General features: G+C 41.5%; 1 protein-coding gene across 1 annotated transcript; it reads left to right on the forward strand.

Annotated features, from left to right (window-relative positions):
* The first annotated feature begins 2822 nt into the window (after window positions 1–2822).
* Window positions 2823–58469, forward strand: KIT (KIT proto-oncogene, receptor tyrosine kinase). The gene is made up of 21 exons (XM_066185750.1): window positions 2823–2895; window positions 20908–21147; window positions 24705–24983; window positions 28077–28213; window positions 30865–31024; window positions 33845–34034; window positions 34718–34833; window positions 40043–40157; window positions 41340–41533; window positions 42614–42720; window positions 42812–42938; window positions 43197–43301; window positions 43389–43499; window positions 45157–45307; window positions 47115–47203; window positions 47558–47685; window positions 50188–50310; window positions 53970–54081; window positions 54175–54274; window positions 54914–55019; window positions 56141–58469. The coding sequence occupies exons 1-21, from the start codon at window positions 2823–2825 to the stop codon at window positions 56264–56266; spliced, it is 2889 nt and encodes a 962-aa protein (XP_066041847.1). The 3' UTR covers window positions 56267–58469.
* Window positions 58470–72089: the final 13620 nt, after the last annotated feature.

The raw sequence follows: 72089 nt of genomic DNA on the forward strand, positions 1-72089 counted from the left end.
TCTCAACAGATACATTTTGTCGTAGATAAAATAGATTCTAAGATTATTTATGCTGTAAGAAAGGTTTTTATAGGTCTGACAAATAAATTGTTTGAAACCATCAAACTCACCAATTTCCAGATGCATTTCCATTCAGATACAGAAATGATAAGTCTTTCATTAGTTTTTTAGTTTTTTGATGACATTAGCTTAATCTTACCAATATTATTGATCTATTGAATGTTTACTTCAGCAAGCAGTCCTATGGATGTCTAAAAGCAATCTTTTGAATTGACTTTTTAAAGGAGCTCGTCCTCACTTTCAGGATTTCAAGCTGAAGTGAACTTTCCAAATAAAATTTCACATATTTCCCCAAGTTTATCATCCTTATCTCCAAATCTGTGTCGTGTCCAAAGTCTGTAGATCTCTCTTGTCTCTCTCTTCATGCTGCACTCCCCCAAACGTCAACCCTACTGCAAGTTGTCTCCAGCAGATGATGAGGAGAGATGGCATTACCTGTCCTAACATACTGCCACAGTACCACAGTGACAACTGAAGAGAGGAACACGTGAGGCTGGCTGCAAAGCCAAAGAAGAACATTTCTGGTTTATGCTCACATATTTCAGACAAAGGTAGGAAAAAGACCTAAGAGAAACTCCACTGTCTAAGAAACTTTCTTTTGCTTCTGTGACGCAAACTGGATATAGACAAGAGAACTTACAGCATTCAGTACAAAACACTGGAAAGGGCAACTGCATTTATGATTATAATTATTAAAAATAAATAAAGGGGCAACGTTAAAAGCAATTCACCTTTGTTTCCCACTTACTGTTGCTATTTATAGTCAGTCAAAGCACGTGGAGAATACTGTTGGTGCTTTGATTTTGAGATCTAACATTGAGCTAATGCTCGTGAAAATGAGGCATATGATGCAGAGCCACGCGGAGTTTGGCTTCATGTGATCAGGGATGTGCAGGACCTAAAGGCAGGCCACTAACTGAAAGAGCACTAATCAAGGAGAACAGGGAAAAACCTGCCACAATAACAACATCACATGTTCCTTGATAACCCTTTAGTGAGAACCTCTTATAATATACTCTGCCCTGCCTTTGCATCTTTAAGAAATTAAACTGTCCAAGTGTTTACATAAAAAAATTCCACCTCACTTTTTTTCTCCTACAGAAACAAAATCCAGAGACACCTGGAAAATCGGGGGACATGAATAAATTAAGTGTTTAAGTTATTTTTTCCTCCCTAGGATTAATTTGATGAGGCTAGCACCTCGTAAGAAATATGATTTTAAAACATTATTTGATTTTGAAATTGTTGGTGTGCTAACAAAAAAGTATTCCGTTTTGCAGCAGAGGAAGGATTCACCTATCAAAAGAGAGTGGCTGTCAGAGATGAAAGAGAGTAAAGAAATGGAAAGAGCCACTTTAAACATATAAGACAAGACTTTCATCTCATGCTGGACCATGTGGGACAGCGCTATTAACCTTGGGAAAAAATCTGACAGGAGTGAAAAAGAAAGAAAGATGAAGAAAAAAAAAAAGGAATATTTTACCTTCAATAATTTCTCTGATCTGTACCGACACATTTCAAGAAGTCTACATTTATGCTTTTCCAGGGCTGAAAGTTTTGCCATGTGTCCTCTACATCTTTATGTACATCCGGAAATGTTGTTATGGGTTTTCTGACAGTCTGTGTGTCCTTCGCCCACCTGCCTGTTCAGGTGCTGCCTGTGGATACCTTGGGCAGAGCACGGCTAGTGAATGCAGGCATGACTCCTTTGCCTGGGTTACCTGTACACCTTTCTTTCACCTCAGCAGTGTGCGACACTGACTGCCAAAGCAGTGTTAGAGCTAGTCATTCGTGGAGTTTGTCTTATTTCTGCCTGCAGAGCAGTTCCACTCCAGTTCTGCAGCTACAGAAGCGAATGCTCCCAGATTGTCGTCAGTGGTCTCATCAGTGCTTAAAAAACTCCCTCTGTGGGATTCCACAATCCCTTCTTTGCAATGCATTTGTAGTCTAAATCTTCCTTGCTCTTTGTATTTGCCTTCCTTACATTTAAGCTATTTTTTTTTCCCTGAGACCTAAATGAATAACTTTTTATCTTGCCCTTCAGGGACATGAAAAATAATCGCTCACAATCCTTTTCTTAAGGACCTTTTCCATGTTTAAGCACCCTGTCAGTTTTTTCTCTTCCATACCAAACCAGCCACTTTCAAGTCTTCGCTTTGTGCCACGGCATGCACTTTTAAGTCTCACTCGAGGTGCTCTGGCCCTTAATAGGTGGTGGCCCACAGCGGGTTCAGTCGATCTCAGCAGTGCGAGCCAGGGCGGAGGCGATACCTTTGGTGCCTCCAGAATCTACTATAATACCTCCAGGGGCGATCAGTGAGGATTTCAAAGCCAGGCAAATGGCTTTGTACCTGCCCTTTAAGGGATGCTCTCTCCGTTTCCATCTCCCCCACCTTTCTCCGGTCCACGATCCACTCGGGCTCACGCAGCCCGCAGCCCCCATCCCCCGGGTGGGTGCTCGGCATGGCAGAATGCTGCCCGAGAGGAGGGCGAGCACGACAGCACCGTGCGCACATTCAGCCACCGGGCTCTGTCCTTTTTTCTTTAATCATTCTGTTTAGGGGCTTTATGGCGAACCCAAACGAGGCACGCGGGAGTGCTCCCCTTCCCGGGGGGCGGGGGAGCTCCTCACCTGCGCCCATCCCCGCGGCGGCGGGGCGGGGGCGCGGCGCGGGCGCGGGGCGGGGCCGCCTCTACTCCGCTCCCTCCCGCGGGGCTCGGGCATCTCCGCGCCGGGCGGTGCGAGCGGCAGCGGCGCCGGGATGGAGGGCGCGATCCTCGCCCGGGAGTTGGCGCGCACCGTGCTGCTGCTGCTGCTGAGCCTCTACCCCGCAGGTGGGAGCCGCGGGCGCGGGCGGGCGCGGAGCCCCGCGGGGCCGGGGTCGGCACGGGCGGCGGCGGCGGCGGGGAAAACTTCGGTGCTGGCGGCCCCTTCCACGGGGCAGCGCCGCGCCGGGGGTCGGGCGGCAGCCCGCGGTGTGCCCGGCATCGCCCCTCGCTGCCCTTGTGGGACGCCCCGCCGGGGGAAATAAAGTCCTTTGTTTCCCGTGCGCGGCTATCCGGGGCTGGGAGAGGGGCCGGCGGGGAACCCCTCCACCCCCCTCCGCTTTCCCGGCCGGGCTGTTTTGACAATAAACTATCCGGGGATCAGTACAAAATGTCCCCGCGGTTAAGTGCTCGTTGAACAATGGGCAGGAACGAGCGGCCGGCGTCAGGTGTCCAGCGCTGTGCAGCCTCCCGGGGGGGCAGGTGGGCTCGGTGCCCTGGGTGCAGGGCTCGCCACGGGACAGGGCATCGGGGCTGGTCTGTTCCGCCACTGACGGACCTTCGCGGTGAGGAGGAGGGCGACGGGTGCCTTTCAGGCCTTCGGGGGGTCAGTTAGTGCTAAAACTTAGGTGCGTTGTAGGTTCCCTTCCACCCCTTTTTGAAAAAGGGGTTTATTTGCTTGACCTCACAGCCCTGTTGCACCGGTCAAATGGTTTTAAATACTGCATCTGGCTGCAGAACTGGACAACTTTGTACACGGCTTTCAGAGCCGCCGTGCATCTCCCTGCGTGGTTTGTAAGGCTTAGGAGGCGTTTGGCTATGTCCAGGGGAAGGTGCTGGAAAGAGGTCGCTGCTAGACTTGGGAAAGAATTTGGCCATAGGCACTGAAGTCTGAAAGGAGATAACGTGAAAGGTTCTTTCGCTGCTTATCTAAGAACGAGCTCAGGATCCAGGGAAGCGATGCACAGCGATAGGTGTTTAACGTCTGCTGCCACCACCAGAGAGGAGCCTTGCAGAGCACCCTGTGTGACACCGACAGGGAGGGTTCCGCCAGCCTCTGCCCGTTGGAGCACTACCACTAAAACACCAGAAACCAAACAGTAGTGACAATTCACACTTCTTCATTGTAAAACATTTAACTTTAGGATGCGTTAATGGTTTTGTTTAGGTAACTTTTTTGTTTGCTGCTTTTTGCTTATTGGTAATCTGAGTAAATGTGGTATCTGGCAATTTGGGCTTTCCTATATAGAAGTACCCAAATAAGGCTGCAAAATGCTGTGGCCACAGGAGTGGGAAAATCTCCTACCAATGAGTTATTCCTTGAAAGAAATTTTTTAAAATGTTGAAATGATTAATACCTGCCAACTTTCTTTACTTCATGTGTTTCTTTCCTGCACTTTAAGGTTAACCTTCATCATACAGTTAGACTGCCCTTAAGGAAAGCTTGGAAAACACATCACACTGGGAGCATGTCCTGGAAGACAGAGGTGCAGTTTCCAGGGTACTGGAGAAGCAAGGAGGGAATCTTTCTCATGATCCTTCTTCTCCTTCTGGGTTTATACACTTACTTGTGGGAGACTTCAGGGACACATCAGACAAAAAAATTGTATGAACAAAAACACAACATACTATAAGAAATAACTTGCTGCTGCAAAAGACAGCTGGCCTTGAGTAGGTATGTGCATCGTCTGTGTATCGCACCGATGTAGGAGTATTCTGGGCTAGTTTTGTGGTGCTGGGGGAGGTATCAGCGTGATGGTTCAAGTCCTGGCAGTGGCTTAGGAACATCAGAAGTGACAGGCAGGACAGAGCTGACGTGCTGTTCTGGATTGCTCTAGAGTTAGTTTGACCCTGTGCTACTTTTGGTTTTGCCTCTGTGTAGACACTTGTCTGGGATGATCTCCCACAGTTCCTGTTGAGACCTATCCTGTTTATCAGTATACAGATTTATAAGAAGTATTGTTTTTTTGGCGGTTGGTCAAGAGCTTCTTCCTTTGGATGCAAACTGGGAAGGAGGATGTAGAAAACAGCTTAATGTAGCTTCTCAAAGGGTAAACCATTCATCTTTTCTGTTCATAGTCCATTTCTACTTTTTGTTTTTCTTGCAAACTAACATGCTTCCATACTTCCTTCCATTTGGGACTTGCCTTGTCCTCATTTTGATGCAATATTCTGGAACAATCTTTTCTCTCTGCTTCCCCTGTCCTCCCTCAAGGCTTGCTTTGTCCCCCTCCATCCAGTACTCTGCTAGAGTTTCTTGCATTTTCATCCTGTGGTCATGGAAGGCTGGTTATGGTTCCTTTCAGCATCCATCCATCAATGCAACCTTTTTTTTTTTTTTTTTTCAATCAGCTGCAGAGTAATAGGAGACTCTCACTGTGCCCAGAGGGAAGAATGTCTGTTTTCATGATGCTCCCTGCTGCCTGTCAGCCATGAGGGAGGAAGCTTGAAGGAGGAAGATTGAATTTGATGAGGATTCTGATTGCTGTCATTCAGTCACTGCCTTGACCCCCCTCAAGCCATCTGAGTATCCTGCCCTTCCTACTCCCGTTTCCATCTCTGCTCTCTCCTTCTCCTTTTCCTTCCTCCCCTGTGGCAGTGCAGAGTCTCTTGTGCAGAAATGTGCCCTAAGGCCATTGCCAGGAGCGGAATGGAAATGTCAAAGATTGCTCAATATTCAACTCTTCTTCCTTGCACTGCCACTGGGAATCCTTTCCCTGCAAGTGCGTAAGTGATTTTTGTTCAGGCTTTATAATAAAGAATGTGACAAATTTGGCAAGAAGTGAGACTCCCATTTACATCCTGTTTAAATACCGTTCATAGAGACTGAAGGCATTTCCATGTGCTTATTTTGCCAGAGAGAGCCTCTTGTCAACAGATGACTGCAGCTGGTAGTACTGCTGGGTTGTATTGGCTCTCTGTGGGTTTTCCATTTCATTTCAGCTCTCGCAGTGATTGTCCTAACAGTAACACTTCTTTGCAGGTGCCTGAATTAGGCAAAGGATCCTGAGTCACCTCCAGAAAGGACATGCTGCACCAGGATACAGGTGGAATTGGAAGGGATATGTCTTTAGCGTGTGTAAACATGAGCTAGGACAGGTCTTGGGGGAAGCATCTGAGTCATATTCCAGTCAGTAGGAGGTTCTCCTAGTGAAGCTTGTATTTTTTGCTCTCTGGTCTGTTCTGAGAGGCTCTGCAGTATTTGGATTTCTGTCTGAACTATAATTTATTGTTACTGCAAGCTATTAGAAAGATTTTTAAGGCCTATCTGGAGCTGCCATACTAGGCATTTGTAGTGTGAAGGAAAGCTGCTTTCTAGTCTGAACAGTAAACAGTCTGATGGAATCTGAAGGTAAGGAACAACAAATTCTGGATTAAACAAGAACCACACAGCATCAAAGAGTTCCAACAACATATATGTTTATCTTCAATACACAATGACTGATATAATCTCATATCAGTCTTGTAGAAGAGAGGCAGTAATTGCTCAAGGTTAAGTCACTTTTCAGCTTTTTTTTTCCTCTGTCCACAAAGATGAATGCCATTGCAGAGATCAAGTGTTACACATTGTCTTGCTCTATGGATGTGACACATGATTTTACAGATGTTGTTTTCTTTTTCATCTAGCACAAACATCTTCCAGGATTTTGACTCATTTCCTTAAGTCTCTTTCAGCTGTTCAGAGAATGGCTAGAGGAAATGAGGTCTGATATCCTAATGCATTGCATTTACTGTAAGTACCCTCTCACTTGAAGTACAAAGCTTTACCTTTTTAAAATTTCTGAATGTCTTTCTGACTATTCCCGTGCACAAAAAACAACTTGCAGGTGTTTCTGTCCCTTAGAAACTCAGCTTCCCTCGTTGGGGCTTCTCAGCTGTAACAGAGTTTAAGGTGTTCATTGTAACTTAAGGCTGGAGAGAAGAGCTGATGCTGGGGCGTCTAACTGAAGTGTGTTATATCTTTTTGTCATTTATTTACAAAAGTCTGAGGAGAATGCACACAGAAATTATGAAACCTTGACATAAAAGGAATTCTTAATAATATTCTTCTACATTACTGTATTCTGTAGTAATTTGCTTGACTTTTTCAGTGACTTTTAGGAAACTAGAAGTTGTTTTTTTTTTCCAGTAGGCTCCTGTTTGACAATGAATCCTGCAAACAGTCATAAATGAACGTAATTTTACGCGTGTGAGCAGTCCCCTTGGCTGGCTGCCAAACATAATGACAACTGAAGTGTATTGTTTGTCCACTCGCCAAGATTGCTGCTGTTGTGATAAAAGCATAAGGAGAGTGTAAACATCTGTGTCTGAGGGGAGAATGTGACTCCTATTTTCTAGGGGATACCAATTAGAAAGCTCAGTAAATGTTATTCTCTCAGTGGATTTCCTCTTGGGGATTATATTGATTTATTCTGAAAACACAGGTTTTGAGATTTAATGGATTTTTAATGGTATTTTTCATGTTGCAAAAGATTTTTTTTTTTACAGCATGTAAGGCTCTTGACTTTGACAGCAAAGAGCATGTAAATAACAGAAAAGTTTCTAATGTTGCTACCGTGCTATGCAACTTCTGAGCTGCTCCTTAGGGATCATTTCTGGAAATTGAACTAAAATGAAGCATCACTGGGTAACATTAGGAGCTACAGGGCTTTTTTGTCACTGGGGAGGCTGACTGCATTAAATGTCTATAAGTTTAAATGTCATCTTGGCAGTTGAATCTGTAATCACGTAACAAAATCAAATATCTGTTATGGAGAAGAATTCTCTGGTCAACTAGGCACTGGCAGTTGTAAATCTAAGTGATAAAGAGGATGCATGGGCTGATTTAAGTTAAGAAGAGATGAAAACTGTGGCAGGCAAATGTGAAAATCAGAGAGATGCATCTCTTACAGGTTCTTTGGAAGCATGGCAAATGCCAGGTTAGTCCTACATCTCCTGTCTTTTCCTATCAGTCATTGTGTGAAGCTAGGCACCTCTGCTCATCCTGGGTGACCATGCTCCTCGTGGGGGACCAGAGGGCTGGAGCAAGTCTCCTGTGAAGACAAGCTGAGAGAGCTGGGGTTGTTCAGTCTGGAGAAGGGTGGAGTGGATTTGTTTTACAGAAAGGCATTGTGCAAAAGCCACACAGGAAAAAGAAATCAAGCTTGTTGGTTATAACCTGTCATTGAAAGCCTGCATGCTTTGAAGGGGTGGAAAATCCCAGTGAGCTGTGTAATAGAAATGTTTTGGGTGTTCACATACCTAGGCCATTCAGAACTAAGTAGATTCCTGCTGACAGGTATCCTGGGATTTAAAACTTGCACCTGGCTCTCTTACTTAATCTGTTTTTTGTTCAGGAGTTAATGGCTGCACTGGATGTCACATGTTGAATGTTTTATCTGCAGGCCTCAGGACTAGAAACTTCATTCTTTGCTGAATGAAACCTGACTTTCTCATGCATTCGTGTTCTTCCTGCAGCTGGGTTACTAACAGACACGGCAGGTCTTAGGAAGCTCCCGTAGCACTCTGTGGGTAAGGCTGGATGAGACCTGCAGAGACCTGGTCTGTCCTCAGCTCTTCCTTGTAGTCAGACGGAGCAGATCTCCCCACACAGACTTCTGTCCTAACCTGCTCTAAGGCAGATTTGTGCTGCAGACTCTTACCACCTGTTTTTTCTTGTAAATAGTTATTAAAGGTCAAAAGCTTCTTCTGATACCTAATCTCCCTTGCTGGTTGTTTAATTCCATCCTTTTATTCTCCTGGTCTTTTGGATACAACGAACTACTCATCACCATCCTTTTTATAATCTTATTTTACACATCGACAATATAAACCCTTCAGCTTCTCTTTTCTATGATAAAGCTTTTCCAGCCTTTTCTTTTGGAATGTCATCTGTAACTCCTTTTCCTCCTGCTCTTCTCAGCCCTCTCAGACTTGTTTGTATTTCATTCAGATACGATGTGTAAACTGACATCTGACTGCAGATGAGAAATGCAGTGTTTCCAGGTTCAATAAAATAGTTACCTCCCCCTGTACTATGTGCTTCAATTTGATTCAAAGCATTGTAAATCTGATTTTAATCATGATTTAAATCAGCCAACAGTAAGCCTCATTTTGACTGTTTTGCATTTGTACTTAATCATTTTGCAAAGAAAGGTTTAACCTCCTTTATTACCATTGAGATAGAGTTTTAATTAAATATAGCCTTTGCAGTTAATGTTATACTTACTTTGATTAATCACTGTGCCTGTATTTAAGCAATTATGTAGCTTGTTATATATACACTGATCCTGATTCTTCATGTGTATGTTTTAGTATGAAAATAGAAAATGTTGACATTTCTTGTATTAGCTAATTGATTTTTACTGATGATTTGCATCGATTACAATGAAGGAAACAAGAATTCTGAAATGTTCTTCCGTTAGATAAAAAATAGCACCACACAGAATCCAGCCAATTCAGAAGAAAAAACTCATTGAGAAATGTTTTGAAATAAAGAATTAATGCCTGAAAGGCCTATCTGTAGTCAAAACTGGTGGCTCCTAATCACTATGCTACAAAAATTTTCGAACGAGTCCGTGTAATTCTCTCCTTGTTCTTGGAATAGCAATGGAAAGAAACATTCATGGTTTGTTTCAGCTCCAGATCAGTAGCTCCTCTGAATGGACTAGTTGCTTAATTGAGTTGTACTGAATGAACTGAAATAACGTAAAAATTTTCTCTGCACCTGTTAGGAAACTCCAGATGCCAGAGGGTGGTTTACTGCTGTAGTACAACCTGCCTAAAGGTGCTCAGGAGCTGACTTTGATGAATCCAGTAGTTGTATTATCTTTAAGACGTTGACAGCAAATATCCAGCTTGAATAAAGTTTTGCTTTTTTTTTTTTAATGATTAGAGAAGCTGTAAATTTAAATTCACGTTCCATTTCCAAAGTCACTGCTGAGTATTTTTACCTTTTCAACGGAAAATGTGCATTATAAAAATGCTGTGATTTTACTTTTCATGTAATATTAAATTAAATATGCAGCTTAATAGGGTATTTTTACCTGAAATGGTTCTGTTGGTACACCTTAAATACAATTCTCTGTCAGGACCTGATCTCGAGGCATTCATTTTCTGCTGCTTAGTGGCTGGCTTGTTCTGTTCTTCACTTTTGATGCTTATTCACTATTGTCTGTGTCATGGAAGTGCTTTCTATGCCTGGATGAGCATAACTTTAGTACTTGGGACAGAAATCATGTTATCTTCCACAAAATAAAAGCTTCCTCCCAGTAGTGTTCGTTTTAACACAAGCTGTTAAAGTTTCCTATTCCATAGCATGTCTGACTTCCAGGTATTATGCATAAAATTGCTGACTTTGCAGTAGTATTAATGTTATCATACCTAGGATTTGAGGTATGCAGCACAATGAAAGAGGTCAGATGGAAAGAGGAGAAGTAAGCCCTGTGTTTCTGGTCTTCTATAAAGCTAGATATAGTCAGAAGAGATGCTGAAATGGAATTTCTTGTTTAAGCAGGCACTCAGGCTGCACTCACATTATGAGGAGTCCCCTTTGCATCTCCTGAGCGGGAAGGGGGACTGCTTTTCAGTAAGCAGTTACCCATATATAGGCAATGTATATGCTATTTCTGATAAGGCTTATAAATAAACTAGAAAATAAAGTACAATTTAAAAACAAAAACTACAAGTTGGACTTCTGTGATATTGGAGATGAAGTTCAACAGGTGAGTTATTTACCTCATTGCCAGACGATGAGGAATTGAATTGTCAGAAATATATCCAAGTCACTGTATTCAAAGCACTTCTATCTGAGATAACATCAGTGACAGATATTGGTGGCTGGTGGTGTGATTGTCTGAGGTGAAATTTTTCACCCGGGGGTGGTCTGAAAAATGTGCCAATGCCTCCCCCAGAAACCCCTAGTCATAGTTTGAGAAGGCATATGCAAAGATACTTATCTAATGTACTGGGTACCTCACTAAAAAACAACTTACTAGATTTGGTTTTGTCTGTAAAACAATGCTTTTACAAGAATTTTTTACCAACATCTCTGTGGAAAACTTCGTGTTATTTAGACAAGGGAAATCTAACCTCTTGCAGGCTTGTCAAAAGTCTCTGAATAGATACACTTAATTTATATGGACAAACATGGAAATAACCTAAAACCTGCCTCTTAAATGGATCCTGTGCCATGTGCCTGCATGACATGATGCAATGAGTTGTATTTTGGTAACTCAACTATATAAATACTCTATCTTATTACTAAACCCACAAGTTTTCTCATTAATCTGTCAGTTCTTTCAGTGAAGGAAAAGAGAATACAAAGTATTATGGACATAAAAGATAGCTGTGTCTTTTCTGCAAAATTTGGTGAACATGTTAATCTGAAAGTCTTGTTTATTGCTGTAATCTTCTAGGAAAATGTACTGAACTAAATATCTAGAGAAAGTAAAAAGCAGTGTTCCTCTTTGTGGTATTTAATGTGGTCCATCATACGAGCAGTGATAACATAATTATGCAATTATTGGTATATTTTCCCTCTGGAGGCCTTATGTAGATGATTACCAGTGCACCTTTTAATGAAATTGCTACTATTTGATAAAATTACTGCCAAGTCTTGAAATAATTAGAATTCTCATTGCCAAAAGTCTTACATCTCCTTCCTCAGTTGAGCCTTTTCCAAATAGGCATTAATTCAGATTGCAAAACGATTTACTGTTCTCCAGTTTTCTCATTTCTCTTCATTAAAATTACCTTTTCACTGCATTTCAGAAAACATGCTTTCAAGCCTATGTTGCTCATTACAAGGAACATTCATTCAAAATGGAAGTTGAAAGACACTGCACCTTTTAATGTAAATGTCAGCAAAGAGAAGTGAGAAGAAAGCCATTAAAGAAATAGATGGGATGCTTGACAGCTGAATATGAATACACTATGCATTAGTGTGCTTTTTCATTCCTTCTAATCATTCTCCATACTTACTTCATAATTTGTTTGTTTATGTGTCTAACAGCTGTCAAAACTAACCGTGGGAACAGCTGGTTAATAAGTAATTTTGGAAATTAGAGGGAAGAAGGCAATAATTCAGTAAGAGTAAGGATCAGTCCAAATGTATAAATCTCAATACTGACAAGTGCTGTGGCATACAGTTGCTCTCTCTTTTTTTTTTGCAAATCCACCTGTGTGTGTACATACACACATATTTAGCTGTACTCTTTATTTCTCTTTGAATAAGAATTATCAGGTAGTTGTTGTAAGCACAGACCATTCTAGTTTAAAAAAAAAACAAACAACCTGGCAGGTCAGTCATGCATTGGGTTTGGTTTAATTCATGAACACATTGCCTGTAGATTCCTTCCACGGTGGGAAGTTTAGGTATAAGAGACCACAGTGCGTCAATGTAATATAATGAAATGAATTAATCACCTAGTGTAGGTTGTCACACGTAGTGCTTCAAGGTAAGTGACTGGGCTACTGCAGTGCACATGATACTCCTTCAAAAAAAACAAGCCCCAAAACAATAGAGAAAGCCCCAAAGCCGTGACTTCTCAGAAAAGGAGAAATCAGGGAGGTGCCATACTCAGCCTTGGAAAGAAACATGGTGTTTGATCCTGCTGTAGCCGTTTAGTCTTTGTGCTAAACTAGAGTTATATCTGGCTATGTGTCTGCCTTTGACAAATGGCTCTATTTGCAGAGTGAAGGATGCCTGTCAGAAAGGGCAAGCTGCTCAGCAGGCAGGAACAATAGCCTGTTTGCATGGCTGGATTTCCCTCACCCCAGCAAGGGATATATAAAGCCAGTGGGGGGTAGGAAACTGTGTTGTGTCTCTGGAAGGTGCAGTTGCTTCCCCCAGCCCCTGGCTTTGAGGGGATGCATGCATAGGGCAGCTCTCACATGGTTTTGGAGGTCATGTGAGGAATCTGCTCTGGTAAGCCTGCTTCTGAAGTACTGAAGCAAAGTGCTGTTAGCTACATCACTAATTGGTGTGACAAGACCCCCTGCAGGAGGATCTGCTGGCTTCCACCCACAAGCCAGGGATTGTCCCAGGTGCTCATGGTTGTCCTGCCTGAAGATTCTGCGAATGTTTCTCTCGGAGAGAGGGATGTACAGGGTCTATAGAGCTGGCTGGATTTGTCTTCTTGCTACCTGTCTCTGATACTAGCTCTTCCTGATTCACCACATCTTGTTCTGAGTGGTGCATAACCTCTCTCCAGATGTAGCTGTGTGTCCCCTCAGTCACCTGAGCTCTTTTCTCTGCAAGTGGTAAGCACCGAGTGCCTCTTAATTGTTTTGTGAAGTGCCCTGCTGGGGCATGAGGCATGTCATGAGGCAGGTCCATCTAGGTGCAACCCCAGACTGTGGAGCTGAAAGGTTACCATGGGCCTTCACTGCAAAGGGGGTGCCTCACAGCCGCAGCCTCTGTAATTCCCCATGCTCATGCCTCCATAGATGATAAAGACAGCCTTTGTTCTACCTCCTGCCACTTCCTCTCTTGGTTTTGCCATGGGTGGGAATCAGCTGGCTGGTTCCACACTTGCTCTTTGTGTGGGAGATCTTAATTTCTCCTTGATGCTGTTTGCAGATGGAGTCAGCTTGGCTGTGCCTTTGAGTGCTGTGCTGGTGAGCTCCTGCCTCCTGCTCTCCACAGTGCCCTTCCTCTGCCCCCTTCCCTTTTGGGGTGAGGGGGCAAGCAGCGCTGGGTAGGAAGACAGGGGTTGCCCTCATGCAGCTGGGTAAAAGTCAAAGCCCTCATTAATCCTCTACACTGGTCTTCTGCTTAATAATATATAGCTTCCAAGAATCAAAAACTTCAGAGCCAGCACAAGCTCATGAGTTCTTAATTTTTGCTTGGAAACCCAACATTGAAGCGTCTGTTGGTCAGCAGATAGCAGATAGGGTTAGAAACAAACCGCTTAGTTCTGCAGGGAGGCGTAATCAGCCTAGACTTAAGTATGTGTCCACTGGCAGATAATTTTTCAGTCTCTGAAAAGAAGTTGGGGCAGAGTCAGCAAGGATTTGTCTTTATGCTGAGAGTCCATGACACTTGCAGGGACAATCATGTGTTGGGTATTTTTTGGTCTATGTCTTTGAGGAAGACACTAGTGTGGATGGTTTCTTTTGCTGGCCACCTTTTCCTCCACAGCCTGTCTGAAACAGTATCTCATGTAGCTTTCAGATCAAATAATTTAAAACTGACATCTGCCATTGCTAAACTTTCATCTAGCATAAGGGAGAGTGTCTGTTTAGTGGAGTGGAACAAAACAAGTAAGCATATGATAGCGTCTCTCCTTTGAAAATTCTGGGAGATTTTATACATCAGAGTAAATTCAAGTTGTTCCAGTGCAATTAACATGCAAGTTTGACACTTTATAGTTTTCCTTGGGGCATGAAATGGCAGGACAAAGAAAATGTAATTGGAAGGATCTTACATTCGTGTCCATCATAGCATATGTCAGCTGTCATAGTGGCTTTAACAAATAAGAGACAGAGTTCGAAAGGTGATATTCCTCAATTAGACCTGTGTGTAAATACTCTAGAGAAGATTGAGCAGGCTTCTGGCTAGGACCTATGCACTTGTATAAAAGAGAGTTTTGCTTCTGCTCTTCTTTCAGACCTGCAGGGAACCTGTGTGTCTAAAAACATGTTCATTTTTTCTAGCAGTGCAGGCTATGCTGAAAGAGGATATTACTTCCCTGCAAGCCATGTCTTGCTGATATCCCTGGACCATTGCATCTACAACAGTGCCACTACTTTAACTGATAAAGCGTATCTCTTGTTTCTGCTCTCATGTTGTCGTAGATGAAAAACCACGGTGAGTGAGGTCTGTGTGATAGCCCTTGAAATGAAGCCAGTGCCCAGAATGCATAGGCACTGAAAAAAAATCGTTTTTCCAATTGTATCCAATCCCCACAATCTTACAAAAAAAGTTGTGGACATTTTGTCATTTGAAGTTTAGCTCCTCTGTGCATTTATGATAGAAAAACGTTAACTGTTTTAGAAATCATGGTCAGGATCAGGTCATGGTCAGGTCACTGTTTTCATTGTGCCATGTTTGTACAGCTTAAATGATGATGAGTATGAAGGACTCTGCATGGTAAGTATTATGGCCAACTGCAAGGGGGAAAAGGCAGAAACTGAGAAGAGCCTGCCATGCCCTTTCAATGTGTCCCAACCCTTGGGGAGGCAGGGTGAGGGATTTGCCCTTGCTGAGCAGCAGTGAACCTGTTGGCAGGGCGCTGGCGGTCCTGTGGGCTTGGTGGAGAGGCTGGTACTGGATGTGAGCAGATTGTGACTGTGCTGTGAAGCCTCACTGTGCTTCTGCCTTGGGAGATGTTTGACACAACATGAAAGTGGAAGGACGTGGGATAAGGCACAGGGTTTTTTGTTTTTTCTTTGGAAGTAATCTGTTGTGTTATACAGCTGCCACAAACTTCTTGTTCCTTTTAATGTTTAGATAAGAGTTGAAAGAGGAAGTGGCCACAGAGAGACTAACCTGTTGGCCTAAGGTTGTGCAGGAAATTTGTGGAGCTGGGAAAAAAATCCACAGTGTCTGACTCTTCATTTTATTCCATGGCAGTCCCACATCCTTTGTTTGCTTGGCAGCTGGAGATGGTTTCCAGTTGCTTGCGAGCTTGATGTGAACTTGCACCCGATGTGCTCTTCCATGCTACAGGAGTGTTGTGCTGAGGCTGAAAAGCTGCAGCATAAAGTGTTTTTCTCCCAGGATGGTTCACTCCTTAGAGTGAGCTTTTGTTGTTTGCACATCCCTTAATTGTTACAGGAACATTCTGCTGTCCTTAATCATATCCCTGCAGTTTGACCTGCATTTCCTGTCAGTATTATCTAGGGCTGTTTGATTTTCTAATTCCTCCAGCCTGATTTTCCCAGATGTTCCTTCTGCTTGCAGAATTCACAACTGCTCTACTCCTCCTCTTTCCTCCCTCTCCCTTTATTTTAATATATTCATATATTCTTTTTTTCAGTTACATAGCCTTGTTCTCAAGTGATTCCAGCATTGTTGTTTTTAACTCAGGTTTGTTATATTACAAGGAGAAGTTTGGGCTGTGGAAGTGAAGCTCTTCAGCTGTAGGACTCAAATTTAGTATATCCAAAATGGAACTTGGGTTGTCCAACTCTGAGCTTATAAGTTTACCTTAGTTTTTTTTAAAATTGTGACTTGTTTGCCATTATTAGTGTATTTCTGTTAGCATGTAATAACTACACCCTCTAGTTGCCCTTGAGGAGAACTCTAGAGGGTCTTCCAGAATCCCAGTGTGGTACTCTGGCTGTGCGGTAATGGGGAATGTCGAATGTCACAGTGGGATCCACAGTCTGTGATTGACAGTGGGATCATCTGCCGGACTTGAAGCCACAGGACCCATGTGGGCAGAAGGCAGGTTTCCTCTCTTCTCCTTGTCCTGAGTTTTTCCCATGATCACGTGGGCCTCACTGAGATGGGGACACTCAGCTAAATATTGAAGTGTTACTCCACCTCCTTTTCAAAGGTGTAAAGAGGTGGAGAGAGGGTGGAGGCATGCCCAGGTGTGGGGTAGATAACAAAGTAAGGATGCATACCCACACCTGGAAAACTCCAGTCGGGACATAGCAGTGGGTTTTTCCATTGCACTGCTCAGCAAGTTTACGGTCCTGCTGGTGACTGGTAAAGCCATGATCCTGCCTGAGCTGAACACAGAGCTCTGGGAGGAGGCAGAAGACACTGTATCATGGGGTTTGGCACTTGGAGATCCCTTACTATCTGTAGCATATATACTGCCAACACTACTGATTCCTGAATTATGAGTCTTGCTGCCATGGCTGTGATTACATGGTCAATGTTACTGGAGTCCCCAAGAGCAGCAGGGGGCCTGGAAAGAGCCCCATCACTGGGGTGCCATACAAATGGAGCAGTCTCAGACATGAGACTGAGAAAAGATGACAAGAGAGCAGATGGACACATGCTGTGGGGATTAGTGCACTGGATTACAAGTTGTTAGTTAAACTCTCAGATTTCTGTCACTTAATTATTCCTCCAAAAAGAAGATACAAAGCCAGTCTCATCTTTCTAAACATCATTTTAATTCCATTTTTAAAGAGAGATGATATTTCAGTGCATAATACAGAGCAAATCTAATAGTCACTGTGTTTACAACTAGTTGTCCCTACACTGTCATAGTTTTTTTGAAGAGGCGTTATTTTCAGAAGGCAAGAGAAAAAAACACTTTACAGTATGGGAATCTTTTGCACAAGGCATTACTCAATTTGTAAATTGTTTTGCTGAGAATTCGTAGATTGCGTAAAAGGAGCCATAGCAAAATAATCTCAAAATATGAGTGATACGTCACCACATTGTGCTAGTTTCATCTTTTTTTTTTTTCCCCCCCAGTTCTGCTACGTAATGTATTTCTTGTGCCTCTGGACAGGTCAGGCTCTGCTGTGTTGTTTACTGCCTTTAAAAACTTAACAGTAACTTGCTAGATAGTCCAGCTGGTAAGTGTTGCAAAAACTTGAACTCCTAACTGGAATGCATAGGATGAGACCTAGGGGAAAGAGTAGGTAAGAGTCATAAACATTCCATAAAAATATGAAATTATATTTTTCTAATCTTCCTGGCAATTATTTTTTCTGGGATACTTTTTTATCTGTTCAATCATGTGAGTTTATGTAGGGAATTAGTGGAACTCCAGGATAATTTCTGGTGGTGCTGAAAAAACGGGCACTGGTGGACTTGTCTATTGTGTTTAGCACTGGTAAATCTTCATCTGAGGGAGATGGGGAGAGAACAAGGGCTTCCTCCAAAACCCAGACCAGGAACAAAGTAATTAGTCTCTGCAGGTGGTCTGACCATCCTTTGCTTCCTACTCTGTGGTGGATTTGTCAGGAAGAGAAGCAGTTACCTGACCTGGTAATCCAGTATATACCTTAAGAACAACTAAAGCTGTGAGATGAGTGAATTAAGTCTGGAGTGTATAACCTCATCCCAAGTAATTATCCGATTGTTTTTTCCTGAACGTCTGTTGTTATCTGTGTGGGTAGGGAAATTCAGCCTCTGAATGGAGCTGCAGAGTGTGTTTTTGTGTGCAAGTGGTGTTGGGTTCTGAGAAATGTTTCCCCCAGCTCAGGCATGGCTGTTACACGTCCAGTCCAGTTGTGCAAAGCTGTGCTGTGCATCAGAGGGACATGGCGGTGAGTATTTGTAGGACTGTTGAGCTGGCCTTCATAAGGGGAAGGGTTTGTTAATGCAGAACCGGTCAGCATTTACACACAACACAGTGATAGGTATGGTTGGACAAATCCATCCTCAGGTAGCAGAAGATGTCAATTATGACATTAAGCTTTGCACTGCTCCCTCTAATGGGTCCATTTTCTTTTGCAGTCCTGTTGGTGATACCCTACACTTGACCTTCACACACCCCTGTGCCCTAGGGTTGTGTGCTTGGGTTTGGGAAGAAGGAGAAGCCTGATGTCTGTCTGCAGGACTTTACAGGCTGGTTTTGTCTGGGCAGTTTGGAGCCTGCACTTACCCCGTGTGTCATTATTGGGCTGGGTAAACACCCAGGAGGGAAGTGGAGGGAGCAGTTCAGCAAGCCGGGCTGGCTTGGCATTTCCTCAGGGGCAAGTGAATGAGTTTGTTCTCGGTGTAGCTCTGGACACTTGGAATGAAGCCACCTCCTGCTGCAGCTGAGGCTGCTGCCGAAAGAGGGGGAGCAGAGCTCGGGCCAGCGGGCTGGTGTGCTCATCCCCACTGGCTGCATGGTGCCAGGGCCTGGGAGCTGAGTCCAAGCCACAGCAGCATGTCGCCTTTGTGCCGGTGAAGGAGGGCTGCCCTGTGGCCTGATGAGGGCACACGCTGGTGTTTGCTCCATGGCAGGGTCTCTTTGACCTGCCCAGGACTGTGCTCCTTGAGACAGTGGGCAGTGGGGGCCATCCCAGTCCAGCTCCATGTGTACCTCCCTGGCAGGGCCCATGATGAGACCTTGCTGGCTGCAGATGGAGTGATGCCAGTGAAGGTTGTCCACATGTTCTGCTTTCTCAATTCCCCCTGACTTGTCTGTTAAGCTGGTGCCAGGATAGCTATACCACACCACACTTTTCCTGTTTTATACAGCTCATGTAATTTGGCACTTGAACTGCCCTGTGGTCTGTGGGAAGCAAGCAGAGTAGTTTTCCAAAGAGGTCCCCATGAAGGACTTGTATGATTGTTCAGGAGCTCTTCTCAGAGGTCTTTGCCCTCTGTCTTCTCACATGCCAGCAGTTCCTGGCTCTGATCTGAGGGGTTTGAAAATTAGAGGTCTTCTAGCCTCAAGCCTGCTATCAGGCACCTCTTTGCCAAGGGCAAAGGATTTTTCCAGCTTTCCTGTTTACTGTGCCACTTCTGGCTGGGGCTTGTTCTTCTGAGACCTTGGACTTTCACTCTCCTTGTTTGAGCTACTGTACCACAGGTCTGACACACACCTCCACTTTGAGGTAGCAGATTATAAATTAAAAATTGGGTTTTTTTCTGCCTGTTTCTGGCAATCTTTATTTCTAGGATGGTTGTTTATTCGATCAGTCATGGAAGCAATACATGCAGGATTAGTGGACCTCATGCGGAAAATTGCTTGGTGACACTGGAAGAATGAATGCCAGTTGACTTTAACACTGATAAATTCTAATTCCAAGGAGTGCTCCTTTCAGACTACAAACAAACAAAGTAATTAGTCTCTGCAGGTGGTCTGACCATCCTTTGCTTCCTACTCTGTGGTGGATTTGTCAGGAAGAGAAGCAGTTACCTGACCTGGTCTTAATCCAGTATGTACCTTAAGAACAACTAAAGCTGTGAGATGAGTGAATTAAGTCTGGAGTGTATAACCTTATCCCAAGTAATTATCCGATTGTTTTTTCCTGAACGTCTGTTGTTATCTGTGTGGGTAGGGAAATTCAGCCTCTGAATGGAGCTGCAGAGTGTGTTTTTGCATGCAAGTAGTATTTTCACTGGCATGACTCTGCTACTGCACACGGATGTTCTACAGTCTCGTACAGCTGTGTGACATGAGTGAATAGCACAGTTATTGTAGGCTAAGGATTACTCGTAGCACTGAAGAGCTGCTCTGGAAGGGAAAGGGTTTGTTACTGCAAGATCACCTTAATATTTGAATATGTTCTTCTGATGTTCAAGTAGGTCGGAAACAGTGATAATTTATCTGGATTTTTGTCTCTGAACTCCATTTTTTTAGGCTCACTAGGACTTTCAAATCATGAGTATGCTAACTCAGCCACCTCCTGATTGGCTTGCCCTAACAGTAGAGCCGAGGAAGCCTGAGTGTGCCCCTTTCTCCGTGTAGACACTTGGGAAGTGGTTGGGAACTGTGAACTGGAGCTGATAATTTTACAGAGGTTCATTTTGTGAGAATGTTTAAAACATATTAGGGTGTGTTCGGTGAAAAAGATGCTCAATGGTCAATTAGAGCAGCTTTGGTGACTGGGAGGTTGGTGCCTCAGTGAAACTAATTTGGTAGCATTGGGATGGAAACTTGAAGAATATTTTGCCTTTTTTTTTTTAATGTAAGAACCGTTGAATTGGCACTTCAGGTAAAGAAACAAGCAAGTACGGAAAGCATGTACTGATACCTTCATTAAACTGGACACTTCTATTTCAAGAGTATGCGTGAAGCGTATGAATACATGAGAGAGCAGTTATAAAAAGATAACTGTTGAGCAAGGAAACTTTAGTTCTTGGCAACATAATGAGTAAATGACAAAGAATGATTAAAAGTGCTGCCATGTAGGATCAGACTCATATGTTCTTGAATTTAATTTTTAAATAGCTTGGGTCTGTTCCCATTCAAAAGCCAAAACACTACAGAAAGTGGTGCATCTGAAACTTCAAAAAGGTTTTTTAGAGGCCAGTTTCCACCTGCACTGGTTATTTTCTCTGTGTGCCAAAGGTCTTACAAGCCAAAAGGTGTCTGTAGAATTGCACAGTGCCACTGCCGCTTAGTATTTTAAAGAAATAATTCCCAAAATATTAGTTGTACATCTACAACTATAAATGATAATTAGCTGCAGAAAAAAAAGAGAATGTTGTATTGACAGACATTCTATTTTGTGCTTCTTTTTTTCCAGGTGGTGCACTGTCCCATGTAGAGTCTTTACGGGTTGTGAATAAAGGGGAGGAATTAAGGCTGACGTGCAACGAGGAGGGACCTGTGACTTGGAATTTCCAGAACTCGGACCCATCGGCAAAAGCAAGGAGTTCCAGTGAGAAAGTGTGGTACACCAAAAATGCAACAGTCAGAGACATAGGCAGATACACATGCAGAAGTAAAGGGAGTATTGTCTCCTCTTACTATGTTTTTGTTAAAGGTAAATATCAATGAAGGCATTATTTTTGCTTCCCACCCCTTCCCTTTTCCCCTCCCCATCTCCACTCCCAAAATAAAAGAATAATAAATGTTGGAGGACAGAATGAATTTGAAGTGCAGCAAGAGAACACAGTCTGGTAGAAGAAATCTTCCCTTTCCAGTAGGAAGAAACCTCATTCTCTGTTCACTTGTAATGGCCTTTGTTAGCAGTGCAAAGTTCTTGATGAGTTCCTCTTTACATCCCCATTAATTTTGTGGTGAGGTTTATCCAAGTTCCATTTCTAGATGATACCTAAATGACCTGATTCTGTTGTATGAGTCAGTTAAACAGTGAAGAAGCAAGAAACATGTAGAAATGTCTTTTTAATTCTATGCCATCCCTCAGTATGGTGTCACTTAAAGTTTGGTCGCGTGCTTTTAATTTACTGAGGCAGTCAGCCTAAAGGATTTGGTCTTTTGAGACTGTGCTCCCAGGCCTAAGCCAGCAAACAGTGATGATTCCTCTGCCTTCAGCTTCTGATCTACCTTGTGACTGATCAGAAATGTCTCAGACAGGAAAAAAAAGTGTTCCTGCTCTGACACATTTCTCGATCCTTTATTACTCTTCTTTGTGCAGTGTTTTCTTCAGATTTCTTCTCTGCTGATGTCTACATCAGCTGCCCCTGAGCTCACAGTTTTACCATGCCTGGCATTCCGTTCAGTTTCCAAGGAAAACGGTTATTTTGCTTCTCCTTCACATAGCTTTGGTGGTCTTCCTAACCTGTTGATGGAAAAAGTTGTACAGCATCGACTTTCTTGAAAACAGCATTCCTTGACCATCAGGGGTTATCTCAGAGAGCCCCCTCTGAACCCTGCTAGTCCTTTGAGAATTACTTCAAGGTTGTTCTCCAAGACAGGGAGATATAGCACAGCAAAGGTTATTTTCTCAAGGGCAGATACTTGGCACGGGGGCTGCACAATTTAAAGACTGTGCCTTTAACTGCTCCTAAGTTCCGCAAATAGCCATGCAGCTACTGTGGATAAGTTTTCTTGACTTTCTGTTTTTCTCTGAGACTATGACTGTGACTACTATGAATCTGACATGTGTTTTACCTGTATATGGTAAACAATCTTGACTTTACCTACCATGATTTTTTTCCTGAAGGTCATAGTAATTATCCCATACAGCTATGATCATAGAGATGTTTTTGCCTTCCATTACATGAGTGACTCCTTCACCTCAGGATAGCAGGCAGCTCTCCTGAGCATGCTTACCAAAGCATCAGGGAAGTTGTGTGGCCCTCATGCAACACGTTACTATCTTTTTTGTCTCAGTTGTGTAAAAAATGTGCAGCCTTAACTTTGACAAGTTCCTGGCTGTGAAATAACTATGTTTGTGAGGTTGACCATCATTTTGCGTCAGGCGTGGTTTAATGACATCTTGCATCACCTGTAAGATGCTGCCATATGCTCTGCCGCTTGTGGGGTTGCCGCAAACACCCCACTATACTTTTCTGCTTGTATAGGAGGGAGTGAGGAGAGAACGGGACCAAGAACCTCAATCCTGCATAGTGCCACGTAAAATGGTTGCATCTGTTGGCATCTTAGGTTCTTCTGAACCTACTAAATCCAAATTTCTTCTGTTTCTGAGACCAAGAATGATGCAGTTGTTGACAGACTGTGGATGTGTACCTGTTTTACCTTTCTCTTTTCAGAGAAAGTTCCTGTGTTGTATCTATAAAAGCATTTTTTTTCCTGGTCCAAGCAAGCCTAGTTCAGACTCCTGCGTAAGAGAGAAAAACCTCTTGATTTTGATCTCAGGTCTTTCCAGATGGAAGCACTGATAAGCGCCATGATATGTTATGTTGGAAACCTGTGGTGTGGCCAGAAGGCAAGTGCAACCCAAGATGTCCATGGGGTAGAAGGCCGTGAAGGGAGGAATATGACCATGAGCGGCCTTGTTTGTGTCTGGATTCTCTATAGGAATTCCTTTCATGTCTTCTCACTGTGCTGTTCCCTTCCAGACAGATTGAAGATGCAAGGGGAGCACCTCTGCAATTCTGCTTGCTCCAGTCAAGACCTTCCCTGCAATTTCAGCTATTAGTGTAACAGGTCTTTGTTCCTGCTATTTTCAAAAGTTGCTTTTTTTTTTTTTTTTTTGGTGTTTGCAGGGAGCCATGCTTTCTGCCTAATGAATCTTGGTTCTGTCCCTACTGGAGAAAGGGGGAATGAATAGAAAGCAATCAGTTATGTCTGTTAGCAGGGACATTTAGATGAACACTTTTAATCCATCCTCTACCGGCTCAGAAGGGGCAGCCAATCATTGCATTTCTTTTAAGATCTCTGTGTGCAAAATGTCACATTTTGATTCTGTTATGAATTTTTTTTTGTAGTAGTAGTCTCCATCCTCTAATTCTAGACTGATGCTTCAAAACCTGTAGTTTGTGGGGCTTCTTGGGTGGTGATATCAAATTCAGCTAAAGCTACACCATCACTCTAAGCTAGAAACCAGCCAGTAACTTCTCTGTTCAGTGATGAGGAACCCCTGATGTAGCAAATTGCTTACATAAACATCCCAGGCTTCGTTTTCAGCCTCGTACTTTGTCCTAAACCAAATACATATTGTCCATCATCTTAAACAAATTCCCTCAGTCTTCCTTGGGAAGCCATGGTTTGTTGTTCTCTAATCATTCAAGTTGTAAGCATGTTTGCAAAAAGAAAGAAAACTTTTCTCTCTGTTTTTGTTTTTCTAATTCATTCTAGAGAGGGCAGATGGAATCTGAAACAAACTTGTACAGAGTGTTTGTCATCACACATTCCTTTATTTTTGTGTTTGCCAGCTCCTTAGCATTTCAAGGTCATGACATGGACTTCAACTTATGTTGCTGAAGTGTTTAAAGTACTATGTGTTTGTGTGCTGTGGTTTGCTGAGATGAAATGCTATAGGAAATTTACCTTGTGAAAGATTGCATGATGATTTTTCAATCAGATATGCTGTTTGTATGCCCAGTTTTTCTTCTAAGGAGGCTAAAAATAATCTATGCTTTCAGGGAGCAGAGAGAAAGAGAGAAGTTGTTTGCTGCTTCCTCTGGTAGCAATGTGTTTTCATTTAGATTATGTATTTTACAGAAGTGAAAACCATAATTTAGGTGCTTTTCAACTTCCATTTGCTCATAAATTTCTTTCAAATCCTTCCGTGGGCATGAAACCTTACAGCCCTGCCACTGGCTTAAAAGCAAATTACTTCTAGTGGTCTGTGATAATCTGTTTACTGTTGTGGGGATATTTTGGACCTAAACAAGGCAAAAAATGCCCTTCATCTCTGAGTAAAAAAGCAGTAAGATTATTTTTAGTGCACATGATTCTTTACTGTATCTGGTATTGAATAGCAGTGCACGTCTTCTGTTGTGCTGCTCTTTGAGGAGAAAATTTAATGTCTCTTGGTAAACATGAGTTAGGCAATACTCAGTTTTACTGGCTGAAAGTAAAACTTTCTTTGACAAGTGCCCAATTGTAGAGTTAGGGTAATCAGAAGTTCCCATGCCAACTTGTCTGACAGATCTTTGTGTTTCCTCACAGATCCAAATGTGCTCTTCCTTGTTGATTCTCTGATCTATGGAAAAGAAGACAGTGACATCCTGCTAGTGTGCCCACTAACAGATCCAAATGTTACGAATTTCACGCTGAAAAAATGTGATGGCAAACGTCTCCCCAGAAATATGACATTCATTCCCAATCCCCAGAAAGGCATTGTTATAAAGAATGTACAGAGGTCATTTAAGGGCTGCTACCAGTGCTTGGCCAAGCATAATGGAGTTGAGAAGATATCAGAGAAGATTTTCCTGAATGTGATACCAGGTAACACAGGATTTTTTGCCTCCTTGTAGAGAACCTGATTCCCAGATTGTGTAGAAAAGGGCTGTGAAGCCTCACTGCTGTCTAAAGGAAAGTGGTGAGCTCGGAAAGCTTGATTTGGGAAAGTTATGTCAGGGCACAGATTGATCTTATGACACTTAGCTTATGGCTGTGCTAAGAAGGTTTGGCCATGATGAGCTTCATTTTCTGCTCCTGGTGATTTCCAAGCGCTTTTTTTTTTTTTTTTTTTTTCCCCCCCCTCATCATTATAAGAAATATGGGTTATGCTGTTAAATTCTGAGGGCAAACCAACATCCTGAGGTTTGTACAGGTTTGTGCAAGCAAAACTATTTCAATGCCTGACTCCTGTGTCTTTTGCCCACAAGTGACAGTAGAAGGAACTGATTGATGGCATTGAAGAAGAGGGATGTGGTGGAGAGGCAGAGCTTGTGGAAGGAGAAGGTCTTTGTCTTCATATTATTATTGAGTGAAGAGGGTAGGAATGCAATCCCTATACCTTTAACAGGTGTTCCCTTATAGGAAAAGGGTCTCACTTTACCTTTTGACATGTTAAGAAGTTAGCTGGAAAGTTCTGTAGATGTCTCTTTGCACTTGGCTCAGAGCCAGCCCAGAAGTGTAGATTGGACTCTGGAAATGATACTCAAAGACTCTTGGTACACTCATTGGGCCAAGGGCCAAAAAGCCCACCTAAGCAATTAGGTACAAAAGAGAGGGAACAAAGGAACTCCACACTTTTTGTCTTTTACTTTTCCATCCTCGTGTCTCAAGGTGCTGTAGCAGCAAAGAGTTTCTCTGTGCTGTACTCGGGTTGGTTATTTTGTATTTTGGATTTTTTTCCATCTTTATTAAAACCCTTTTGATTTTTCAAGGCACCTGCAATCAGCCTCTCGCTCATTATTATAGCCATGTTTCTGCCAGGCAGGCCCTCAGAGTGTGGGTATAAACCCACAGACGATGGTCACAACATCAGCCATGTGCACAGATGATGATGATGAATGCACTGCGGCTGAGCTGCTACATGCAGCACTACACTTGGCAGTCCTGTTGGTGATACCCTACACTTGACCTTCACGCACCCCTGTGCCCCAGGGTTGTGTGCTTGGGTTTGGGAAGAAGGAGAAGCCTGATGTCTGTCTGCAGGACTTTACAGGCTGGTTTTGTCTGGGCAGTTTGGAGCCTGCACTTACCCCGTGTGTCATTATTGGGCTGGGTAAACACCCAGGAGGGAAGTGGAGGGAGCAGTTCAGCAAGCCGGGCTGGCTTGGCATTTCCTCAGGGGCAAGTGAATGAGTTTGTTCTCGGTGTAGCTCTGGACACTTGGAATGAAGCCACCTCCTGCTGCAGCTGAGGCTGCTGCCGAAAGAGGGGGAGCAGAGCTCGGGCCAGCGGGCTGGTGTGCTCATCCCCACTGGCTGCATGGTGCCAGGGCCTGGGAGCTGAGTCCAAGCCACAGCAGCATGTCGCCTTTGTGCTGGTGAAGGAGGGCTGCCCTGTGGCCTGGTGAGGGCACACGCTGGTGTTTGCTCCATGGCAGGGTCTCTTTGACCTGCCCATTCTCCTTGGAGGTGGGGCAAGAGGTTGAGGAGTGAGCACTATCTCAAGCATGGAGTTTGCCGTGGCCAGTTTTAAGTCTTCTTTTCCTGAATTTTGGAAATTCAGCATTGTTATTCTCAGTATTGTAATTACTGTGCTATAGTGTTTGGCCCTTACTGAATTCACCAAGTAAAACTCTCACTTTCTCCTTGGCTCAACATTTAAATGTGTTAGAGACACTTTGGTGGGTAATGTTTTTGTAGTTACAACCATGGCACTGAGACCCTCAGATGTGATCTTCTGGTGCAGAGAGTCTGAAGAGGCATCTGTGAAACAGGGAGCTGTGCAGGAGTACCGAGACACACAACAGCTATGATAGCACAGTGAGTGTTTATGTACAGCCCTTCTCAAAACAATGAGGGGCTTTATGGACTTAGGGCTTTTTTTTGGATGTCCAGAGATGTTTCTGGCAGATGAAAACACAGAATGCCTTCTGCACTGCCATCCTCCTGTCACTTAGTAACTGCTGAATGCTGAGGGGGATTTTTGTGTGAGCCTTTATATCTGAAGAGAGCAAACATGTTTCTTTGTTCTCTTCTGTAGCTTCTTACAGCAACATGAGGAAAAGATTACTGTTAAAGTACAAATGGCTGAGAAGCATGGGGTTTTCCTAAGCTTTGTACAGTTTACCTAAGATAACTACAAAAATTGTATCAAAGGCAGAAAGAGACTCTGGAAGACCTTATGTGATACATGTTGCATTCACAATTTGTCATCTTGTGTAAAAGCCCTAGTGGGAAGAGATAACTGGAGTATAATAAAAGAGGAAAATTTGAAGAAAGGATGGAGAAAATAGAAAAACAAACCAGAAAAGGAACAGAGAGGAAGAGCTGAAGAGCTTTGCAGAGGCAGGAGACACATAGTCCTCGATATACCTGAGTGTTGACAAAAGACATCCTGAAGCAGAGCAGGATACAGCTACCCCATGTCTGAATGTCACCACCTGCTTTTTGGGTGACAAACTGCGAGCCATCACTGTAAGCAGAGGTTGTGGTGCTTTCAGGGACAGGTGTGCAGAAGTCCTTGAGCTGTACCTGTCCTGTCTAGGCTGTCCATCAGGAGCTTTTCAGGGACCTGTCAGACAGTACTTTCTGCTGGCTGTAATGTTTTGTAATTAAAATCTGAAGTTAGGTTGGGCTGCTGTTCTTCAGTTATCCTCACTATGTTTTCAGTTCCAGAGTGCTACTTTTTAATCACTGTCACAAAATTAATCGTCTTATTAATGGTTCAACATCATTCATGTTTCTTCATGCAAGTTGCTATGCTCTAACAAGTATTATCTAACTTTTAAGTGTAATTTGAAGCGAGGCTGAAGCAGAAATGTGCATGTTGTAAAGGAACAACGGTGTAATACGTTAAAAATTTTGAATATATCTCAGAGCCTTGATGTTATTGGAAAGTTAATTAATGATTGTTGATTTTTATCCCCCCCGGAAGAGCTGAGACTAATGAAAAGTAATAAACTTCTAAATTGTTTTCCAGTTCACAAAACTCTTCCTGTCATCACCTTATCAAAAAGCTATGAGCTTCTCAAAGGAGGGGAGGAATTTGAAGTTACATGCATAATCACAGATGTGGATAGCAGTGTACAAGCTAGTTGGATTTCTCACAAAAGTGGGGTAAGCTCCTTTAATTGTATCATGTGGGCTTCAGCACAGTACACAGACTCCATAGACATTCACATGCTTGTCTTGGGTACCTGATGCTGTGTTGATTTGGATTTGTTTCATTTAGAAAGATCCAGTATCCCACAGACTGGTGGGAGTGCAACAGCTGTCCTGTGCCCATGAGGATGACTGGGAGGAAAAACATCTGCATGGGCTTCTCTTCCCAAAAAGAAATTAAAGTTAGGCTCTTCAATGTGAAGTTTAGGTGACCTCTGTTGAGCTTCCTAAATATGGAAGCGTGGAGTGCCTACACATCACACTGCAATCAATGGGAGCTGCAAATATCAACACATGGACTGCAAATTACATATTCTAGTTGTTATCATTAACAGTAAAATACCTGCTAATTAGCATGGGGTTGTGTGTGACAGGAATAGTAGTAAGCATTCGCAGGAATGATTAATTCATTTAAATTACATGGTGTGCCTCACTAACTGGAAAAGCAAAATGAACCAGTGAACTGGCTTCTGTCTGCCAGTGATAGGTGATAGTTACTGACTGGCATCACCAAATAAAATTATTGAGAGGCTCAGTGCTCCAGGAGTTTGATACTGGCAGCACAACTATTCTGCAGAAAAGGGGCAGAGAGATCCCCTTCCCTGGTAAGCCAGTGTGCTGCCAGCTCTGTCTTTGAAATGAGCAGCCAACATTGGGTTGTTTTTGAGAATGCTTCTTGATCTTCTGAGTGTACCCTGAAATTTAAATTAATCAAAAGCCGTCGTGAAGACCTTTTAGTAACTCTTACCATATACTCTCCCATGCTAATTGACTGATCTTTTACTGCTAGTGGTAGTGACCAGAATGCATAATTTTCAGCCTGTGTATATGGAAGAAAAGACTCCTGTGATATCTGGATAAATGACATCTCCTCAGGCACATAACAAACAGAAGTCCTGTTCCCTGGGGCTGGGCATGCCGTGCTTAGCTAATCCACCAGCTCTGGCAAAGCTGTTCTTGCTAAGTGCCTGCTATTCCAGAAATCCCACCCCACAGCTCTGAACGTTGAGAAGGTCTAAGTGACAGGAAGGTGGCTGGGGACATACTGATTTGCTTTTGTTCCTGTGCAGGACCTTCATCCGAGAATTTCATTTCTTCTCTCATTCCCCTCCCTTTCCTGTGTTGCAGATTGATGAAATTAAGGCCTTGTCTTCATTTTTTGTGCTTTGTAACTTTTTATTTAATGTGTACAAGCCACAAGGAAAGTATTTTCCCATAAGTTTGACTTTCCTGTCCTTTCTAGTAAATAGTAGGAGCTGCTGTCTTTGAAATACTGACTATCAAATTAAATTTTGTATTGAAAGAGAACACATGAATTTCATATTTAAGTAGATTCAGAATTACATTTTGTCTTGAATAGATGAGAGAAAAAAAAATAAAGTGCTTTTTCCATGTATGACTGAAGTTATCACCACTTTGTAAAATTAGGAGACTGGCTATTAGCAGGCACATCCATACTAAATATACTTCTCTTGTGGTTATTATAAGTCATGAGGAATCAAAATCACATTGAGAAGCTTTAATTTGGCTAGAAGCTCTTGGAACATCCAAGAATTACAGTAATTCAATTAGAAAACCGTAAGTTCAGGTCTGCTTTTGGTTTAATCAGTGTAAATTTTATCCGTCTTTCCAACCATACCTAACGTTCTCACAGACTAAAGTCAACATCTCAAAGCATTTATTTTTTCTATGCATATGTATAGAATCATGACATATTTGAGAGAAGGAAGTTTCCAGTTTTCTTTATGATTAACAAATTTAGATTGCTATGGACCAAGAATCAGAGAAGGTGCCAGAGGGAGGATGCTGTGTATAGCCTGCTGCCAGCAGGGCTCTCTGCAGCATGCCTGCAATCAGGAGATGATGTGGCCTTGGAACATAGAAAAACACAGTTAAAATGAAGCTCCAGGACCTTAAATTCTCTCTTGTCATTTGCTGGGAAGTATTGCAACCATTAGAGAGTTGCTGAACTTCAGGCACCATTCTGAGATGCAGTGACTTCATACAAGAGCTTCAGCTTCTGAGCATTAGGAAAGTCAGGACCCAGGGGTCATTTTGCATCAAACCTTACTGTTAGAAGTGCAGTTTGTGCAAATAAAACCTTCAGTTGGTTACTTGCACTCTCACCAATACTCACCTTAGTATTGGAAATCTAGCCAGAGTGAGCTGGGTCTGATCTTGGGCACAACAGCCTTGTCACCAGGTAATGGGGTCATCTGAGGATGCTAGAGGTCTAGTTCTTTGGCTTGGGCTGTTCTCCTCCGTTTGACTCTCCTGGGGCAGGTGAGCACAGCCTCAAATTCACCCCACCCCCACCTCATGTCCCTCCACATTCTTGCCTTAGAAGGGAGCTTGAGGAGGAAATTAAAAAAAAGAAGGGGAGGGGATAGGACTTAGAAGAGTACATTATCTCCCAAAGGCAGCTGATCACACACTTGTTTTGCACAAGAGAGATTCTAGTGACAGGTTTATCGTGCTGGCTTACAATTCCGGTTTAAAGTTATGAATATTAATATAGCAAAGTTATAATTACTTCTATTTTTAATTTATCTAGGAAAGATGATGCATACACAGTGTTTTAGATGTTAATTGTTTTTTACCGACAGATTGTTACAAGCAAAAGCAGAAATTTGGGTGATTATGGATACGAAAGGAAATTAACATTGAACATCCGTTCAGTGGGAGTTAATGATTCTGGAGAATTCACATGCCAAGCAGAAAACCCTTTCGGAAAAACCAATGCCACAGTAACCTTGAAAGCTCTAGGTAAATACTTCTTATAGAAATCTTAACAATTCTAAGAGCAGGAGATGAAAAGTGATAACACTGGGGAGTCTTCCTTTCCTTCTCTCTACTTTTCCTCAAACCTCAGCAAGTAAAGTTGGTTTTCTATAAAGGTTATTGGTTACTGGTACCATATGGGATGGCTCAGGAAGTTGTGGTGTGTATGACTGCTTTAATTTCTATAACCCTTTGCTTGTTGTTGGAAAGTGATACTAGAACAATCACCCATCAACAGTATTTCTGTCCCTCTGGTTTGTCTCACCATTCCTGGTTTAATCTGAAATTTAAATCAGTCTTAACAAAGCAACTAATTTACCTTCTGCTGGTACTATCCCTATACTTAAGTAATTTGGCAGCACAAGTGCAAAGCACATCTTCAATACCTGCCTTCCAAGCATGGGGAATTTCACTGACAGTGTGTCAGTGTTTCTTAGGTAGAAGCTGTATTTCTAACTGTTTAAAATAGTGCTGTGAGCAACATTGTGGTGCAGATAGACAGCATGAAATTCTTCTGGAGGTCACCTCCTTGTTAAACCCACTATCCATCACTTCTACATGTTTTGGATCATTTCTCTAAACAGTGAGCAAACTCCTTTCCTCCTCTTGTTTAATAACAGATGTGTTTAGAGTCTGCCATTTATTAACTTGGGTGACACACAGTGGCTTTTGAATTTTAAAGCTGATGAAACCTGCTCATTTGATAAATTGAGTACAATTAAGGACATGATGGTACAGTTAATAAGATAATTCTGGTCTCTGTAGTTGCTTCAACCGTTTCAGTTCCATTCAAGGGTGCAGTAACTGAGTGAAGTGTAGCCCTGGATTCTTTTTTTCCTTTTCAAATCTGTTTTTCTGTGGCACAGACACACACTCTGGCCACACTGCTTGTTTTGCTTTCCCTGGTAATGTAAAGAAAACAGAAGTGTTTGACCTGTGTGGGTCAAATCTTTAGCAAACAGGCAGAGGTTTGAGTGCCCTTAACCTTGCTGTGCCGGTTGAGGGGGTAGGGCTCCAATGACAGGGATGTTTTCCTCATTTTTTTACAGGAGAGACTACATTCATATGTAAAAGAGTGAAACAGTGTGAAGTATGAAAGAAAATCTTCTCCCTAAGGGGATCAATGTGAAAGCTTTTATTATAAGAGGAGGGAAGTTCTTCACTACAGAAATTCTTAGTACTACTACATATGCAAATGTAGCTTTAAAAAGGATTGACTTTGGAGAGTCTGGGGTTTAAAATAAGGCATGGCATTATAAAAAGTGGGAAATAAAATTTTTGTTCAGTAAAATACAAAGTTTGTATTTAATAAAAAATGCCAGAGAAAAGGTGGAATCTTTACTTTCTGAGATAGTTTTCTCTCTCCACCCTCTCAAATTTGACTCAAGTAAGCTCCAATTTTTGGATATCTTTCACCATTTATTGTCAAACTGACTATATTTACCTGAACTGTTCCAGCTCCCAGGGTCCTGGGAAGTGGTGTATGGTGTGTACATAGAGATCTGGGATTGCAATAGATACTAAATCAGTGTGGCTTTAGCATTAGCCAGAAGTTCTACAAGAAATAATGTGTATTTTTTGTAAAATTCTTAACTACTTTTTCTATTAGTTAATCTATCTAACTGTAGAAGGTACTAGACTGCATTACAGGGACAAATAGCATTATAATAAAATTTTATTTGAAGGGAGTTGGGTCTGATTTTGAATACAGCTTGCATAGGGAATCCTGTGTTTATACAGAAAATTGAAATAAGCTCTGCAAAGAAACTGCAAACCTTCAGTTTCCAGGTTTGAAATCTTTTCCTCTTTTCTAATGATGGTGACCATTTTAGAGCATACCTGTCTGCTGTGAATTTACTTCATCCTTTCTTCTTCAAAGCATCTGTCAAACGCTCTGGCAGATCCATATGCTTTCACCAAGCCCCACTGGCTCTGGTTTTCCCAAGACTGGGTGCCCAGCTGGCCACAGCAGTTTGATTACTAGAAAGTGGGAAGAAGCAGGGATCTGAGATTGACTTTAGGTCTAAATTCAAGCTCTCAGTAAATGTGTTTCCCTGTAATTGCAATCTGCCTGTCAAACTGATAATTCCCTTATGAATTTCTGTAATTGGACTGAAAAACTTGTCTTTTTAAAGTGAATCTTCAATTTGATGAGTTTATTAATGAAATTAAAACCACTACAGCAAGGATGTTGTTAGACATGATATTTTGGAACGGAACTGCGCAGTGATAAATGGTATCTGCCAAATGAAAGATTAAGTCCCAGCAGCAGATGTACAGAAATGCCTTAGTTTAAGATGATTGGTGTCCAGGCCTGTGGACTTAGCACTTTTTTCTCTAATTACAGCTTTAAGAGCTTCATTTGCAATGTTGTTCTTAATTACACTTGACAAAGAAATCTTTAATACTCTAGTATACCGTAATAAATTATTTTACTTTGCTTTTTTTCATAATGTTTTTTTCACACCAGACAGTTAGCAAGTCAAATTTGGAGAAATACTTGAGTAGATTCAAACATATGCTTGCATTTTTCCAAAAGCATATAGAAGGTATTTGTCACCAGAAGATGGAATTATTTATGCTGAGGCACTCAAGGCTGCTTTAAGTCGTGTGCCTCATGCAATATGTAGCTAGTAGCCTTGGTTTTGGCAGGTAAGCGTTTGAGTTCTGCTTTACAGATAAGGTTTCCTGTTTCACAGCTGAATGTTTGATCACTGATTTTGAAGTCATCTAAGTGTGGTTAGAGTACTCACAATCTTCTAAATGGCCCTGAAATTGTTTTTTTTCTCCTTTTATGACCATCAGCTAAAGGATTTGTCCGTTTGTTTGCAACAATGAATACCACAATAGATATAAATGCAGGACAAAATGGAAACTTAACAGTTGAATATGAGGCATATCCAAAACCAAGGGAAGAAGTCTGGATGTACATGAACGAAACATTACAGAATTCCTCAGACCATGATGTCAAGTTCAAGACTGTGGGCAATAACAGGTAATATGAATGGCTGTAGTTGTTGATTTCACTTTGGAACAGCAGACTAGAGTCAGCTTTGGAAACAGGAAAGTGGGGATGGTGAGAAAATTGTGACTATAAAAGATGTAGTACTTGTGGCTTGCCACAGTAACTGGTGCAAAGTCTGCCGACCTACATTTGGAATAGCATTGAGGCAGCCACACCATCTGAGGACCCGCATGCTGTTTACTCAGGATTCACCTACATTCCTGTCCAATAAGCAAGAAAGAGAATTAAGGTTGGTTGTATGCAGAAACTCCCTTCACTGTCACAGATGACCCCAGTGCTCTGGATAAAAGCTTAGGCTTTTATTTCTGCTGGGCACTGTTCTCTTCTGATCCCTTGTCTTCCAAAAATCCAGTGAAGCCCCTAGAACATGTGGCCTTGGTTGTGAATCTGGGTTCCCTCCTCAGTGAGAAGAGGAGCAGGTGGTGATGGATGCATGGTCTGAGCCTGATGCTCAGCTGCCACCCAGGCACACATCTGAGTGTTAGAAGTGGCAAAAGTTCTGGATGTTAGGAGTGCAGTGGAGATCATAATGTAAGATAAGAGTGTTTTCATGGATGATGTCTGCAGAAAATTCCCTTCTTATTTTCCATGCAGCAATTGCCTGTTCAGAGCAAGTCGTGTGTCTTAGTAATGCTTAAATTTTTTCTTTACAGTTACACAAGTGAACTTCACCTTACACGATTAAAAGGAACAGAAGGAGGCATTTACACATTTTTTGTGTCCAACTCTGATGCCAGCTCCTCTGTAACATTTAATGTCTATGTGAAAAGTAAGTAAAGTGAACAGTCTGAAATATTTCATTATCACAGTCATTGTATTTTATACAACATAATGTATGCACAAGATGTCATAGTGTGGTTCGGCATATGAGAGGTTTTCTGAAGTGAAGCACATGCTGGAAAACTAAATGTCAAGATATAAAAGTGCAGAGTACTCACACAAATCCACCTACTATCCAGCATGACCTTATATTCTAGCAAATGTATTCCAGAGATTACCAGAGAGCAGCTAGGTTGTTTATACAGAAAAAAACCTGTAGCACCTGGAAACATGATCTCAAAAATAAGTATGTATCATAAACCTTTTATAATTTGAGGTGGAGCAGGATACACGGGGATTATAATTTGCATTTTTGGCAACCAGGTTAAGCTTATAATTGTTCTTAATTTGTTTAAGTTGGATGCAGAGTTTGAAAGCTTGTCAGGAGAATTACATTTAGATGCCTTTTGGCAACTAAATACTTCCGTATAATAGTATAAATCACCATTGTTTTAGAGAAATCTGCAGAGCTTTACAAATGTGTGTGTTGTCATCTTTGGGGACATGCTTGTTAAGATAGAGCACTGGCCTCAGTTCCAAATAGCATTCTTCAAGACAAAAGCTAAATTTCAAAATTAATTCAATGAAACCTTCAGAAAACCCTGTTCTTAGTGGAACCATCCTCTTAGAGCATTTCATGTGCTCAGCAGACAAACACTGGCTGCTGCCAAAGGCCAAGCTTAAAGAAAATTAAACCAAGAGGGACTTGGAGCCCAGCAGGAGGAATTGTATGGAAAGTAAGCGAATGTGCTGCAAATGGAGTTTTGTGTTGCTGCTATACTTTAGCAGCAATGTGTCCTTTTTTGCGCATAGTTTTTTGCAGAGGACTGCAAGACTTCCGCAAATGCATCAAGTTCTTGTGTTAATTTCTGAATTCTTCTCATGTATCATTGCAGATCAACATTTGTAGCATCTTTATTAGTGATGACATAGTTTGGATCTAGAAAAGTCGCTTGGGCTCCTTCCAGAACATGGTATTTCTTCCTTCATCTGTGAATGTTGACACTTGCATTGGGCCTTCTATGTTTCCTAGCTCTAATTTCTCAGATAAGGGTACCTGTGATCTCAGGTGTCCTTTGTCTCAGTGAGTGAATGTGGGTCACAATCATGAGGGATAATTCTAGTGTTCTAAAGATTAATGGAGCAAAAGGTTGAGCCAGAAGTTTAATTTCTCTGAAGAAATGGGAAAAATTGCAGGTTGCCTATAGTCTGGGCACAAGAACTAAAAAAACACTATCTCACAGTTTTGGCATCATCAGGTGTCAGTTCTCAATGCAGATCTCCATGTTGCTGCTTTTGAGGCACGTGCTACTTAATAAAAGCTGAAAATTCCTGTGGCTTATGGTTAGGAAACCAGACCAGGAAGAGAATAGTGAAGCAGAATAACAAGACAAGAGGGAGCACTTCGGTTCTTCTGAATGGCTTGTCCGTACAACCAGCAACATTCAAGTCTGTTTCCTTCTTTCTTCAACTACTGGTCTTGTAAGTAGCAAGATCAGTCTTGGGATGCTGTGAGGACACTTAAGCAGTCTCATAGAGCCTGTATCATGCACTGTAGCCCTGGGTGGATTGCAGCCATTGCTGAAGCAATTGGATTTGATGCACTTAACTCAAAAAGTTTCTTCTGGCATTTTGACTAAGCTCCTGTAAACATTTTTTCATATTGAAAAAAAAGAGACTAATAGATTGGTCTTTCTAGGGGTTGTTTTTTGTTAAAAACAACCCCTAGAAAAGGACTTTTCACTGGTTTGTAAAATGCTTATGCTTTAACTGTGAAACACAAACTGCATGACAACATACCATATTATTTGACATAGCAGAGTAACTGCCACGGGTGAGTCATGTATGGGTGGGTCAGATCCTGATCTAGTGGTGTGTCCTCACCTGACATTGTTGTCAGGGATTTTGCATAAATTGTGCTTAGATGTAGCTCGTGATGTTTATGTGTCTGGCTTTGGCATGTAATCAGCAGAAAATAACCAAACAGGTAAAACAGGATTCATAATCAGGAGAATGTCTTCACGTAAACAAATACCGATGCTGAGGCATTTGCTGAAAGACATGAAAAACCCAGTGCAGAAGTACTTGCCTTGGGTTTAAACATATTTAGCAATTGCATATGCTAATCTGAAACAATACTAAATGGCTTTTAAAATAGTGTAGTAATTCATAATAAAGGTATAGAGGTAAGCAGCTCTAAAATTAGGAGCCAAAAAGAAAATTCGAGCTTGACAAGCAGCATACTGTATTCAGTTACAATTAAGAAACTGTAGAAATCTCCAGAGTGGCAAGGTATGGTGTATGTAGCAACTGGGAGAGGAATCTTCCAACTAGTAATTGAATTTAATGCAAAATAATATCTCAGCTTAATTATAGTCAACAAAATATTGTCTATGCAGTTGGAGCTCCTGCTGCAAAGAGAAAACTGGTCATGGTATTATAAATCCCATGAAGCCAAGCTCAGCTGTTTTCCTCTCATCGGACTATGCAGTGAACAATGAGGAATCACTATGATACTGTAAAAAGATTTGTTCCAATACAGAAAATGTAGCTCTCTCTTTGTTTGGGATGACTGACAATATCTATTAAGTGTTACTTTTTAGACATTTACTTCATTAACAATGGAGAAAGGGAAACTGGCAATAGAAGGCAATTAAACGCAGAATTTCATTATACAGAACATTGAATTAAAATAGGAATGACCTCTTATAAGTCGTCTTTGATATATTCAGAATCAACATTAATAAAAGCTGAAAAGCAATTAATAAACTTAGTGAAATTAGAAGTTTAAGACATTTAATGCCTGATTACAGAAGACGGTATGTATATATGCTGAACAATGTAGTGAAATGTGAGATATTGAAGGGGTTAAAGTCAGAACAATTAGCAACATCTAGTCATTACGAGTCTGTGTGATAGCAGGAGGGGTAATTAGGCAGTGCAAGTCATAAAATCTAGCACAGTAAAATCCCTTTTAAAAAGAAGATGCGTGGTGACAGCTTGGCATCCGTTTGTGAAAGCCAGTCCATCTTTGCTCCAGCATCCCCTGAAGTACCTACACTGGTGGTTGAGGAAGGTGCTCTGGCTGCCACAAAGGGGTGCAGGTGCTGAGGTGCATGTGTGGCCTGAGCTGGCAAAGGAGCAGCCAGTGGGGACTGCAGTAACAGCCATCTCAGTCCCCTTGGGTGCTGGCGTGGGGGGCTCTTTGCTGCCTCAGGTGAAATGCATCCCTTAATATCTCAGAGCCAGGGCGGCCTGGGAGCCCTCAGTGCTGGTGGGGAGAGGCTGATCGTGCTAATTGACACATCAAAGTGCTTCAGCAGGCACATGACAGGCAGAGCTGCTCTTAGGTCAGCACTTCTTAGAGGCTGCTGCAGCTCAGCTTCCCGTGGCACCAAGGCTGGACCACTCTGCCTGGGCTGCATAGCCTGTCATCTCCTTCCCCTCTTGCAGGATGAGTTCATGCGGGCTTATGGCTGTGTAGACAGGCTTTTATTGCACTAGAAGTGGAAAGAGCCTGACTAATATGGGCATTTTCGTTTCCCTCACTCAGCTTCAGATGTTACATGGAGACCAACTCTGGCACAGTATTTTTTTCCAGGGCTTAATGCACAGATGCCTCTTACATTTGACTTCTCAGTTCTCTCATTTCTTGAGTTACATTGTGCTGTTATGTTGCCTAAAACACAGCATATACCTAAACAAATAGCACATGGGTTGTAGTTTAGCTAATTACAATTTCACAATCCAGCCATTTTGATTGGAATTGCAGAAATGTGAATTACATGTATTCTGTGAGCATTGAGGCTGGTTGAGATGGTGTGTGCTCTCAGAAAGTTCCTCACCAAATGAGTAATGCTGAAAATCAGTCTCAACATTTTGCAACAATGTTTGGTTCTTGGTGTTTTGCATAAAACACAACATGCGGATTTAGAAATGAAAGAACATTCAGTTCCTGTAACATGAGTCACGAGGAGGTGGTGTGTGATTGAGAATATACGTGTACTTTGTTGACTCTAATTTAATCAGCAAGTAGAATATTCATTAAAAACTAACACTGTGCAGTCTTTGTACATGGGTTTTATCTGAAATAAATATATGTTTTCCCACTGTGGTCTATACAGCTTCACTACTTTCTAGAATTAGGAGTTCAACTGACGTTTCTGTAAAGCTATATTAACTGATAATGGGCTCTTAACTTGTATCTATCGGGTGAGCAGCATCATTGCAATGTAGGCTTTCATAGTTTCTTTCATTAACTTCTGTTTAGGTGATTTTGCAAGGAAGCTAAGGTTGTTAAGGGAAGTAAGGTCACTAATTCCAATTTCATCAGGAAAAAACCTTGCTGTGTTGGTGGTACTCTTGGCTGAACCCTGTGACATTGGACTAATGACTCTAAAGTCCACCTGACTGCACTGGTTTCCTGCCATTCTTCAAACAGGGGCTCCTAAACCTGCTGCAGGACTAACTCCTGTGCAAGATGTGACAGAAGGCATTGGCTGGATTAATTGCTTTCTAAACTACCAGAGCAATCACAAAATCTCATTTGGAAAGCTAATACATTCAGCCAGGTGTTGGCTTCCTCTACCTGCAGCGTTCCAGAGAATCAGGAAGTTGGGCAGTTCAGTATCTTAGAGGGATGTATGTCCTCTGTCTGGAGCTCTGCACTGGTTGTCTTGCATTGTAGTTCCTTTCCTGGCTGCCGTGGTGATATTGGATACACAGCGCAGATATAAGAGGAATGTGGTTTGACAGATTTAATACACTTTTAACTGGGAAGAAACTGTCCTTTTTACATACAGGTAAAGTCATGCTGTGCAGGAATGGGAACTTCACTGCACACACTTCCCAGCACACACATCTTTGGGTTGTTTAAGCTCTTAGCTTTGCTGGTTTAGGATCTTTCATCAAATCAAATACTCAGGTGAGATGAGGTATTCTTCTAAGGTCCAGCCCAAACATCCAGTGTAAGAGCTAATATTTTCATGGATGTTTGATTTTTGAAGGACACCAGTTGAGACCCAGACATCCTTGGAGCATAAGAAGGTCTTGCTTACCTGAGTGATGCCATGGATTATGAGGTTGCTGGCGTGAACAGCAAATAGCAGTGTAAATTCTGTGTTCCCCTAAAGGATGACTATTGCTTTTCTTTATTGCAGCAAAACCTGAGATTCTCACTCTGGATATACTTAGCAATGGTGTTCTCCAGTGTGTAGCAGCTGGATTCCCAGCCCCTACCATATACTGGTATTTTTGCCCAGGAACTGAGCAGAGGTAAGTTAAGTAAACAAGAGTCTCCAAAGGTTATTTTAGGTGCAACACACCCAATTGCTAATTACAAATTAAGAACATGAAATAGCTTAGTAGTGATAACATTCAAATGTTGCATCATGGTTTTTATCCTTTTTGGCATTGCATTATTTGTAGTAGTTTGTGAGAAGGCAGGTATACATTTTATTTTTCTCCTCTGTATTCTGTCCTTGAAAGGGGAATAACCAACCCTTTCTGCTATGTAAAAGTAAAAGCCAAAGTTTCTGCTGCAAGCCAGCTATGGATTGTATCAGCTTGGCCCCAAATGACACATGTTCTATATGCAATTTCACAGAATGGCAATCACAGAATCACTTGCGAATATGGCTGTTGTAATTTGTTTTATTGTGTAATGAAGTAATTTTTCCAGACATAATGTAATTAGATTTTTGTTCACATGAAACATACGACAAGTAAACAAGTGCAGTGTTGTTATAAATAAAGCTGGATGTTTTTTAAAACCAGGTGTTTATAAGAAGATTGTCGAGTTTCACTGTGAAGTGAGTGAGCATTTGTGAAGCAAGTTTTAAGGTTTTGCTTGACCTCCCCCATGGTTATAGATATCATACTAGCAAGCAGTCTCCTTCCCACCGGTGTAATCTGTTTTATATTTAAAATAATTATTTCCTTAATGGTTTCAAATAGTACCTTTTTTAAAATCTTAAATGTGTGCTCATGTAGTAAATACGTGACATATGAAGGAGAAGCAACATCTTGGGAGAAAAGAACTGGCTATTTTCTAGCTGTATGTAAGCTGGTGTTTATATATATCACAGACTTCTTCCATGCTGTAATAAGATGATGCTTGGGGAACATTTTCAGAAGTGGGTATTAGACCACAACTGCTTGTCAATGGAATTGAAAATGCATGTTGAATGGTGTAAAACCCATAGAAAAGTTACAGACCTGTAGGTATGTCTAACCAAAAGCAAATGCAAAGACATCATGGTCTCCAGTTGGGCCAGGCTAGGTGTATGTATCCATTTCTCCCACTGCATACAAGACCATGAGACAGCATGAGTAGGCTGTTTCAGGTTTAAGATCTACAGCTGAATCCCTCTGTAGACTAGAGTTGTTCAGTTCTCTGTTGGTTTGGCACTTCAGGTAGCAACCCATTGCAGGTAAATGTCGATGTTGTTCCTCCAGGTGTTTTGATTCACCAACAATATCCCCCATGGATGTCAAAATTGGTTACACGAACTCATCAGCACTGTCATTTGAACGAATCCTGGTTGAAAGCACCATTAATGCCAGCATGTTCAGGAGCACTGGCACTGTGTGCTGTGAGGCCTCCAGCAATGGGGACAGGAGCTCTGCTTTCTTCAACTTTGCTATTAAAGGTAATGTCCACAAAACATGGGTGGTGTTTGGCTCTTTCTGGAAAAGGATTTTAAGTGGTTTTGCCGTAATAAAGTTTGCAGTACTGTGGTTGAGCACATTATAACATACTGCATTGCATGTTCTGCCTATCAAAGTCTTGCTTTAATTTTTCAATGACTATTGTGGTACTGTCTTTTATGGCACCCGTTTTGCAGTGCAGTAGGTAGGTGGGTTTCTTCTCTGTGCAGCATAGAGGAAAACCACCTAGAGGACTATCCTGGCTTTCCCCCTCTCTCTCCGTTTTGTTTTCTTGTCATTGTCTGTTTTGACTATTTAGGCCATCACTTCTTTTTTCAAAGAAATATTGCATTTTTAGGTTTTTACAATGTCTCAGGAAAAATGCAGTCCCTAACTTGCCTGGAGCCTAAGTGTCCTGCTGCTATAAAAGAAGTAACAACAACAACAACATACTGCAAAAGGGCTTATGAGTTTTGTAGTGGTATTTGTAGGTTTGTGGAGGAGAAAAAAACCCACTAGAACATAGATGATTTGAAATGTGTTTGTAAAGCTGTGCTCTTCTTTGCAAAACCAAATGTTCTGCTGCTTTTTTTTTTTTCCGTTACACCCAGATATAACATACAAACAAATACGCCAGATTTGGGGCAGATGGGTTGTAGTAGAATGGTATTTCTTCACTACTCAGCACAACTTCTTCTTGTAAAGACTGTGCTGTAGTGATCATACTTAGGTGGAGGGCAAAGGGAAAGAGAAGAAATTGGGACTTCAGATGAAAGCTTCTTTCTTTAACCCAAGTTGACTGAGATCATGCAATCCCTTCCGTTAATTGATCTTAGTGCCAAACCTCCTGAATTAATGAAGTTGAGACTGCAAAGGCATCGAACTGCATGGTTTCTGTGCCAGCTCCATCCCCCTCAGCTCATTCAGGAAAGACATTCTGATACAACTGGAGCACATCTGGGAAGGTCAAAACCCCAAACTGTATTTCACAAAGAATAATGAAGGAAAGGTTTCCACCTGCATATTTTTAATTCAGTTTTTCTTGTTCAGTAATTTTAGGAGAATTTTCTCTTTCTTTCCAGAGCAAATCCGTACACATACCCTTTTCACCCCTTTACTAACTGCATTTGGAGTTGCTGCAGGACTGATGTGCATCGTAGTCATGATCCTGGTGTACATATATTTGCAGGTAAAATCAGAAGCCCCTTTGCCTGAATTAAAAAAGTGTGTGAGCTATTTGTGGAGTCTTCAGCAGTAACAGCCGTTCTTTTTTTTTCCAGAAACCCAAGTACGAAGTTCAGTGGAAAGTTGTTGAAGAAATAAATGGAAACAACTATGTTTACATAGATCCAACACAACTTCCTTATGATCACAAATGGGAATTTCCTAGAAACCGTTTGAGTTTTGGTTAGTTTAGATTTATTTAACTTCATCTGCAAGGTGGAACCTTCAGGTCTCATATGAGACTTTGGTCAAACACAGCAGGGTTTTGTCACAGAGGTGTTGTGCAATAATGCAGATAGTGATAATTGCTCATTCTTGCCTTGGGACAAAAGGCAAGCAGGCGTGTCTGCAATAGCTTCCTTGAAACAATAAAATAAAATGTTGAGCTCTACAGGAGGAAGTACTCAAAGTCATTACAGAGTATTTTGTTTGCTTTATTAGGTAAAACCCTTGGCGCTGGAGCTTTTGGGAAAGTCGTTGAAGCCACTGCTTATGGTTTATTTAAGTCTGATGCTGCTATGACAGTAGCAGTAAAGATGTTGAAAAGTAAGTTGCTGTAGTATGCTGTATCGTGTTTTCTCTCTTCCATCTGGTTGGTGCATTACGTACTGAATGCTGTGCTTTGCCTTGCAGCAAGTGCCCATTTAACAGAGAGAGAAGCCTTGATGTCAGAGCTTAAAGTGCTGAGTTACCTTGGAAACCACATTAATATCGTGAATCTGCTTGGAGCTTGCACTATTGGAGGTGGGGTTATCTGCTGATTATTGTTTATTTCTGTTCTTTTTTTATTGCTGGGAGAATGAACTTTGTGAAGAAGAATCCAAGGTGCAGCTCTAAGTGTAGAAATACTAAATTTCATCTTAAAATCTTACATTTCATGTTTAGACAGGTTGCAGATCATCATGATTATCACCTGTGATTTACTGAATCTAGATTTTAGGCTCTTTGTAGAAACAGTAATAAGACCGCTGTAGCTACAGCTAAACAGGAAGGTTGCTTTTATTCTCTTTCATGTGAACCATTGGGTGCTTTCTTCTTGAGAGATGGCAAAATGTATGGTAGAAATTCTTATCTCCACCACACTGTTCCTCATTAATGAGAACTGATTCCTTGTTAGTATCCAAGGTGAAGTCAGCAGGCTTCTCTTGTCTAGTCTTGCAGCCTTCTGTTTAAACTGCAGATGTATCTGTTAAGGCACCACTAAAAGTACAAATTCTAAGCAGCAGAAAGTTGAGAGAAGTACTTTTCCAAATACAGTATTGCTCAACCCTAATGTTTCACACTTAGCATTAACTTCATAATACTAACTTCTTAAGTTTGTTTTCTTACATAATAAAAGCTACAAAACCTCCTCAAGTGTCAATAGAGAGTCATAGAAACCTGTATTTTTAATTTGTGTGCATTTTAGTATGAAAGAGAGTATTGCTTCTTACACATTTTTCAGAGCAAAGGAGCTTGTAAAAATTCATGGTTTTAGACAAAAGCAAAACATTTCTCACAATTAATGATTTAAAAATAGGATGAAACAATTTTGTTCAAGCAGCCAACTAAATAGACTCACTGGCCTGAGTGCTTGTCTCTCTCTGTGGAAAAAACATGGTATCTGTAAGAAAATCACACCACAAACACTTCTTTTGCTATTTTGAAAGCTATAATTTTTAACTGCAGAAAAATGAAAATAAACCTGTGAGGGTAGGAAACGATGGTACAGAGTAAACTTAGAATATTAAAATGAAATCAGAAAGGGGAATCAAGTCATCTTCAGCATGGATGTTTATAGATCAAATGTACGTCTTTTTGAGTGAATGACTCCAGCTATGGACCTTGAATATGTAATTACACTGCATGTTATTTCATCTCTAAGACCTTGTGCAATGTAGTTTTCTGTCGCAGGAGGCTGTTCTGTTTGAATGATTTTTCCTATTATACTGCAGAATATAACACTCTACATCATTTCCAAAACATTACTGAAGGAGTGTGAAGCTCTACTGTAAACAGAAGTGAATCAAAAGGATTAATGTTTGAAGCTTGAATTACTCTTAATGTTTGGAACAAATAACTTCCTTCAGGAAGTGAGCAAAATCAAACAGATGTGTCTGGCCAGAAACATTATCACATGAAGAAAGAGAAGAAGACTTATTTGTTTAATTTTTGTACAATGCAATGCTATTGAGGGGCAGAACATTAATTGGGACACAGCTTTAGCTGGACTGTAGTTGTTCATTTGTGAAAGGGAAGACGCCGGGTTACTTTTCTATAACTTTTCAAGTCTAGACAGTGCTAGGCAGTGTGATTTTTTAATAGTCCAGCCTGTGTGCTTCATTGAATGCTATCTTTATGTAAGGTTTTCTGCTTTAAAAACAATATTCACTAGCTTTCTAAATGTTACATGCATCTACAGGTCCCACTCTGGTGATTACAGAATATTGCTGTTATGGTGATCTTTTAAATTTTCTGAGACGGAAACGAGATTCATTTATTTGTCCAAAACACGAAGAACATGCAGATGCAGCTGTTTATGAGAACCTTTTGCATCAGTCAGAGCCTGCAGCGTAAGTATGACCTGGTGAAATGTACTTGTGTTTTTAAAAGACTGGGAAAGAGGAGAAATCAAAGTTTATTAGGGATGAGAGGTGCAGAGAAACATTTAATGCAGCAGGCTTTGAAGATTCTCTGCTGCACAAGAAAATAATTTCATTAAGAGGCTATTTGTTCAGGGGGTGGTTTATTCTAACAGAGTGTCATTATATACAGAGTGGGTTGTATGCACTCTTTGTTTTACTTCTTTATCAAATTTTCTGCAGATATTTCATGCACCTCCTTGGCTCCAATCTTTGTACATATTTGTGTTTACTATTATTAAACTTTGGTAGTGCTTATTTAGCAGCTTGAATGACAATTTCCCCAGTGTCAGGCTGTTAGTACCCTGAGTTCTCCCATATTCCTGCCTTCAGAAATTACTTTTTACAAAATAAAACCAGTGTCTTAAAATGTCAGCAGCAGGCTGCCGCTGACAGCTCACTGCATTCTGTGGTGAAACAACCCGTGTCACGACTCTGAGATTGCTCTTGTACTTAATTCATCTGTATATTTTTAACTGCTGTGTTTTATATACCATCCCAGAATTCTTTTTGAGGGCGTTTCCAAGCAGATTTCCTTCCGTTTGCAAAGTGAGAGACAGCTTACCAACACCTAGGGGATATTACACTACCTACCCATTCTGAATGTTAGTCTTTTTATTGCCCCAGTGGGCTCATTACATTGTGTTTGCAGTCACAAAAGAAGCAGGCAGACCCAAGGAGCTGGAAAAGTTCTTTATCCCAGCAAGGCATAGTTGTGGTGAAGCTGTTTGTGCCATGGCAATAAATGGGTAGCTGGCGATGCCCCAGAGAGGTTGGGACCACTGGGGTGATGAACATAAGGCTTTGATTTGCCATTGGAGGTGTGCCCTCTGTTCAGTGAAGGAACCTTGCAGTTTAAGCATACTGAGTTATTGTAAATTGAGTTTACACACTACAGATTGAAAGTAGAGTTATTAACAGCAGAGTATTTACAAAATTCTCATGTTAGTATTTACTGCCGCTGAATGTGTCAGATGTGTTTCTGGTGGTAACTAAAGCTATTGGTGATCTCATTGCTCCTTCTCATGTTAGCTCAGTGGCTGTGTTTATTGTTCTTAAACTAAGCAGATGTTTCAGGCTAAGGAAGTATATGAATTCTAATGGCAATGAAGTGAAAAATGTCAAAGTACATCCATCATTCCTAAAGGTGCCTAACTGTATATTTATAAACCATATAGTATGAAAATCTGTACATTTGAATTATATATAGCAATAAGAAAATTTAAACTTTAAAGAATGTAGCAGATGGCTGTCCCAAGCCTTGGATGATTTTTTGAAATACATATGAATCCCCTATGGGACTTGGGAATTTCTGAATTTAACATTTTTTACCATTTGTCTTCTGCATTTCAATTGCCAGTTGAGCTGCTGAAATATTCTGGTAGAAGTTGGCCTAAGCAGAAAAAGGAAGTACTAGCAGATCCTGTGAAACATCTGGATGTTAATTTATAGAGAAAGAAGTCTGTATAAATAGTATTCATGTAAATGGTTTTGTTTGCTCACCTGAGCCAAACTCCAGACTTTGAGGTGTACCATTAACTGTACCAACAAACTTCTCTTTCTGTATATTTCCTGAGGCATTTCCTCATTTTTCTTTCACACACCCATGAATTTCAGGTCAAGGGATCATTTGTAAAGCAAATATTCAGAAGGTTGACCTGACGTTGGCTGTTTGTTTGGATAGCTTTTGAAACCTTTTTCACTAAACCATGTTTCTTTTGTTCTGCTGCTTCTGCAGTGATGCTGCCAATGAGTACATGGACATGAAACCAGGAGTGTCATATGCAGTCCCACCAAAGGCTGACAAAAAACGACCTGTGAAGTCTGGTGAGTTCAGTGACAAGTAATTTCTGTGGGCTGATGGGAGTGCAGGAAGATGGGCTTCATTAATTCGTTCAGTTTTAGAATATTTGTCTTTTGTGAATGGGGACACTTAAAACTCAGTAATTGATGTGAGAAGACTTGAAAAAGAACAATATGCTAAATTACAGTGTCTTGTATTTCTTCACACTTAAATGGAGTATCAGGATTATTTTTTAGTTTTTGTGATGGGCTATTTATGTGATTCTAGACTGGTACTTACTAAAATTACTGTTTTGTTTAATGTCAGAACAACTCTACATGATTTCTACATGATTACACTTGCTTAACTCAAAAGCTGTTGTTGTTTATTTCTTGTAGGATCCTACACTGATCATGATGTTACCCTTTCTATGCCAGAAGATGATGAACTTGCTTTAGATGTAGAAGATCTGCTAAGCTTTTCTTATCAGGTGGCAAAAGGCATGAGCTTCCTTGCCTCCAAAAATGTAAGTTAAGAATTTTTCGAAGATGGACAGAATCAGTAGACTAAGTTTTAAACAATGCTGCACTTGCTACTTCTCTCATGCAGAATACTCCCTTAAATGGGGGAGATACCACATTGTGGGCTCTTTTTTGTAAGCATGGCTTAATTCACAGAAGATGTCTTGATTTTTAATTTTCTGGAAAGATAAAATCAGCTGAGAGACCCACAAAAAATCTTCATTGGCTACACTGAACATAATAGGCGTTCCTCTTGGTTTCATAGGAGAGGTATTGCATAACAGAAGGGGATCTATAAAGAAGTCTTAAGCACAGCATCTTCCTATTAGTACTACTAGTATCTTCCTCTGGTTATTTTTACATTTTATTGCAAAAATGCCATTTAACATGTAAACATTATAACTAATGTAGCTACTACAGGTGCACCTTAAATGAATTGCAAAACCAAACTTAGACAATTTAAGGAAAGGAAGACAGTCCTGGAGTCCTGTGTTACTATTGGGAAATGTGTCTCGAACTTTGCTCTGAGGAAAGTGCACATTAAAACTTCCTTTTGCACTTGTTTTTCTCCCATTGTTCCTTATTCCAAACCAAACCATAAGCTTCCCTTTAGTTTATTTTTCATCTATCAACACATTCAAAACAGGCCTGACATGCAAACATATCATATTACAGATGATACACAGATTCACCACACTCCTGCATCCTTCACTGTTGAGGACATCCAGTGCTTAGCACGCATGTTCTGTATTTCTTCTGTTTTCCTGAAGAGTAGCCCCCAGATCCACTATGTATTATTCCTGGTGACTTTTTTCTTTATAGTCTTTCCATTTTTACAGACACAATGGTATTAAACTGCAAAGGCAGTAAAAGAACGTAACATCACCTCACCTTGAGGATGGGAAGTAGTGCACAGTATTGCTTTGGCAATGCCGAGTTAACACCTATCTCACAGAATTAAACTGCAGTGCACTAATATGTTACTGCTCCTCTTCAGTTGTTGTATACTTACACTCTTTTGGCTCTGGCAGTTAAATTAGTTAATGCAGGGTGCTGTAGGCTGATGGATAAGGTGCCTCAGATTGCCTCACATCCTTGAGGCAGAGGGTCCATGGAGACCAGCACGCAGGGTGCCCAGCTGCTCTTCCGTGACTTGCTTGTATGTCAGGGCTGTGCAGGAGTCGGGATAGGAGCTCGTGCTGGGAGGGCAAGTGCCTTAAGCACTCAGTGCCTTAGTCACAAGACAGAGCTTCCTCCCTTGTACAGTGTCTCTATTCAATGCAAACTGCACTGATTCTGGAGGAACAAGGCAGAGTCATACTGACTTTTGATCATTCCTTTGCCTTACTGCTTCAGTGCTGTATGACAGCTTTACATATGCAAAGTGCAAAATGCATTGTATACAGAGGTAAATGAGAGTCTACCAAAACAGTGGAACTATTAAAAATCGTTCCTTGTGTAAGCATGCTAAAGGGACAGAGATTAAGTTACTTGTGCAATCTGCAGCTACTTTCTCATCTTGATTTTCATAACTTCTGATATTTTAGGTCATTTTTTGGTTAGAAGTTCCAAAAGTTCTGTATTTCAAGAGAAATACTGAAAGAAAAATTGAACTGTCTTCAGTTATTTTTTATACAGCTGTGGCCTGTGTGCTAAATACCATCAGTAAAGCTGAAGCTTAATGCTCTCCTTTCCAGATGAAAAAAGAAAATCATTTTGTTAGGGAATCACCTCCGTTCTCTAACTAACACACATGGGCTTCACAGTTTTATACAAAGAAACATGGCTGATGGGAAACTCAAGCACCCTTCTGGAACTGCACTTACCAACACATGCCCACTTTTAAAGTAAAAACTGGAATATAAGGTGGTTAGGTCACTGAATGCTGGCCGTCTGTTGAAAGATACTGGCATGTGAGAATTTCCACTATTTTGAAATACTTAAGTCTGCTTAAGCTCTTGTAGGTACTTTATAATTCAGCTTTTCCAGAGGAGTATTTCTGTTATAGGATTAGTTTTCTGGTTTTGTGTGCTTTGAAGTTGTTACCATAATTTCCGCTAATTTCAGATTTTCAACACTTTTCTATCAGCAACAATAGTTACTTAATAGAATATTGGGAATATTTTGGATACAAACCAAATTTTCCCTCTCTTTGTTCTGTATTAGGAAACACGCCAGTGATGATTTTAATAAATCAGAAAAAAATACATTAAATTTTAGCTGAGAATGTGAAACACTGCAAAATGCAATGACTGCGACTGGTATTTTCTAAAATAAATGCATTGACAACCTTATTAATGTGAATTGATGTAATTATTGTAAAGATATGACATCAGAATGTTTATTCATCTGAGTAAGCTTATTAGCACATGGTTTCATTGTGATTTACAGCTTAGCTTAAAATGCATGATACGGTAAGTTACATAGCTAAGTAAACATGCAACCAACCAAGCAATAGACTGTTAGGAATATTATTAACTAGTTTTGTTTGTTTGTCTACTATTTAGTGCATTCATAGGGATCTGGCCGCAAGAAATATTCTTCTAACTCACGGTCGAGTTACAAAAATCTGTGACTTTGGCCTGGCAAGAGATATAAGGAATGACTCAAATTACGTGGTCAAGGGAAATGTAAGTATACATGATACTTGCTACACTTGTTTTAGGTTAAACAAGTTCCTATTGTCCTGATGTGCAAAGTAAAATCTTTCTTAGTTTGATGAAAATCTAGATTTTCCAGATTTCTGCTGTAGGTATATATGTATGTATGTATGTATGTATGTATGTATGTATGTATCTATCTATCTATCTATCTATCTATCTATATATATATATATATATATGTCTGTGTTGGCTAGGAGGGGAAATTTCTGATTTAGGTGTGTGTGCTGACAAAATCCTTGGTTTATACTTGTCATACTGGAAAATATGTGCTCATACCTGAATGTATGTTGTAGTGGAAGAGATGTTTTTGCTGCACCAATATCATGTCCAGTCTTCTTATTATACATGAATGCACTCAAAGTTACCGCTCTGTAAGTAATTGCTGGTTTTTTCATGGAAACACTCTGGTATCCCAGTCCTAAATTTTGGAATTATTTGGAAACTTTTCCCTGGGTATTGCACTATTTGTCCATTATTGAAATAGTTTATTTTAAAAATATCTAAATAATCAGGGATTTGCAGCTTATCCTTTTCTGTAAGGGATCACTCAGACAATGAAAACTGAAGTGTGAATTTACTGATTAGAGCATCAATAGGAAGCAAAAACATCTTGGTTTTCTCTGATTCCATTAGTTAGACATCCTAACCTTGTATGTGTAACAAACACAGCTTTAGCTTGCAGCTATATTTCAAACCCTGTAACAGGGTTGGAACAAGGCACAACATTTTGATGAGAAAAGTTTAAAACCACCCATGTAGAAGAGTACCAATATCACGAGAACCTATTAAACCTCTGGAGGGGTACAAAGGCGCTTTGAAGTGATGCAGATTATCTTGGCAGCACTTGCAGTCCCCTTTAAAGTGCCAGTGCGGTAAAAAGAGCCCTACTGCAAAAGAAAATCGAGCTTCTCTGTGGTTAAGCTGGAGAAGTGTTTATGAAGTATAGGTATTTTCATCTCAAACTGATTTATGCTGCCTGGCTTACTGTTTAAGCCTGTGTCAGGTGCAGCCAGCTGCTGCCTTCAGAGTAGGTATAGCTTTCACTTGCATGGTTTTTCAAAGGAGATCATCTCTGTTGAGCAAGGCAGCCCTTGTCGCCAGTTCAGTTGAGGGCTCCATGATCTTAATGATGAGGAGTTGGTCATTACTTAGGGGCTTGACAGCACATGAACTGAAGCTTACCAGTCCTGGCTTTGGCAGGCTGATAAAGAGAGAAAATCCCACACCTGAGCATCTCTCACCAAAGGGGTTTGCCACTCAGTTAACTTCAGTCAATACATGGTACCTCAGGTATCTGATGTAACTCTGCTGCTGTACTGTCACCCAGCAGGCCTTGATGTCTCAGGTACCTACAGCATCCTTATTATAGGCTATGGGACAGACATATTTATTGGTTTTCTTCAAAACAATATCAGTACCAGCCACTGACTGCCTAGAAGTTGAGATTAGGGAGCAATAGGAGCTGAAATAATTCATGAATAACTGCTGTGACAAAATATTGAGTAATGTTTAGTGTAACCAAACTACTTTCAGGCTCAGGATCAGGTCAAGGCACCTGCCTGATCTTCAAGGATCCTGGTAGTAGGAGGTTAAGACCAGCAGCTTAGGAGGGAAGTGTGCAATTGAATTTTATTTGTCTAGGTTATCCTTCGAGTTTCCTGAGTTCATAGAATCAGAGAATCATAGAATGGTTTGGGTTGGAAGGTACCTTCTAAGATCATCTAGTCCAGCCTCCCTGCCGTGGGCAAGGACATCTTTCACATGTTGCTTAGAGTGCCATCCAACCTGACCTTGAATATCTCCGGTGTTGGAAATGTTGCTGAGACGAAGTATCCACAACCTCTCTGGACTACCTGTTCCAGTATCTCACCATCCTCATCATATTTTTTTTCCTTGTTTCCAGTCTAAATCCATGTCCTTTAGTTTAAAACCACTGCTCCTTGTTCAGTCATCACAGGTCCCAGTAAAAAAGTCTCTCTCCATCTTTGTTCTAAGTCCTCTTTATATATTGAAAGGCTGTAATGAGGTCTCCCTTCTCTTCTCCATACTGAGTAACACTAGCCTTCTCAAAATTTCTTCACATGAGATGTATTCAAGCCCTCTGATCGTTGGAAGAAAGAAGTCTGGTTTCTTCCAAAGCAGGACAGATGTTTAGGACAGAGGCCTGACTGGCTCCTACAATCAGACAAGGAAAGGGCAAACCAGAGAGAGGAAGGTAGAAGCAAATACAAAGGCTACCTGTGTCTTTTCTTCTGCTCCGGTTAGCATTCATAAGAGATGTTTCTATTTCCACACAAACTTAGGAAAAATCACAGAATCATAGAATTGTTCAGGTGGTAATAGGCCTCTGAGATCATTCACTCCAGTTGCTAACCCTGCACTACCAAGTCCCCTAAACCATTTCTCTAAGCCCTGCATCTACACGTCTTTTACACATGTACAGGGATGGTGACTCCATCACTTCCCCAGGCTGCCTGTTCTAATGATTGACAACCCTTTCAGTGAAGATTTTTTCCTAATACCCGATCTAAACCTCCTCTGGTGCAATTCAAGACCATTTTCTGTGGTCCTGTCACCTGTGTAGAAGAGACAGATCCCCACCTTGCTGCAGCCTCCTTTTGGGCAGTTGCAGAGAGCACTAGGGTGTCCCCCCCCCCCCCCGCCTCCTTTTCTTTGGGATAAGGGATCCCAGTTCCCTCAGCTGCTCCCTGTAGGGCTTTATCTTCCAGGCTCCTCATTACCTTTGTTGGCTTTCTTTGGAAACACTCCAGCACCTGAATGTCAGTGCTGTAGTGAGGGGCCCTGAACTGGACACAGGATTTGAGGTGCGGCCTCACCAGTGCCAAGTACAGGGGGATCATCACTGTCCTGGTTCTGCTGGCCACACTGTTGCTGACACAGGCCAGGATGCCATTGGCCTTCTTGGCCACCTGGGCACGGCTGGTTCATGTTCAGCCGCTGTCACCAGCACCCCCAGGTCCTTTACTGCTGGGCAGCTTTCCAGGCAGTCTTACCCCAGCTGGTAGCCCTGCAGGGAATTGTTGGGACCCAAGGGCAGGATCCACCACTTGGCCTTATTGAACCTTGTACAACTGGCTTGGTTTATCAATCCAGTTTGTCCAGATACCTCTGCAGAGCCTTCCTGCCCTCCAGAAGATCAACACTTCTGCCCCAAATATATGTATTAATATATATATTACTTTTATTTGAATTTAAATTTTTCTACTGATAGACTGAGGAGCTAATGCAGCTGTATTGACTAGAGCCTTGAAGCATCTTGACTATGTAAATCTTATTTGTCTACCTGTGCCAGCCAGTCCACCAAAGACTTGCTTATGTGCTTAAAGAAACCATGCCATGATCACTGATACTATTTTCCTCTGACTTCCTGATCAGAAAATCAGAGTGCAAAGAACTGTATTAGTTTGGTAGACCCACAGAAAGATGGATCAGTAGCAGTGCAGCACCTGGAGACGCTAAAATGCTAAAGGTTTCATTTTGGGTTGGATACTTCTTGATTTTAAAAGCATTTAATGCTCATAAAAAACAGAACAAGTTGATTTTACCGTGTCAATTCTGTATGTCTTATGTCCACTGTCTTAATTTATTCCCTCTTCCCTGGAAAGGCTCGTCTTCCTGTGAAGTGGATGGCACCTGAAAGTATTTTCAATTGTGTCTACACCTTTGAGAGTGACGTCTGGTCTTACGGGATATTGCTTTGGGAGCTCTTTTCTTTAGGTAAGCTCCTGCAAGATCTGTACTTCATATCTGCTTCATTTTGGGGTTTACTGTAGATGCAGAAAACATGTTGTTCACCTGCTCTCTCAACAGGAAGCAGCCCCTATCCAGGGATACCCGTGGACTCCAAATTCTATAAAATGATCAAAGACGGATACAGGATGTTCAGCCCTGAGTGTGCACCACCTGAAATGTAAGTGAGCAACCAGCACCTCCAATCATCCAAACATCAGTAAAGATGCAAAGGAGGGGAAGCAGAAACTTCTTGCCCTAAGACTCATTGCACTGCCCCACTGTCATTTTTTAAAGTTCATTTCATGTTTTAAATAATTCATGTATTCTAACTAGCAGAGTACACGCCTGTGTTGTTATGAGCAATGAAATACGCTCATGCCTTGTTCCATCTGATCACTTTGTCATGGCACCTGCTCTCTGTCAATAAATTTTTGACAGTTCACAGAACATAATTAAACATTTTTACTTTGGATAAAGAAGTCAGTGAGATGTATCACCAGACTGTACAGCATCTGCATTTGTGCTGTACTTTGTGTCAGCAAGAGGACTGGCTACTGATCTTCTTTATGAGACATTCCTAATTCACTCTTTTGTAGATGGATTGGCAATCAACAAGGTGTCAAAGAACACTGTGTCCAGAGCCTCCCATTAGTAGTGAGTTCTCTGTTGTCACAAACACAGATATTAGCAGCACCATTCCTGTTCCTAAAGTCATTTAAAGAAGGTGCAACACTTTCGTTTCAATTAATGATGCAGGAGAGATAAGAACTCTTAAGGATTTCTTCATGAGCAGTACTTAATTTTGGTATCTTTACAGGTATGACATAATGAAGAGTTGCTGGGATGCTGATCCTTTACAGAGACCCACCTTTAAACAAATTGTACAAATGATAGAACAGCAGCTTTCAGACAATGCCCCCCGGGTAAGTTACAGATTAAGCAGTTTCAAGCAAGATGTTACACTAGAGCTGTGAGAAGTAAAGAGCCAAGGCACTGCACCTCTGGTCTTACTTATGTAGCTTTGCAGCATCAGTCTGGGTAGTAGGAATGATGTTTGGGCTATTCCTTTAGACAGTGGCTACCTAAGCCCATACCCAAAATTTACTAGCTGCAGAACATTTTTTGCCTAAGTGATGTTTCTCACTCACAGTAGACCTGCCACAACAATTTTGATGTTATAAAATGCAATGGTACTGCATAAATTCATCTTATCCTAAACTGTGAAAAATTCTGTTAGTCTGGGAAACATCTCAGAAATAAAGTATAATTAGGTTTTTTTAGGAAAGCTATTGGATGATGGGGTGGAACCTTCGGTGCTCTTCTGTATTTTCTCAATTGCCTCCCCTAATACCATTTACATAACCTTGGAGGTACATTGTGACAAAGTGTATGTGCTGCTCTTTCAACTATTTCATAGTGAAAGCTTATTCTGAGCAGGCAGCTGGAGAAAACAGTCCAAAGAAAAACTGGAGACATACTCTAAACTTGGATTTTCCCTCTCCATAACTTTGGGTGCTACTAGGGTTTACAAAAGTCTGTTTAAACCTGATTTAAAAATAAAACTTCCTTTTACCTTCTGGATGTCTCGTTTGGGCAGAGAGTACATGGCTTCCTGACAATTTGAGAAAAGAGGAAACTGAAAGCTGCTGGTGTTCGATTGCATCCTGTAGTGTATTTTTGGCAGGTGCAAGCATTACTAAAACAAAAGCAAGAATCTGAAGGAATTATTAGTGAGGTTTCCCATGGCGCTTAGTAATAACCTGAGCTGTTTTTTTTTTTTTTGAGCTCAGCTGAAATTTGGCATGTAGTTGGAAGTTACAGTGTTTTTAGTAACTGAGATTGAGCTTCATGATTCTCTAAAATAGCAGTTAAGCCCAAGACCTTTTGAAACTGTTTTGATTTGCAAAGAAGCTCCTGAGCTGGAACCCTTCCACAGCAGTGTGTAGTACACACTCTGGAAAAAGGCTAAGGAAGGAATGCTCTCCAAGAATGTGTGAAGGGAGCAGTCTGCAGAGTATTGACACCAAGTCTTTGGCTTCTGCAGGTTTATGCCAACTTCTCAACCCCACCTTCCAGTCAAGGAAATGCTCCAGATCACTCGGTGAGGATTAACTCTGTGGGCAGCAGTGCTTCATCTACTCAGCCTCTCCTGGTACGCGAAGATGTTTGAGTGGCACGTGAACAAGAGGAGATCAGATGTGTTAGCTGTTTGTATTGTGCAGGGGCTGAGAGAGGGACAACTTCAATAATTTCTCTTTCTTTTACTCACTACTACCACTGTGTAGCTGAAATGTTGTTGTAATACTGTCCTTTACCATGCACTGTTATACATAAACTTAATCTGCTGAGCACGGTTACAGGCATCATTGCAGTGTTAATTGAAGCTGTATATATTTTGCTATATTGTGTGTATTTGCAGTAGAGAGCCAGAAGTGAAGGAAAAAAACCAACAAAAGAAATCCTAAGCCAGGGCGTGGAATTAGATGTCTGTAGATCAAACCAAATCTGCAGTGATTCTTCTCTGGATCTGTGCCTGGAATGCATACAGTCTTTTTCTAGTTAATCCTGTTTTTCTGAATTTACAAAATAAACAAGTATTAAGTTAATGGTTTTGTAAACCCCTTTCCACATCCAGCCAAGCTTGAGAGGCTTTCCCAGGCAGGTATCACAGGTTGGAGGCCAGTAAGGGTGCTGTATTTATCTGGGAAAAAGAGGTGAAGGAACGAAGACCCTTCCAAAGTTGATCTGAAAACCCTCCTGGGAGCTCTGGGGTTTAAACCAGAAGAGAAGGGAGGAAGAGCATGGATTCTCATTTTTATTTCCCACCTGTGCTGTCACCCTTGCAGACCAGTTGCATAGTTTCCGTGGATATAGGCACTGCTTCCCACCAGTGCATTCCCTGCCAGGATGAAGTTGCCCATTGCTGGGTCTCACTCCACCATGGAGCCTGAACTGGTTCCTGTGCCACTCTGCCTGGGGTGCTTAAAGACTTTGACATTTGTTTTGCTAGTAGTTGCATCTAAAGGTGTTCACCGAAGATAGGTGGGCCCTGCCATACTGGTCAAAAAAGAGGAGGAAGGCTGCTTCCAGTAAACTCTGTGGCTGGAGAAGAGGCCGTTTAACGAGTCATCTTATCTGAGGGAGAGCAGAGAACAAAAGTGCTTCTCTGGGGGCCCTTTCTTTATCTTGTCCTACCCAGGTGAATCTTTCCCACAGGCACTCTTGGATAGTGCTAACTGGGAAGGGCTATTTTCCTCCACCCCAAGTTATTTCTGTGGTAGTCCAGAGATGATAATGAAGAAGAGTCTTAACTGAGAAGTGCCAAAATTATAAATGGCATAAAGGAAAAAATCCTTTCATTCTTCTTTGACAGGCATGAAGTTTTGGAGTCAGCATCTGTTGAGCCCAGGGTTGTGCTTGAAAGTGTTTTCTAATCCCTTTTGTTCTCACCAGGAACACTGCTGGTTCTTCCTTTGTTTTTGATCCCTAAAAATAAGTAAAGGCATTGAGAGAAGCATTTCTCAGAGACAGAGTCCTAATTGAGTACCTATTTATTTACAATGCACTTAAGCACTCTGTAACTTTTACTTTACCAGGATTTTGGTTGAGTTTACATGCAATTCAAATGTGTAACTAACCGCCCAAATACAAGGTAATTGTAAATACACACACTGGTAGTATATTTTGGGTTCCATTGAATACCGCGCTCCTTCTATGACTGTGCATTTGGTTTAATGTTACAGGAATCCGTCTTTCAGAGTTAAATAAAAAATTAGCCATTTGCACTGAACTTAGGCTGTTGCACCTTTCCAAAGTTAGCCATTTGTTTGGATGCACTCTTAAGCATACTAGTTGTTGAGCATTTTCAGTTTGATGCTATAAAAGCTCTTTTGTAACGTGTTGGCTTTTGGAGCAACTGTAGACAAACTCGTTGTTATAGATGTCTCGGTACTTTACAGACACTTAGCTGAAAGAGGTTTGGGGTTTTTTGTTCTTGAAATTTATATTTTTATAATTTGGGGGGGGTTGAAACTTACTTTGCAATGGCTTGATGTTTTGAATGGGTTTATGCATTGTTTTTGTAAATATGGAAATGTAGCAATAATGTCCTTTTGACTATTCTCAGTCCTTGAGTCTCAAAAATATTTTTATATATATATATATATGCAAAAAAAATATATGTATAAATATGTAAGTGTTTGAAAGTTTATGAAACACTTATGGATATGTTGCTCAGTTGTAGAATTGCAGTTAAGAAAAGTTCAAATAAATCTGTAAATATGTATTAAAATGTTACCAATGTGTACTATGTTAAGACACAATATTTTCATGGATGTCTTAATAAATTCCTGGGTTGAAGCAAAATCTCAGTGGCTGGCCACACACAGGTCAAGTCTGGCATTCTGAAACACTTTTGCAAATACATGCCAAAAAATGTTATTTGCTATGTAAGTTCTTTACCTGTGAATATGTGGGACAAATACTTGAAAATTTCAATGCAACTTTGTTCTGGAAGAAAATTGCAGTTAGAAGATTGATCTTGTAGAGTGTTGGTGCAGTGTGTATGTCATGGATAGTATTTAAAATGAAGATGTCTTGATGTTGCTAAGGATATGGTTGCAGAAGCAGTTGGAACAACTCAAAGGCTGCAGGGCTGCTGGATATTCCCCCTTCCTTAAACAAATGGCTCTTGGCCCCTCTTTCAGGCTGGCACAAGAGCTCGTGCTGGACTGGCCAAGTGCAGCACTGCTGGGAGGCAGCGGGAGATACCTGGGGCTGCTGCAGTGGGACGGGATCATAAAGGGGAAGCTTCCCTTGCTTGAGCAGGTACTCTGTCTTAGTGGGAGACCCTCTGATGTAGTTACTCCATGTTTGACATCTGTGACTCCCCTGCTCACACTTGTTCCTGTGCTGCCTAAGGGTTTGCCTGGTTGGTATGCGATTTAATAGTAGTTACATAGCCTATAGATCTCTAGAATTACCCTGCTAAAACCCCTACTAACTTACATGAGAGACAGACCTCAACTGTTTTGGTCCTTAAACATTTCTGTTCTGTCTGCAGATCACCTTGAAAAACTCCCCTCCTTCAGCTTCTTTTGTAAAAACGCTTCCTTTTTTTTTTTTTCCTTTTTCTTCCACACAGGTCTTCACTTTGCTTGTTAAAACTAATTAAGGAAATTATAACCTAGTTTTGTCAGGAGCCATGAGGTACAAGCTTTGTTAGAATTGGCATTGGCATTGTTTTTAATAATGCTCCAGAAGATACCAAGATGGTGTCTGATATGAAACCTTTTTTTTTTCCTGTCTTGTCCACCCCTCATTCAAGCAGAGTAGAGTTCATACTGAGGGATTCCTGCAGCTGAATTGTACAAATAATTCGTGAATTCTCATTTAGCATAGCCAAAGGGGCTATTTTATGTATTTATTTGGTTAGCACATCATTAATTTTATTTTCCTGAAATGTTTCCCATTCTGAAACACCCTAGGGATATTGCATCTCTGTTTTCTGAAAAAAAATCTTGCTCCTATTTTCTTATTACAGGGCTCGCAGTGATTACCATCTCCATTCCTGCTCATGGTCAAACAGCCCATTTCCTTCTGAATTATTTTATTGTGCCAGTTCTAAGCAATAGCTTTCATGGAAAAGTACATATTGACATTTAATATTTATTTTATCTGCCCTTCAAAGCATTATTGTACCCAGCTATAAAGAGCAACCAGCACCATGTTACCAGCATGGACCATCGGGACCATCATGGACCAGATGTCTGAAGGGAGAGTGCAGAAAACTGGTTCTGACTCTTCACACTGGTGCCCAGTGACAGGACCAGGGGCACTGGGCACAGATGGAGATGTGTAAGTGTCCCTCAACATCAGGAAACACCTTTTTTTTTACTGTAAGGCTGACTAAACACTAGCAGGGATTATCCCAGAGATTGTGAGGTCTCTGTGCTTGGAGATAACCATGTGGACATGGTCCTGGGCAATGGGCTTTAGGTGTCCCTCCTTAAGCAGGGGAATTGGGCCAGGTGATCTGCATTCCAACCTCAAACCTGTGATTTTGCAATTGGCCAAGGGCCCTTTGGAGAATCTCAGCTGTAACATGAGCTTGGCCAGAAGTAGAAAAAAAAATCCCCCACTTATGCTGAACATTAGAGAGTGACTTGTCCTCTGTTCACTGTACTGTCTAGAAAAGAAATTACTTGTAGGTTCTGTGGGAGAGAGAAGATCGTGGAAATGGTAGGGTGTACATGGCGTTAACGATCAGTATCATATGCATCACCAGCACATTTTCTTTGTTTCTGGTTCTTCTTTACATAGGTCTTTACATAAGGTCTTTATGCAGGTCTTTGGGAAGGCAAATGGAGACATAATGTTCCTGGGACAAGTCACCAGGGAATAAACCTGGACCAAAATGTTCACACTGATCACTGGAGAAGCTGGACAACAGCATCCTTAATTCTAGTGTGTTGTAGGCTGAAAACCAGAGAGTGAAATGTTTCTCTCTTGTATATGGATTAGGGAACTTCATACTTGTCCTGTAGGGAGGTCTGAGTCTCAATAGAGGAGAAGGAACAGTTGCACAGACTTTTTAGCTTCTGGTTTAGAACCTAAGTTGTCACTTTCTACCTAAGTAGAAATGTGATAATCTACTCTGCAGTTCAGTTGAGGCTTCCAGAAACTTCTGTAACTATGAGTAATGGACCTTCAATTGCCATGTTTCCTGCACACTAATTTCTTAGAAGATTATGCTGTAACTAGTAATTTTCTGTCCAGAAGTTGCTCTGAAGCTATGTTTCCTGGAAGATTGTCCATATTTCTTAAATTGATTATTATTCACTCTTCTTGGTGAGGATCATCATCTGTCAGTTGCCAGCCAGGCAGCAGAGATTATTTACTAGCAGCAATAGCTCCTGTCACTTGATTTTTCTGTCTGTGCCATAGAAGTCATTTTAACTAGGTTGTGACAGGCAGCAGAAACCAGTATACCCCAAAGGGCCTGCTGGGCTTTGAGTGTGCACTCCCCACTAAGCGCTATCAGCAACATCAGATAAGGGCTTTGCATGGCACATTTAGCGTTATCCAACCATCAGGTCCCCACACGGGAGGCACAGCATGAGCTTCCCTTATAGACCAGTTAAACATCAGTGTGTAGGACAAGTTACCCCCAGGACTTCCTCTAGCTGCAGAAAGTGCAAAATTTGTTCATTCTGAGGCGTAGGAGTGCCAGTGGCTGGCTGCTTTTCTGCAAATTATACTGCACGTATTTTTGACCGGTTCAAGTACCATTACTGGGCAGGGGGTCTTGCTCTTAGTGCATGGTTTTGGGTGGAGCTGGTGTGGCCATCAGAATCCTTCTCTATGGCTTAAAGGGTGCCGGCTTCCAAAGAGAGCTCCTCTCCTCCCCTCCAGGGGTGTTACCCGGCAACAGAGCCTTTCTGTGCATGTACTACTTGTGCTGTTACTGCCAAGGCATGTGTCCTTCTGGTACTTTTCCATTCAATAATCAAATAGCAGATTCATAACCCACAGTTCAAGAAATAAAACGAAACAATGTTGAAGCATTAATATTTTAAAATTAAATCAGTTCCTCACAGCAGTGCAATAAAAAAGTGGCAACCTCACAGATGCTGGTTTTGACGTTTTCTCTTTTGAGTTAAAATAGCAAAGCCGATTGAGACTTCCTTTATGAGATGAAAGCCTATTTGTATTTTCCCCTTCAGCCATTTTTCATTCCAAAGCTGTTTGCATTTTTCTTCTTTTTGCTGGGACTAAAGACTAGCTAGTTACTTCCAGAAACTAGCACTATTTAAAATTTCCCACATTCTTGTGTAACGTATTTTGGGTTTTAAGTCTCTTTGGCCGATAGGATGTCTCTGGGCCAAAGGACCCAGGGAAGGACTTGTACTAGAAACAACAGATCCAAAGTGGCAAATGCTGCACCAAAAGCAGTAAGTAGCTGCACAACCCCTGCTGTCTGAGGATGGCCTGGAGTTGCTGCATCGCTAAGAGAAGTGGAAGCCTGTCAAGCGTCTTGGGCTGGATACCAGCACATGGGCACGCCTGGATGCAGCAGAGGAAGAAATATTGGCTTTATCCCTTCAGAAGTCAGGCTTGTAAAGATTTCTTCTCTAATCCTGGTGTTTGCAAAGCTTTTTCTTTTGAGGGAAGAGGAAGAAATGACTGGTGTAATACATTTTAGCTGTTCAATCTGTAAACACTGACACTAAAAAGCATAATACTGGGGAATTAGGTGTATTTTACAATACCTTCTCTTTTAATAATGAAATGTTTGAGGAGGATGTTTGTCAGCATCCTTTGAACTATATTGATAAAACAAAGTAGGATAAAATCAGATAGCTTCACTACAAGTAGTTATCTAAATTTTAAAGTTTTATTTTTTTCCTTTTAGAGCTTCTAGCATTTTGGAGCATGGAGAAAATATAAAAAAATGAGCTGTACTGATAACCCCTCCCTCCCCAGGAAATTAATAGAACACAAGGACTATAATTACATTTCAGAAATCTGTTGTTAAACTACTGGAGACTTCAGAGGCCTGGGACAATACCAGGGAATACCTGAGCCTGGTAATGGGGAGTTGCCATTCGGAAGTAGGGCGCTGGGTTACTGGGAGGTAGCTCCCACAGGAGCCAGAGGACGTGGCTGACCAGTGCCTTGCTGCATCCCATCTGGCCATCGACTGTCAGCTCCCGAGAGATTTCCTGGCCTTTCTCAGACCCCTTTGAACGGCAGCAGTTGTTTTGAGTTTCACATGAAAGGTTGCAGGAAAAAGAATGAAACTGATTTGATTTTGGTCACTTAAGTGGAAGAAAAAAACAAAACCATTTTTTTTTTAAACAAAAAAACCATTTTTTCAAGATTCCTCCATTGACTGCAAGTAGTGTTGCACTGCCTGCACTCTTCTGTGTGTTTCCTTCTGGGAGGCACCAGCAGGATCAAGGCAGCAAGAGCAGTGTGATTCCACCACGGGGATGAGCATCCCTACCAGCGCTCATCAGACAGCTTCTCTGTGGAGCCACATACGGCACTTCTAGGGTCAAGAAAAACATCTGCACTGTGTCTCACTGGCCCCTTGCAAGGAAGCCACCAGCACTTTACAGGGCGCAGGAATTTCTCTAGCACTGAGAGGAGTTAACGCAGAGGATTTACTTCCCAGGTAGTCTCTGTTACTCTGTCAATTAATCCCAGCAGGAAGCATATTATCCGCTTCTTTACAGCCTCTGCCCCAAAGAGCTGGAAGGAACAAAGTATATTTTAGGATCTTATATCATTCTTTGGATTTGGTGGTTTTCTTTATTTGTTTTTGTTTGTTTGTGTTTTTGTTGTTTTTTTGTTTGGTTTTTGGTTGATTTCATTTGTTTCTTTTCTTGCTCCTTTATAAAGTTGCCTTGCCACCCTCAGCTCTTGCTGAGTTCAGTATTTTTGATTTTTCTGTGAAGCAGTACAATACTGGAGAGATCCTGGTTTTAGGCAAACTGCTCAAGGCCTCTCTCTAGCAGGAGGAGGCTCAGCTGTCTCTTTGGGCTGTATGTGTTGTGTAGGGCTGTAGCTGCAAAAAGCACTGTCCTGCAGGGAAATGCAGTGCCAGGGCAGACAGCACTGTTCGACCCAAGCCACTCTGTCCTCTTCTTTGAACAGCTTTAGGAACAAATCTCCTTTTAATCATCTTTGTAAGCTATTGTTGCAATTACACAGGATCCTGAGGCTGTGTGATAGTCATATGTGCTGATCACCACCCCAGCATTTTTCCAATCACAAGCAATAGATTGATCCACCTCCTTGGGATCACAGCGGCGCTGTCAGCTCTGCCCCGAGCAATGCCTGCATGAACAACCATGTGACAGTGGTTTGGACCGGCTCTTGTCATTTGTTCAAAGCAAAAACATTCCCCCCTGAAAAGAAGGAGAGGAGGGAAAGGAGGGCTGAAGAAGAACCATGTTTTATCATGCTTCTCATGGCAGTAAAATAATTCAGACTGAAAACATACCTGCTTCGTTACACTTTGCCCTTTGTTCAGAGTTAGAGAGAGAAAAATGAGGGTCTTGATAGAAGGTCGAAGTATTTTGCATTATACATTACAGGATCATTAATAATGTAGTTACAAATGATGAAGAAAATACTTGTAAACCTGTTAATACCTGATCATTAATAATGTTGTTACAAGTGATGAAGAAAATACCTGTTAACCAGCTGGAAAGTAAGAATTTTAATGCTTTCATTTACCATTGAGTAATTGGACAGTCCAAGGAACCACTTATATCACAAGAGAAAATATTTTTAGAAATAAAATCACCGAGGATGTTTCCTGGCCTGATGCCTACACGTCTGGTAGAGTAACACATGTGGCTGGTGTTGCCAGCCCAGAGAGCATGTGCAGATTCATCATCTTTTCAAGATTTTTTTCTTCTGGTATCAAAAGCCTCTCAGAAGCAGAGCCTGATTTATGCCCAGGCCCATGGATATGGACAAATTAAAACTGTGGACAAGTGTCTGCACCCCTTGCCTGCCGACCCAAGCCTTACCCTCCCAGTCAAGAACAGGTAGGAAGAAGCTGTAGTTTTATACATGAGCGTAGCCAGTCCTAGAGCAAAGATGGCACAGAGAACCACAGACTCTCCTTGTGCTGTTCTATGAGATCATTACAGTCATATGATGAGCTATCTAGATTGTTTGGCACCCAAATTGTAATCTGTGGTTACATACAAGCCTAACCACAGCAATACCTGCAAATATGGTTAAAGCTGATCTACAGCATATTAGCTGGAGAAAGAAATGTATCTGCTCCTTTGCACAAGGAACTTGAACAAAAACTGTTTTGTTTCTCCTCCATGATGAAAAAACAGCCTCTGGGGCTCAGGGCTAGTTTTAGAAAACAGGCTAAAACCTGCTTCCTACCACTGAAGCATTATTATCCTCTGGGATGCTTTCCTCCAGTAAAGACTAAATAGCTCAACCATCAAGTAGTTAGCTATTTTAAATTAAAACGAGTAATTTTTCTGGTGGCGTATTAAACATGAATTGCACACTACCGCACATTTTTCTAGGTTCAAATTCGTATCAAAATATGAAGTTGTTCAATGCATCAAAAAGTGGGGAGGAGAGGAAGCAGGAAAGCCAAGCTTTGTGGTGTCAGAGCTGACTGGCTGGGCTGAGGCTGTCAGGATGCTGCGGTGCTGATATGTCTCTCGCCCCGGCACCACAGCAAGCAAGGTACAGTCCAGTGATAGATATCACCTTCCTGATCCTGTGGGTCTTGGTTAGACATCAGGAGATTGCTGGTGATTGCAGGAGAAAGAAAGAGGGACTCTGCAAAGGGTTCGCCCAACTGGGTTTACTGCTCCCACAGGGGAGACAACTGAAGCCCAAGGTGTCTGCCTCAGCAGAGCCAAGAGCACCCCAAAACAGTAACTTTTGTTTGGGAGTGGAACTAGGGGATGGGTTCAGCCAAGGCCCAATCAGGAGAAACAAAGGAGTGGCTCTGAACATAATAGACAGTCACAGCACCAAACCACAGGGAGGTAGGAGGGGGAAGCCAGGATCCTGACCCATCACTCCAGGCTCTCCCTGGAACTTTCCAGACGCAGGGAGAGGCCCCGAAGTGACAGACAGGACCCGGCAGTTACATAACATCTGATTGACAGGTAATTGTAGCAGGGAAGAAACCAAGGGGGTACATGGAATAAACGATTACAGAGAACAACATGTGAATAAAACAGGAGTACATCAAGAGAAACCAAAAAACGCACCACCACATCAGGGGACAGTTGTACCTGCTGTGAAATCCAGTGTAGCTGGAGGTCATTCCTTCAGTCGAGAGGCCAAGACAGACTTTTTGCAATGTCACATGAAAGGGAAAGGCTAGACAGCAGCACTTTGTAGGAGTGAAGGAGCCCTGCACCAAGGCTGAGTTTTAAGAGCCGTACTGAGAATGTGGTGTCAGCTGCTCCAGGGGAGGTTGGAAACAAGTGGTCCATCACCTGCACCTCGGGAATGGCTGCCTCAGGGCAGGGATGTATCTTCTTAGCCCAAAGCTGTGACCAATATTTGGTACTCTGCACCACAAGGCTGGATATTTCTTCTTATTTTCCATCCTACCCAGTGTCATGGTGAATATTTGTTTTTCTCTTCCACTACATTTCTTTTTTAAGAGCCCAAAAGTAAGAGAAGCCTTCTTCAAAAGAAAATGAGTCAAGTATTTTCCTACTTCCCTATGCAGCGTTGTGCAGACTTGATGCAGTTGGTAATGAGGTTCCAGGTCATTTCTTATTTTGGGTACCATCTGCTGCAATGGGAAGTAACAACCAAATGTATTTTATAAACACCATATGAATATGGTTCATTTTGTCTAATAATGTCCAAAACCTCTCTCCTGACTAAGTATATGCTGAACTTGAAAAGAGCATTCCTGAACATCCGTAAAGCTTCAGAAAGTCTATCACTTCCAAGCAGACAGACTCAATATAATTCTTTTGAAATAGATGTTAGCATTTTACCCCAAGTGTAGAAAGTGGGCTCTACAGGGCTGTTGTGACAGCCAGCTCTAGGTCTATGCATCATGACTTATGCATATTATGCATATTATGACATGACTATGCATGACAGACTAACCATGAAGACTTTACAAGAAGAAGAAGAAATACTTTGGAATTTGCATTATTCTTGTTCTGGATTGTAGTATAGGATGTGCACAAAGTATTCTATCACCATCTTCAAGGACTGTTGAATCCAGGTGGGGCAGTGTTTTCCCAGACCCCCTCCCTCTGGGCCATTATCTTCTGTTAATGGCCCATCAGATGCCTTGCCCATGACTCACAGATAACTCCCTCCAGGAGCTATCTCTGTTTAATGGACCATCAAGGACCCCCTGCATGACCCATCATGCCATTGTGAGATGCTCCGCCCAGGGGGAGGAACAAAACATTCTCACCTGGATATAATCTGGGGTTTAGGACAGTACAGGGGACCCTTACCCACTGGATTCCCAGAGGACCAGAGCTACCAGACCTTTCTACAGGATCACTGCTTCAGGAAGACCACCTCATCTGGACTGCTTCCATCACTCTGCTCAGGTTGTATTCTGACTCTGTCAGTGGTCTTTTGTATTATTGCATCTATTTTATTTTATTTTCTTTCCTTTCTTCCTATTAAATTGTATCTCTGACTTGGAGCCTCTCATTTGTTTTGCTTTCAAACCACTACATTCTGTCATCTATCCTTTGTGCAGCATTTTTACTCTTGCCATCAAGAGACCTTTTGTTGTGAAAAAAAATCTGATTGTTTTTGACACGTCTGTCAAGAAAACTATTTTACCAAGTGCCTGCAGATGCAACTTGCTAAACTAACTGTTTCTTACTGAGGATACTGATTATTACTAGGATAGCTCCTGCCAAGGCATCTTCTTCATGACATCCTTATCAGTGCTTTCCTGCACCCACCTGTAGTCCTTGCACAGCTGCTCTTCTCCTCGGTGCCTACCACAGAAGTATGTGGGAAGAATTATATAGAAAGGATAAAAGTAGATAGGCTAAATGTGTAGAAGGCATGGATTCTGTGCTATTTTGTCCACGCAATCTGAACAAGTTCCTGAAACAGTCTGGCACAGGCACCACTGTCAGACACACGGCTCCCTTGGGAGGCATTCCACAGAGTTGACGGCATCTAGCTCTACTGCCTGAAGAAGTTGCTCCCAGGATAGGGAGAGAGATCAATTTGGGGTAATTGCACAGCTAATTTTGGCTGGAAGGAAAAAAAATCTTCCTGCCAGAGAAATAGTTTAACTACTGGCAGCAACATGGTACGTACCTTCCACTTTTGTTTGTTCTTCAGCTGTAATTAATTTATTCCTTTGTAAAATTCTACATCATGAATTATGAAATATATTAAATAAGCCCAGGTCTAATATCGATGTTTGTGCCATTCCATTAAGGTCTTTATTGAAACAGAGGTAGTTCCCACTATGTTTTGTTTGAAGAAGGTTTCAGTTCATGCTTAGGCACCACACAAACCAGCATCTAGTGCTTGAGCAGGCAGGATTTTGTGCTGCATGGTATGAAGAACCAGCATGAAACATGAAGAAGTATCACAGTTCTTGCCTCCCAGTTTGCTCCCTAATCTGCATTTGCCTGTTGTTCAGGGAACAGCCACCTGTGGCTGTGACTGGAGGCAGATCATTCAAGGAATATTTTTTAACCATATTAATTATATTCTAAGACTCAAAATCAGATAGATAATGACTACAAAATTACCCATTAAATGAGGTGGTTAATAACCATGTAGATTGCCTCTACCTTTTTTTTAATTTAAGCTTATCTCCCAAGATTTAACATTTTTATTGCAATCTTTCCCATGTTCTCCATGGACTGGGCAGAGGCAGCACAAGGAGGAGACAATGCCATCAGGCTGGGACAGATGCCCACAGGAGAAGGGGTGAGAGTGTCTCCCCATCGCCTCCCACATGAAATGTACAGAGTCATTTCTGGGCACTGACCTCTTCCACTCTGAGCACAGATTCTCCTTTTGATGCTCTTATCTTTAGTCTGCATGCCATGACCAGCTGTACCTTATGGGACGTTTTCTTCTGCTTTTCCAGCCCAAGTTCCTGTTTAGAAACCGACCTTTAGTAGTCTATCACTAACCAGATTGGCCACTTCTTTCTTCTATTTTCCTCTTCAGTGCGGCATTGCCTTGCATTTATTTCAATGTCTTATTTACAAAACTAACCATAGAAAAGATCATTCTGCCTCTTTTAGTCTCAGACATTACTTCATCTAATTGCAGCACCCTGAACGAGGATCGTTGTGTGATTGAGTAGCAATCAGTGGAGCCCATTGAAATGGGAGCCCATTAACACCACTGGCTACCTCTGGTCACAGCTCGCTTCCCAATTGCCTCCTACCTCAGGCCTGGCCATAGTGAAAATGTGGACAAGGGAGAAGACAACGTACTCACATCTGTGAAAAATCACACTGTCACAGAATCACAGAATCACTAGGTTGGAAGAGACCTTCAAGATCATCAAGTCCAACCCATGCCCTAACACCTCAACTAAACCATGGCACCAAGTGCCACATCCAGTCTTTTTTTAAACACCTCCAGGGATGGTGACTCCACCACCTCCTCGGGCAGACAATTCCAGTACTTTATCACTCTTCCCGTAAAAAACCTTTTCCTAATATCCAATCTATATTTCCCTTGGCGCAGCTTAAGACTGTGTCCTCTCATTCTGTCAGTTGCTGCCTGTAGAAAGAGATCAATCCCCACCTGGATGCAACCACCTTTCAGGACGTTGTAGAGAGTGAAATAAAGCAGTTTGTTATTTAATAAACAGTAGCTGGCAAAACCAAGAACAGGAGTTTTCAGAATTCAATTAAAAAATCAGCAATCCATGGTGAGATCTGATTTCTAAATAGCCTCCTCCTTGGGGCAGCAAATGCCTGTAAGTGGGAGGCTCAGCTTCACCAGGTGACACACTAGCCATGCTGTCCCTTGGTATGAGAGTGGATGCCCTCTCTGTTCAGGCTTTGCCCACCGGCAGCATGTTCTCCTTGATGCTCCTGCTGCATGGCACTGCACCAGAGGTGGGAAAGCTCCTTCTGCAGAGGGCTTTGCTCTTGAATTTGAAGAATTAGAGGATACCTTTGCACTTAGTAAGAAAGCTGGTCTGCACAGACCTGTGAACTGGGACCTTCACGAAGCCTTGGTCATATTGGTATTGGTGAAGGGCAACAAATCAAGATGGAAAAGCTAATAGGCTGAGATAAAGGATGATGATCATTTACTAATTACCATCATGGGCAAAGAAGACTCGATGTGAAGATGTGGTTTAGTGGTGATCTTGGCAGTGCTGGCTTAATGGTTGGACTAGATAATCCCGAAGGTCTTTTTCAATCTAAATGTTTCTATGAGTCTATGAAGTTGGTGGAAACAGTTCAAAGTTTCATTTTCTCCATAAACTTTGCTCTTTTAATAGATATATTTTTTTAGTATTTTTTTTATCCCTAGATGTATGTTGGATTGGTTCTGTTTTGGAGGCCAGGTTTTGCATAGTCTGTTACTTTCCAAAGCATTACTCGCCCAAACAGGTTTTCAAATGCATTTGAGCCTAGCCAAGATCACAGCTTTTATTTATTAACTTTTACTCAGTTATTTATTTACTTATATGTATTTATTTACCCTTATTTATTTAATGAAATAGGCACTTTAAAATACTTTAAAAAATTTACATAAAATAGTGACTGTTATGTTGGGGCATAGAAGCAGAATCAACATTTAAAAACCAGGTTTGAAAGACAGCACTTGTTTTTGCAAGTGTGTGTGTGTGTGAATGGGTGCTCTCTGGGTGCATATTTTGTCTGGTTTGGAAGGGTGGGATGCTAATTGCAGTGTGCTGAGTTCTTTGAACATGGGCTTTGTGTGTGGATTTCCCCCTCCTGAGTATAAGACTATTTAGGCTGCATGTATTTTTAAAGTAAAATTAGATATCTGTGGAAGGTTTACAGTAATTCACTTTCAATTTATGGCTGTTTTTTGAACCAGAACAAATAGCTGAGCATCTGTTACCCTGAAAATGTTACAAAATGCAGTCACCAGGCAAAAATCAAGCATCTCTGAAAATTATTATTTTGGCTACATAATCAAGCAAGCAATTACTGCATTATCTACAAAGTATGATCATACATTATTAATACATTTTCAGAGAAAAAGGTTTCAGTAAATGCAGTTTTTCTGGCTTTTATGATACTCAAGACTCAGACGTAATTCTAGCTGATTGAAAATACTTCATGGCTTTTTCATTTCCCAGTTTAAGGTGCAGTTTAGTTGGACATGAGAGACAGTAAGGAGGGAGCAGGAAGAACAGAAGGATATGGACATTTGTGTAAGTGATTACAGACATCCTTCCTATGTGTCATGCATATCCAAAGCCAGAGGGCCAATTTTCCAGTGGAAAAGGATTTAATAAATGCAAACAGTATAGTGTGCTGTGCTATATAAAGGATTTTGTATTTACATGTTCAGATATACAACCAGGAAGGCATTTTTCACTGAGCACCAGAGTTTCATGTGATACGGAAAACATTTTCAGAGCAGGGAGAGAAGCCCAAGAGAAGTGCTCCCTGACCTTTTGACGTTCTAGGCTGCCATGACTTTACAAGCTAATTCCCATCTTCAAAAGCATCTTAAAGTGCGATTAATTTCAGTTAATTTTGGCTGTCTGAATGTTAGGCATCCTAGCCAAGCTCCTGCCCCTGTTTATTTCTGCAGCCAACAGAAAGAAACCTGTCTTGGATGATTGTTTCACCTGTCTTGGTTGCTTACCCTGTGACAGGATGATTCACTCAAGATTACAAAGAAAGCATTTATACTGCTGAGGCTGTGGGAGGTGAATCCGTTAAATATTAACAGTTTCAGTCAGTTTGTAAATGACTTCTGGAAATGGAAATTAGTTTTCCAGTTGACTTGGGGAAGCGAGTGTTACCTCAGCCCTGACATGACCGAGCAGTACGTTCTTCTTATTGAGCTGCATACCATAGCCTAATGCCACCAGCTAGAATAGAAAGATTCACAACCTGGTTTTGGACAGGTTCTCTCTGGATCCTGCTCTAATTCCTTTTCTAAAAGGTGGCTGAAAGTATATCCTAAAATTTCACCAGGAAATACTTTTGCCTTATGGACAAATAGCCCAAATTGCTTGGGAACTCATCTGTCAAGACTGCTTTAAAGGTAAAGAAAATGTAAGTGAGACCTAGATGGGAAAGATCTGCTCAGAACTTGTGCTAGTGCCAAGAAGTTTTCTAGAAGGAAGTTGGTATAGAGGGGGGGGTGTGTGTGTGTGGGTGGGTGTGTGTGTGGGTGTGGGTGTGTGTGTGAAAACATTGGCAGGCAGGCAGGCAGGCAGGCATCACAATAATTAGTTATACAAATTACCACTAATGTGTGGCCGCACCAAATGCCATGGGATAAATTTATCCTTG

The sequence above is a fragment of the Chamaea fasciata genome, unplaced genomic scaffold (genome assembly GCF_029207755.1).
Source record: "Chamaea fasciata isolate MVZ Bird 193981 ecotype frontalis unplaced genomic scaffold, bChaFas1.0.hap1 SCAF_6, whole genome shotgun sequence".
NCBI lineage: Eukaryota > Metazoa > Chordata > Aves > Passeriformes > Sylviidae > Chamaea > Chamaea fasciata.

What these genes read in the sequence shown, in the direction of transcription:
- KIT (XM_066185750.1), top strand. Translation starts at nt 2,823, where the DNA reads ATGGAGGGCGCGATCCTCGCCCGGGAGTTGGCGCGCACCGTGCTGCTG. An exon ending in GCTTCCTTGCCTCCAAAAAT is followed by an intron (nt 47,686 to 50,187) that starts GTAAGTTAAGAA and finishes TCTACTATTTAG; the next exon opens with TGCATTCATAGGGATCTGGC. An exon ending in TTGGGAGCTCTTTTCTTTAG is followed by an intron (nt 54,082 to 54,174) that starts GTAAGCTCCTGC and finishes CTCTCTCAACAG; the next exon opens with GAAGCAGCCCCTATCCAGGG.